Source organism: Equus przewalskii, chromosome 9 (genome assembly GCF_037783145.1).
Source record: "Equus przewalskii isolate Varuska chromosome 9, EquPr2, whole genome shotgun sequence".
Taxonomy (NCBI): Eukaryota; Metazoa; Chordata; class Mammalia; order Perissodactyla; family Equidae; genus Equus; species Equus przewalskii.
The window spans coordinates 40,065,285-40,137,373 of record NC_091839.1 but is presented as its reverse complement, the minus strand read 5'-3'; the positions used below and the strand labels follow the sequence as shown (position 1 = coordinate 40,137,373).

Sequence of the window (72,089 nt, the reverse complement as noted above, 5' to 3'; positions counted from 1 at the left end):
GGGTGATTTAGCAACTGGCTATAAATGTCAACCACAAAAGTTAGCAGGCCATCTCCAGCTGAGAACTTTTTTATGAACGATAAAGGCTTACGGAGCTCTTTGTGGAAAGGTTGTTCAGGCCCAGAATCTAACTTCACACCGCTCTGTGGTCGGCCTGCCTGAGGCAGCAAGCCATTCCTGCACATCCTCTGGAGACCCTTTCAAGGTCTGTGGTTCCACAATGAAGGGAACTACCTACTACCGACAAGAAGGGAAATCAACCCGCAGAGAAAACACCTCCATTGAGACATTCCTTTGAGTCTACACTCTCGGAATTCTCTTCTCCTGGGCATTCAGGACCATTGCTCCCTCCTAATTCAGGAAAAAGAATACTCGGGTGTAAATCTCCTACCTTTAATGATCTCCACAAAGACACAAAAAATCAAATAATTTCTCTCTCTGGTATTGGATTAAAGGTTTTCAAAGTAGTAGATTGGTAGCAATTATTAGGACTATACAGAGTCACACTAAAATAAAAAGCAAGATGAGAAAAGGGAGAGAGAAAAGAAGCAACAGAGAACGAACAAAGGAGATTCCAGATAAATAATTCTTATTTTTCAGGATCTTGGCCTGAGGCTTTTCTGTGAATTTTAGATAAAGATATTCAGCCTCTGCAGAAATCTTCAATGAAACACCCAACGTAACAATAATGCGTTTTCCTGCTGCGTCAGAAGACTGCAGTTAAATTTTCCAGGCATCATGATCTATATTTCCATGCAAGAAAGAGGGCCAAGCACAAAAGGATTTTTCCATAAGGCAATTAAGGTACAACATGGATTAGGAAGAAAATAAAATGACTCTTTATCCTGTTCTATGTAAATATTTTTCCTAATATACCACCTGCTGGAAGCCTCTGGCAGAATATGATTGTGAGAACATAACTTCTGTGAAGCAATTTTCTGAATTCCTGACTAATTCAGTCAAAAGTGGGACAGCTCTTGAGTTATCCAAGATATTATGTCAAATCACTGCTTTGCCCTACTTTTACCAACCTGCTCCAGAAATCTCCATTTCTCAGTTTTCCTTTTTGGTGAGACGAGTTCCTTTAACTTTCTCCCTGAGTCTGAAATCTAATCAGTTGACAAATCACCTTTCCACTTCCAAGTCTGGGAGTCATCTTGGCTCTCCGCACCTTCTTGCTCTCACACCAACCGGCCCCATAGATTCTCCCAACACTCATACACACGGGCATGCACACACATGGTGTACTAAAATATGCTGCTGCATATGTCATTCTCCCCATGGGCAGTACCTTCTTTCCTTCTCAACACTCACTCAAATTCGAGACCTTTAACACCGAACTCAAACTCAGCTTCTCCAGGAAACTTTGCTGGTTGAAACCTTCTTCATTCTCTTAACACTTAAGTTTCAAGGCCAAATCCTGTGAAATTCCAGGTCTTGAGTTGTGAGGGATTATGGTCTTTTTCACATGCTTGAAATAACGTGGCTGTGTAGTATTTGGTTCTTGGCTCTCCCAGCTCCAAGCCCTACCTCACCCAGGCCCCACACGCACACACATACCCTCATACACAGCAGGCTGACCAAGAGCAGGACTCTGTTTGATCATTGTGTACCATGTATCTCTTTCCTTTTCCCCCATCCTTCCTAGATCACCAAGAATACAGTATTTTTAGCACTATAGTTATTGAACAAATAAATATTCGTTGACCATTTTTTGGATAGCTAGAGACAGAAGGATATGGAAACAAAACTGCCAGATAAACACCCGATCCAGTAGACACCTAAAATGTCGACACCAATGCTTTCCTTAAGGGTTGTTGTCGGGGTGGGAGCTGGAGCAGGAAAGATTTTAACTAATCTGCATATAGATTACACAGTGTCTTCACAAACCTCTGCTTGCTTTCCCCATCTCTCAAGGACCAGACTTTGACAATCCTGGCTCTCCGACCATCAGCCCGGAGACATACCCTTCGTCAGGCTGCCCCTTCATTCTCTGCCAGAGCTGCTGCTCTGCAAACACCCCAGGGTTAACTGCTGAAACGTTTGAGAGCATCCCTATTATAGTATTTACCCCGCCATCATGTGATTATTTATTTGTCAGTCTCCCACAATTAAGGTTGCCAGATTTAGTGAATTAAAATACGAGATGTTGGTTAAATTTAAATTTCAGATAAATAGCAAATAATTTTTTAGTACAAGTATGTCCCATTATTGCATGGGGCATACTTATACTTTAAAAAATGTTTTGTATATCTGAAACTCAAATTTAACTGAGCATCATGTATTTTATCTGGCAATCCTCCCCACAACAGACTGGGACATTGTTGCATCCGCCACACCCTTCTCACCCCATGCTGTGTACACACCAGGCACCCTGTAAATGTTTGCTGGATGGATGCAAATAACTTTCATCCAGTGTTTAAATGGCATCGAGTTGCACTGAAAGTTAAACTTTCAACAAGAAAAGCACAAAAATGTTACATGTTCACCCTTTAGCCTAATCAACATGAGTAGATCCAACTGAAAAGAAGGGAGATACTGTTCAAAGGAGTAAATGAGAGCTCATTTGCCCATTTTGAATAGCAGCATTACACAAGTGATTCCTGAAGACAGCATTAAAAGGCCATAGACAGTCCAGGTCCGAGGGATGGCCGCTGTCAGGCGTGCCGCTGCCCACACACGTAGATTCCCAAATAGGCAAAGCTTCACGGCTGCATTTCCCCAAAGCCGGCCTTATCTTCCTCTTTCCCATTCCAAAAAGTATCCTACAAGTCATATTTCTCAAAAAAGAGATAAGAAACAGGAAAATCTACCACCATGGAGTTAGAGAGAGATTAGAGAAATAAACTGTCTAGATACCAGCTTAGCAATGAAGAAAGAAATTAAGAACCCCATCTGTTTCACAAGTGGAAAGATGAATACAGAAGATAAGGAAAATAGAAAAGTTTCTTTAGCGCTGAAGGACATACTGAGAAAAATACATAAAAGACAGTCAAATACTCAAGGCTACAGAAAAGATCAGCAAAGTTTTTCTTCATTGTGACAATACCTTCCTATAGAATTGCAGATCAGAGGTTTCTTCACCAGGACTTCTTTATTAATTCTTCAAATAACCAAACCTTGTAAGTAAACCCGTCGTCCTAACAAGCCAACTTTTATGTTGTTACTAAACAAAACCACTCTTAAAATCAAATGCTACATGCAAATTAGTTGAAAACAAATGGTCTTTAGAAAGTAGAAAGAATTTTACCTATACAACTCACTGATCAGAACACCATTAAAACACGGCTTACTTTTCTAAAATAAATAAATTAATTAAAAGCTTTATTATGCACGTCTAGGAAAGGAACACCAGCTCGAACGTGGAGGAGCGTGGCTTATATACAAGCCCCGCCCCTTAGAAGGTGAACATCCTTGAACAAGTTAGTTCACCTCTCTGGCCTTGTCTTTAAAATGGAGGTATGATGCTTACTATACGGGGTGAACATCAGTTCACATCTATAGAAGGCTTAGCGCAGTCCCCAGGACATGTTGGCTTCCTTATTCATTCACATAGAGTACATCGCTGCTATTATCATCACCATCATCAATATTAATCCCAGTGACTGATTGCCAGCTATGTGCAAATTGCTTTGCACACATCCATTATCAAGCATGGCGGACCTAGGATTCCAGTCCCTTTTCTGTTGATTCTAAAAGCCCCATCCCAATTACTACACCACGCAGCCTCTAAGAATAAAAATTCTTTCACGCAAATCCCTTCGCTTCAGCCTTATATTGTCTGTACTTTGGAGAGTCAGAGATTTATTGACATGAACAGGAAAGCTGGGGCCTTCAGCGGTGTGCCAGTGAGCCACACCCTCCCACGGAAATCAGCGGAGACATTTTGATTCTTCTGAACTTCAGTGAATACAAACCTCTCCACAAACAAGAGAGAGCATCGCTCCAGTCTCGGAGCCTGCTGGCAGAGACAGTTCTGGGCGCGGTGAGGACCATTCTGGAAGTGGTAAGGACGGCTTGAAGAGAGGGGAGGCTCTGGATGATCAGGGCCCCAGAGAAGACAGCAACACTTCCTGTAGCAGCTGGAAGTCAATTAGCGAGGCTGATAATGAAGGAGAATTTGAAATATTGTCTTCAAAAATTAAAGAAGAAACACCTCTGGAGTTCAGGTTCTTTTAATCAATGTATTTTGCTTCTCATTTGAAACCAAATGTTTCGAATCTCAAAACTGGCAAACCCCAAACTTACTCCTCACGTGTTCTCACACAGGTGCACAGAAATGCTTAGTCAAGGAAATTTGTTACAGCATTTTTTTCTAAGAGCAAAAGATTAGAAAGAACCCAAATGACCACCGATAGGAAACAGTTAAACAAAGCATTGTTCATCCACTACAACAAAATACTCTGCAATGGTGAAAAACAGTGAAGTAACTCCATGTGTGCTGATAGGGGCAAACTCTAGAGCCCAAGGGGGTCCCTTTGTGCCAATTAAGTAAAGGGGGCATCTTCAGGCAGACCCAGAGAACACAGTTTACTGAATTTCAGCCTTCATTCTCCCTCTGGACAACTGTACACGGTAGCTCTGCCAAAATGTATTAAATGTATTAAAATGTATTCTCTGCCAAATGAGAAAAGGGAGATGGGCGTAATTTGACCACGTGTGTGCGTTTCAAACAGCTTATACACAAATACCGAATACACACTTTTATGCATAAAATATTTCTGGAAGAACACTCAAGAAATTAAGAGTGGTTGCCTCCAGGAAGAGGAAATGAGGGGACGATGTTTCACTGTATTCTTTTTCATACTTTAACCCTGTGCATGTAATTTTCCCAGCTGAAAAAAAAAGTTCTTTTCTAATGGCATGCCCAGAGACTGTTGAGACAAAGGGCCATGGCTCCTGCTGCTCTGCTGCCTGTCCTCCCACACATCTGGACCGCTCAGCAGCCCACATGTGGTGTCTTGGCCCAGTTCAGCCCATGTGGCTTCCATTTATCTGTGTGGTGTAGATTTTTTAAGTATATTTTTGCTTTTATATATTTCTCAACGATGACAACTCTCCAAATTATTTTTACTACGTGCTGCTCATTTGAATCCAATACCCAGCCTGATCCAAGCCAACCATGAACTCTTTCTTCACTTCTGCCAACCATGGTGGGAAAATAATATACCCACAGCAATGTGTGCAGCAGCCTAGGAAAATTCCTACAACGGTAGGTTTCCGGGAGAGTTTGTGGACTGTGTTTGGCATGATGTTTCTGCACACAGGATAAACTGCTCCGGAGGGTGCTAATTGATAAAAAACCATGATTCCAAGAGAGGTGAGTAAGAACTGCACTTCATCTGGACTATTTATTGGCAGCGTGGTCCCGGGCGAGTTCCATACACAGTGTATGCCTCAGTCTTCTCATCTGAAAATTGGGGATAATACTTCCCTCAGAGGGTTAGTGTGATAGTTAAATGAGATAATGCCAGCACCACACATAGTTACCACCCAATAAATGTTTGCTGTTGTGACTACTGTCTTGTGGGAAGGTGGTTGTCATCTGGTTGGAAAGATGACCAGTAACAAATAAGTCCATTATCATTTGATAAATTAATCTGCACGTATCAGATGTGATCTCACCCAGTACGTTATCCTCCATAAGTACATCAATAATATTTGTTATTTGAGCCTGAAAGTAAGGAAATACTACGTCATGCCCTTTATGTTGTTGCTTAGATTTAAATTTTGTTTAATTGTAAAAGCTACCCATTATTAAAGATTGGCAGAATAGTAAAAACAAAAAACACAAATGGAAAATAATCATTTATAGTTCCACTCCAGAAAAATCACTGTTAACATTTTAACATATTTCCTTCCAGTCTTTTTTCCATGCTTTTTAATGGCTAAGATGGTATGAAATGTATAATTTTCTATTCTTTTTCCTGTTTAGGCTTTTATCAAAGCATTTTCCCAATATTACTAAAAACTCTTCATAACGATCATCATTTTAGCGGGTGGTTAATACTCCATTGCAGTCACCATTTCTTTAACAAATACCTGTTGAGAGCCTACCACCTGTTCAGCACTGTCCTTACTGCTGGGGCCACAGTGGTGACTAAAACAGGCCGGGTCGCTGTCCTCATGAAGTTTCTGTGCGGTGCAAGTATTGTGGTGCAAATTAGAATGGACTGAGGAGAAAACAGGAAGTAGAAAAGTGGAGGCAGTGCCTATAGACAACTCTTTCAATAAGTTTAGCTGTAAAGTGGCCATAGTTGGAGGGAGAGGAGGGGTCAATGTCATACTCAAAAGAGACTTTTTAAGAAAAGTTGCTAATGAAGTTCCTAAACTGTTTTTGGTGAGTCTGTGAAGATTCTCATGTGTATCTGCAATAATTTCATGACCGGTCAAAAGGCATAAACAGAGAGTCACGTTTAAGAACCCTGGCACTGATGTAGGATTCTACTCTGCATATCATGTTATTATCACAATAACCACCCATCTCACTTTGGGGAAGCATTTGATAGAAAACATCTCTGCCTTGGATCCTATCCAACTGAGTTTTGTTTGTTCATTTTTAAGGCAGGTGAGAAGAGTGTATTGTTCCTATAGGTTTTTGTACATGTTTTCTGGTTCCTTTCCATACCCTCTTCTATGGGAAACAACCCATCCACAGCCCTGTTAAGGAATGGTGGCCATGTTTTGAAACACATGGCCCTACACCGCCCCGCCCCCCCGCCTACTACACACATGCACACACACACAAACACACAAACAAACACACACACTGACCACACCTCACTGAACCAGGGTAGACTCTGACCCAACAGCAGTGACTAACGACCTGTGAACCTGAATGGGTCAACTTGAAAATTAGATTCTTCTCCTAATAATTTTCACTTGGGAGTTGACAACAGGGGCAAACAGCAGTGAGGGCAGAAACAGAGGTAGTTTCAGAACAAAAGTGGCCTTAGCCATCCAAATCACAATAAACTGGAATTCTGGAAGACTAAAAACTTTGAATAAACAGAATAGCTGACCTAAGAGAGAAAGGAGCACAGAGAGAGACGCACAGAGCAGTAGAGATGCTGTGAGAGTAATGCCTGATCTTCCAAACAACTCCTCGATTGAGACAACTAAAATATTGGCTAAAAGATTTAAAAATTTCTTTAAATGCATAACGAGTGGGCCATAAATAACGTTTTCTGTAGATCCCAAAAATGCATTCAGAGCAGGGACCCTGGTTGGTAAGCAAATGCCAAAGCTGGCTTTCACCCTGAAAATTTCTGCCAAACCCTGGAGCATTTGAGCTTTTGCATTTAGGGCTGCACAGAGCTGGGGAGCCCCTAAGATGGGTAATCTAAATGAAGACCCTTCACATGATGTTGGGACCCCAGAGGGCTACATCTTCAGTGTACAGATGAGTGAGAAACAGTCCTACAGAAGGTGGCAGCCAGGATCATGTCTCTCTCGAGCTCAGTGCTGAGTGGATGGTTAAACAATCTCTCATGAGCGTTCATAGCCATAAGCCAGTCCTCATATGGCTTGCAGTCCAAATCCATGCTGGCTGTGTACTCTGAAAACCTTCAGGCAGGCAGCATAATTCCTAGAGTGCCTGGGTTGGTAGTCCCAACTTCAACCTAGGTCTCAAAGGACTCCCACAGATAAAGTTCCAGAAAAATATGCAGCTCTTAGACAAAAATCACAAAACTCACAAAGGGACACTGCCAGGGGAAATGGCCATGGAGCTCTTGAAAGAGAATCACATTTGTCCTGCAGTTCCTGTCCTTGGATAGCCAAGAGATTCTCTTTAATGCTGCAATAAAGTCTTCCTTTATTTAATCAAATTTTACAGACACTTTATTCTTTAAGAATTATCGCAACTCCCTTGTTATCGGTTTTTGTCCCTAAACAGCGGCTGACTGCATGGATCTTAAGGGCAGCAGCAGCAAAGGCTCTGTTGCCTGTACTTGCCCTTATCTTTGCTGTTACCGAAGTGGTTTCTAAGCTGCATCCTGCAGCCTCGCTCACTCTTTTGTCATCATCAAGTGCCAGTGATCTCCTGCATCTCTCTTTGGTATCTATTTGAATGACATACTGGATGAACGAGCGCGGCTTACTCTGTCCAAGTGGGACTTGCTTGCAGAAGAAATGCATTAGGAAACTCTTGTGGGAAATCTAGCTTATGCTAATCAAACACAATTTGGATGATTGTAAATGCCTGGGAATTAAGGAGAATGAAACCAAAGAAGTAAAGGGATGGCCACCTAATTCCCACGAAGGACTGAACACAAGAAATAACTCGCCTTATCATTGTAGACACAATGGGAAATAATCCACAGCCCCAAGTCTGGTCTATGCAGATAAATCTTTCACAGAAAGGTGAATAAAGCCACTGTTAGCCAGCTTTAAAAAACATAATGTGGCCCTATTACGAAAGATGGCATTTTGTAAACCTGTGCTCTTCTTCCGGGAATGAGTGCACTGTTTCAAATTCCCAGGCCTATAGATGGGGATAAAAATGTCTTTGGTTCTCCAGAGAACTCTTCATTGGCTGGCTGCCAGCTGCTGCACAGACTGCTTTTTCTTGAAATTCTCACTCGCACTTCTGTTTGTAGTCCCACTAAACAAGCAAACCACCTGGTTGTTGACAAGACTCTGATGAGTAGACATTCAAGGAGTGGCAGGGAGAAAGAAGGGAACAGAACTCCTGACCTTCCTCTCAGGCTGAATTAACACTGTTTGGTGAATACAATCAATCACAGGGAAAGAAGCGCTCGGGAGCTAAAGCCTGTGTCTTCATAGCTTCTTCTCTTTACTCTGTGAGGAACTATTTTAAGACTAATTGGACTTTCATCTGAGCACCCAGTTGTGTGACCCTTCTTTGCTCTGCAATGAGCAAACCGAAGCACAATTATTTCCTGCTGAAGGTCAGGTACACAGTGATATTTGAAAACAATTCATCATCAGGCATTAAGGAAGCGAGGAGAGCATTCCATTTCCTCCTTTCCTTGTTTGGAAAGCCATTTTCCATTTCAGATTAAGTGAAAATTTAGGGTTTGTAGTAGTGATTCTGTCAAAATAGTAAACTGGGTATTCATCAATTACAAACGAACTTGGGCAAAGTTGATCTGATCTGTATTACACACCCTCATTTTGGATACTGGGGCATTTAGGCCACAAAGGAGTTATTATATGTTTTAGTTGAGATCTCAGCAAAAGACTTTTTCTTCTCCCTTCTCAACTTGATTCACTTGAAAAGATCTAGCTTTCTCTAGATTTGAGAAGTCAGTCCTCCTTCAAGGATCTGATTTGCAGCACTGATTACTGATCTTGTTTCTAGAACTCTAAAAGAGGAGGAAATATATCTGTCCACAAACAGATAAATGTGTTTTCACACACACACACACACACACACAAAGATTAAGAAAGGTATATTTGTAAAAGAATGTTGCTTAGAGTTTATCCTTAGTAACTCTTCATTCAGTCAGCTAGTCCACTGATTTAAATCACCAAGTACTTATTGTACATCTACATGTTCAAGACATTATGCTGTGCCAATTAAGTCAAATTTCAGCCAAACCTAGCTGAATTTCATGAACTTCATCACTGAGTGTCTCAAACAGAAACACGGTAGTTTTTTAAATTGGTGAACTCTAACTTAGTTGAATGAGAGGCTTCCTATGTAATCCTTGTCAGAGAACATGCTTGATGCCTTTGTTCATCACTAGGAATCTATTCCACTGGAAAACAGAAGGTCATTTTTCTCACCATTATCATCAACAACAAATGCTTACCAGATGCAAGGCATTATAATCTAGTGCGGTAATCAAAATATAAAAGGGGGCTGGGGGAGGGTCTGAGCACCCTGTCTCTCATCCTGGCTACAAGAATCTAAGCATGTGTGCAAACTCATACAACTGTAGCTAATAAAGGTAAACTTTACTGAATGTAAAATTTTTAAAACATATTTTTTTAATGCCTAAGAGGAATGCAGAGCCAGATTTACCATGAAGCTAATGAAGCTTAAGCTTCAGGGCCCCTCGCAAGCCCAGCCCCTTCCAAGGCCTTGTACCTATTTTGTACTCTTTTTCATAAAACGGGCTCCACCCTAAATCGTATAAGCTGTGGGACCTACAAAACTTGGATTCACCTCTTGGAGGTATGACTATAAGTAATTAAATTTATTTCCATAAGTCAAATATAGTGAAAGTTAAATAACAATGTGAGCCAGCAAATACGGAACGCTGGGAATTCAGAAGAAGAGTGACAACTGAGGACTAGGGAGGTCAGTGGGATCTGGACTGGGTTTTTGTAATAAAGAATCTGACTCCATCTTTGATGTTTGACTGCTGACAGCTTTCCAGCCCCATCACTCTCATACTCCTTCTGCTCCATAACTGGGCAAGCTGATAAGAAACTTCGTTGCCCCCTCCCTTCGTGCTGGGTTCAGCACACAAGCCCTGGCCCAGGTGGGATCCCTCATGGCATCCCCACTGCCTGATCACAATAAAAGCAGAGCAGTCTCCTTTCCCTGCTCTCTCAAGCCAATTTCAGACCACTTTAGGAGCCTGCCTTGTTCTCCACAGAGAGTCCCATTATGTGAGTAATAAGCCTTTTCATACCCTGTTGGTGCATGCATGACATTATCAATCTTTATATCCAAACGAAATTTTGGGTGGTAACCAAATATTGGGTAATGTGTCCATCCTGTTCTGTTTCTGCAAGGTGGCCATAACAGTCTTGAAATCTATATAATTTAGATGCACAAAGAAGAGAAGGGCATTTCAGGGAGAGAAAATTGCTTTTATAAAGACATGGAGGTGGAAACATGAAAATTGTCTTTGTCAGATAGTGTCATTGAAACCACAAGTTTGCATAGATGAGTCAGAAGGGTGGTGAGAAGCTGCAGTGGTCATCGAACAGGTTAAGAAATATAGATTTTAACTTTTATACATCAAGAAACCACCCAAGATTTTTTTTGACTGGGGAAATAACAGGTTCAAATAAGTACTGTAAGATTATCTATCTAATTATGGAATGTAGAATGGGTTGGAGGCAAGGAGGTCTAGAGAGAAGAAAATTCTTATATTGTTCAAGCATAGGATGGCAAGGGCCTGGATTGTTGTAGTGTCAATGGAATGGCAAGGAAGGGAGCGACTGCTGTAAAAATATGGTGAATAGAGACTTAACTTGCAGGGATGTCAGGGAAAGAGGGAGGAAAGAATCAAGGATGGCTAAAAGATGTGAAATGACCATAACAAGAATAAATTCCGTAGAATATGCATCAATTGCTGCATGGATAATCCATTTATGGCTCTCATTTGGATGGTCCATCATAAAATGATTCACATTCAATCCAATTCAAGAAACATTTATCGATCATACATTCACTTAACAAATAATTACTAAGCACCAGCACTGTACTAGGTAGAGGTCAAAAAGATAAATAATCAACAGTCCCTTGCCCTCAAGGAACTTAAATTCTAGCGTGGAGAAGCTACTCTTTATTCAACTCACCATAAAACAATATGGTAAATGCCATATTCACGTATATATGTACATCGTGTATATATATACATACATACATATATATGACTATATTTTTTAAATGAAAGGCTAAAATAAAAACAAATGGTTATCTATATAAGAGAGGTGGGGAACGGGGAACAGGAAGGAAGGCTAAAGTTCTTTGAGGATATCTTGTTTTGTAGATTTGACTTTGGAACCATATAAGTATGTTACAAATTATAAAACAAAAATAAGTTTCACAGAAGCACTTTTATAAGTTTGAAAAAAAATGTACCTAAGTGTTGTATTTGGTTGGTAACATAACCATACAGAAAGGAACCAATTCAAGTGACTTTAAATAAAGCACAATAACGTAACTGTTCATATATAGTGGAAAAGCTCCTAGAAACAAAAAGAACTACAAAAGAAAAAAAGATTAAACTATTTTCAGTAACCATTTTGTTGGTAGTAACGTTGGTATTGACATTCTCACACTGTTCTGTGTGTACTGTGGGGAAAAAGCAAATGTGCAATTATTTGATCTTCTAACTCTATCCTTCCAGTGACATTGAGAGCCAGGATTCTCAGTGTAGAAGAAAGTATAGATGTTAAGATCAGATATACTAAGTAAAACCCTTGTTGTCCTGCTTTTGAATTGGAACTATTATGAGCTCCTAATTTTATCTTAGAAAAATAAGTATTTCCTAGATCTGCCCATTGAAAAGGCCCACCACAATGACTGTTTCAGTAGCGATGAGTGTCCTGGCATCAGGATTTTGTATTCAAATACCATTTTGACCAAAAAGAACCAGGGATCCTTGGGGAAATGTTTGATTCAGGTCTGGGACAAGGAAGATAGAAGTCTATCCTGGAAACATCCTATCATAACAGAGAGAAAGAATGTTATCAAAGACTACTGGAGCGTCAAAAGTAGTCAAAAGGACTCAGGACTATATCTGAAAAGGTTTCCACTGGCCAAAATGGGAAGAGTTGAGCATCTTTACCCTGTAGTATCTGAAGAACTTGAACCAGAAAGTCTCCAGACAAGAAGAACCAGGCAGAAAGAATGGTAGAGATGCAGTGCTAAGCTGAAAACAGGGGGACCAAGTGAAAATCTGCATTCTGAATCTTGAAATTCCCAACTTTTGTGCTGCCAAGTCTAAAGCACAAGCAGCCAGTCTTACACCCCCAGGCAGGAGACAGCAGTGTACTTCTCTGGAAAAATTAAACCTGAACAGACAATACATAGTAACATGTTTGGAGGTCAATTAAAAAGCTCTATGCCCACCAATTGTTCCACAGCACAGTTTACTCATAGATTAGGCCCTCATATGCATGCAGGGCTTCCAACCAGTGTTTCAGTGGCCCATTCTTAACTATAAACAGACAAAGATTACCAAATATTTGAGGAAAGCCTCCAACCCAAGAGACCAAAATTAACCAGGGTGGGTTGCGGTGAGGGGTGGCTGGGACACAGAGACAACACAGAGAGCAGAAGAAAATTTCAAAGATGCTACAACTAACAGCTTCAGAGAAGAGAAAATTATAGCAAAACAACAAACCCAATTGGGGGACTGGAAAATAAGATCTAGGAAAGAAAAGGAAGTTCAACAACAACAACAAAAACAAAGAGGTTGGTATTAAAAGAGAAAAGATAAGAAAATTAGAGAATTAATCCAGAGATCCAGATTAACAGAAGGGAAGAGAGAAAACAATAGAAAGGAAATTATCAAAGAAATAGTATAAGAAAAGTTCCCAAGACTACTGGGCATGAGTCTCCAGATTAAAAAGCCAATGAAAGACCTATACATTATGAAATTCCATAACACTGAAAATAGAGATTTTGAAAGTTCTGGGGGATGGAATGAGAGAGAGAACACATTATACTGTGGATCATAGCATAAAATGGCATGAGAGTTCTAACAGCCACACTGAATTTGAAAGGCAGTGGAGCAATGCTCAAAGATTCTAAATGAAAATGATTTTTAGTCTAGAATTCTCTACCTAATCAAATTATTAATCAAATGTGAGGATAAGGACTTTTTTTTAGTTAATATACTTTACTGTTTAGAACAGTTTTAGCTTTACAGAAAAAATTAACAGAAATTATAGTTTCCATGCATTCCTTTCCTCCACCCTTCCCCAACACCCCCTCCAAACACAACGTTTCCCCTATTATTAACATCTTATGTTACTGCAGTATATTCGTTATAATTAAAAAGTGAATATTGATACATTATGATTAACTAAATCCTATAGTTGACATTAGGGTTCACTCTTTGTGTTGTACATTCTAGGAATTTTGACAAATGTATAATGTCACGTATTCACCATTACAATATTACACAGAATAGTTTCACTGCCTAAAAATCCCTATGCTCCACCTAGTCACCCCACCCTTCTTCCCCCTGAACCACTGTCAACCACTGATGTTTTTCCTGTCTCTTCAACTTTGCCTGTTCTAGAACGTCATATGTTGGAATCGTAGAGTATGTAGCCTTTTCAGACTAGCTTTTCTCATTTAGCAGTATGCATTTAAGTTTCCTCCATGTCTCTCATGACTTGATAGCTTTCTTTTTTATTGCTAAATAATATTTCATTGTATGGATGTTCCATAGTTTGTTTACCCATTCACGTATTGAAGGACATCTTTGTTGCTTCCAAGTTTGGACAATTATGAATAAAGCTGCTATAAATATTCTGGTGTAGGTTTCTGTGTGGACATAAATCTTCAACTCATTTGGCTAAATACCAACGAGTGTGATTGCTGGATCATGTACTAAGACTATGTGTAATTTTGTAAGAACCAACAGACTGTTCTCCACGGTGGCTGTGCCATTTTGCGTTCTCTCCAGCAATGAATAAGAGTTCCTGTTGCTCCACATCCTTGACATCATTTGGTGGTGTCATGTTTTGGATTTTGGCCATTTTAATAAGTGTGTAGTGGTATCTCATTATGTTTTAATTTGCAATTCCCTAATGACACGTGATGTTGAGTAGCTTTTCATAAGTTTATCTGACATCTGTATATCTTCTTAGGTGAGGTGTCTGTTCAGATCTTTCACCCATTTTTAATTGGATTATTTGCTGTCTTATTATTGAATTTTGAGTTCTTTGTATATTTTAGACACAAGTTCTTTATCAGATAAGTGTTTTGCAAATCTTTTCTCCCTGTCTGTGCTTTATATTTTCATTCCCTTATATAACGACATTTTTAGACAGGCAAAATCTCAGGAAATTAATCTCCTTTGCACCTTTTCTTAGGAAGCTACTAGAGGATGTGCTCCATCCAAATGAGAGAGAGAACTCAGAAGAAGAAAACATGGGATCCAAAAAACAAGGTCCAGCACAAGAAACAGCCAAAAAGAATTCCTAAAGTGATGGCAAAGGATAGTCCCAGGACAATCAGTGTGAGTGGGCCCAGAGGAGTGGTCTCAGGCCCCAGTGGGTCAAAGGCAATCATTAGGGGCACAGGCAGGAAATAACATCTTTTTTAAACTTACTTTTATGTTAGCCTTTTCAAATTTCTGGATGCTTCATAATGTACACACTACTTTACTACAGAAAAACATTTTTATAAACAAGTAAATAATACAAGTATTGGAGGTATGTGCTTTTTTAGAAATTGGTAACAGTCCATCATTAAAAGAATGTAGAGACTCCTGGCCTAGGGAGCACCAGTCCAGAACGCAGCAGGAGGTCAGAGGGTGGCAGAAGGAATTCCTGCAGAATAAAATAGGGCTGATAAATTATATGACAGTTTTGATCATGCGGAAAATCGTATAGAGAGCCATTTTACAGAGCTATTGGAAGGTAGGAAGACTTATCATATGTCAAAGAAATTTAAGCAAATGAAAATGACAATCATTAACTCTGAGAAAAAAGCAAAATATCCACAAGAAAGAAAACATAGTCATAGCATATTACTTACATCAGTAGTGAACAATATTCACACAATAGATATAGTGAAAACACCAAATATGAATTTAGCCAAAAAGTAAAATATAATTACATCAGGAAGAGTCAAGAGAGAGAGGATGTTTGCTTACAAAAGTCTTCACTATAGGTACCAAACTTGGTAAATGAAGAAATAATAGAACATTAATACTAGTTTTAAATATGGAGGTAAATATCAAAAGAGGTTGCTATGTCAGAATTGAAAGTGGCTCCTCTAGAGACAACAACTAGTGGGTAAGGGTGAGTGGAGAAGGAATTGTTCTTTTTTTAAGCTGCTTAGCACTATTTCATTTTGTACCATATTTGCATATTATACTTTAAAAAAATAAAAATGACTTTAAAAATTTATAGTAACCTATATAAGGAAGTATGTATATTAAATAATATTTTCAATAATAGTGAATGTAGGAAAATAAGCAAAATATAACTAAGTGAAAAAGGGAGGATAAAAATTGGTAAAATTTTTATAGCAATATATAGCTGTTTAGATAAATTTACCAAACTGAGCAAATTCCAAATATACATGTCTTCTGTTAGTATAAAATCTGGATCGAAATACTTCAAAATATATTCATAAAAATACATCAAAAGTAGTTATCACTGCATAATAAGCTAATGGTAATTTTAATCTAATTTTGTATCTTTCTGTATTTTTTTAACTGTCCAAAATATTACTTTCCACAGATATATTCAATATATTATATCCACAGATATATTACTTTCTTAGGCAGGAGGAGAACTTCGTAAAAACTTTTCTGACCTTCGGTTACAATGGATGTCGCTGACTTGCAGTCAGGGTACAAATTGGGTAGCATCCGGTCATCATGTCTCTTTTGCTGACTTCACCCCGCCGCTGCATCAGGACCATTCTCCTGCAAAGAGCCCCCACCTAGCCAGAATTTCTGGGCGTTCCCAGGGGCTGTCTTGAATGTGCTCAAGAGCAAACCCACGTGATACCAGACGAGGCTGGGGCTTCCACTGGCCCCTCTGCCACCCAGCAGAAGTCCTGGGGCCCCGGAGGTGACAGTCCCAGCCTGTGGCCTCTGGAACTGTCAATCCACTAAAGCCTTCCCCTACCCCGAGTTACAATCTATTTAAGGGCTATGAGAGAAATTCCGCCAGGGCCCTGGAGTTTTAGAGAGATTTAGGTAAAAATAGCTCTTTCAGGATTCCGTTTATTTGCTTGTAAACCTCAAGTTTTCACACGCACGTACACACACTGCAAGAATGGCCATGGAGAACACTCCATGGGACAGATGTTCTGCCCTAACTCCCCTTATTCCCTGGGCCTTCAGTTGAGCCGGACTTGCCAGCCTAACTCCCTCTTCCTTAAGTCTCGTTCACTCCAGTTCTTTCCTTGGGGGCCTCTTGATGTGTCAGTGGAAAGAATTTTGTTGGGCTCCCCCACAGACCTGTGGAAATGCCCAGTCATGTCTGAATTCCAGAGAAGAGCATAGATAGGTGCTACCATTTACTTATGTTTTAGAGTTGAGGACACTGAGGCACAGAGAAGTTGAATAAATTGCCCAAGGTCACGCAGATACTAGGTGGCAATCTGGCTCCAGGGCAGGTGTTCTCCCTGAATACACTGTGCTGACTTGGGAGCATGGAATGGAGCCTCCACCCTGGGCCAGGCCCCATGTGGTCACAGAGATTTCACTGCCCTCAGAGACTTCACCACACAGTGATGATAACAACCACAGCTGCAAATATCTGACCGAAATCATAAGAAGAACCTTACACGTCCTTCAAGTCCCCCTTAAATTACCGCCTCTTCCATGTAAGTATCAGCCCCCCGGTGCAAGTGCTCCCTCCTCAGGAAACCTTCCTGGAACCCCTCTGTCTGGGCCACATCTCATCTCCTTCCTATTCCCACAGCACTTCCATGCTGGAGAACGTCACACTGTCTAGTTCTCCTTGTGGGGAGTGATTCGTGTCAGCGGCTCTCACTAGAACACCAGCTCTGTAAAGGCAGGACTCATCGGTCGCTCCTAATGTTGCCTAGGGCTCACCGATGCACCAGGACAGAGGGCATGCTCCATGCGTGTCTTTGTTGAGTTGCCTCGGCCTTATGCTGAGCACGTGGAGGGCATGCAATGACTGCTGTCAATTATTAAATGGTGAACAATATATCCATTGAGACCTCTCCACAGAAGGCCCTGTAGAATAAAGTATTAGGTCGAACTCTATGACATTGCCACTTTATAGGCCAAGTTGTTCAAATATTGACCATTTCACATGGGTCAATTTGATGTAAGAAAAATATTCTACTTGGAATAGCCAGTGAACCCAAGGAAGTGTTCCCTTGGAAGGTTTTGATCTCCTTTCTTAGATATCTTTTATAATCTACTTACAGCTGCTAAATATTAATTTTTTTGATATCCAAAAGATCCAAATTCTAGGCTATAAATCTTCAGCCAAGACAACAGAGATGAATATGATTCCAAAGACTTTGTTCAGCCATGAGTCCCCAGGATTGTGTGCACAAGGCCAACTGTTAACAGTCCACCAGCAGAGAAAGTGATTTTACTCACTTGGGTAGCTCTCAATCTTGGCAAAAAAGGCATTGAGAATTACCCTCTGGGGCCTGGTAAGTTGGTGTTTCTAAGTGCAGTAAATCCCCCACTATTCCTTGCATCCCCTCTTCTGTTCCCTGGCATCCTTTAGCAGATTGATCTGCCTGCATATTGATGTTTGGCACCATACGGACCTTTGCAAGGGATGTCAATAGTGGGAATTCATCCAACAGATGAGAATATTCCTCAACGGGTAGCTTTCTATTGCCTGGCTTACGTCTCTAGAAGTGAGGGCAGTAAAGGGAGCTGACAATGTAATTTATCCACATTTCACCTGGAAACAGTATCATTTCTCTGAGCTCTCTCGAGACCCTCTCCTGGGAAAAAGGCCCAAGATGCCTGTCAGAGCAAACAATGCCTATCATATTTTATTACATGGAATGAAACATAAGACTTTATGCTCCATTAGCAGAAGGTTTCATTTTCACTCCAAGGTTCAACATTACGACATCTTAGCTTGTTCTTTCTTATGTTTTTAATATAAATGGCCTTAAAATTCCCCAATTTCATCCCCCGTGCCCACCGCCCTAGGCATCCAGAAGCTATATTATCAGATTTTACAGTCCGAAATGGTGTGGTATTGTAAAAGCACGGATATATATGTGGTGTGGCTTTTTTAAAAAATAAAACTACAGCCCCATAAAAAGAAGAAGTTTGCTCTCTAGTGGCTGACTTATAAAAGGCTCTGAAAACCACACAATAAGACATCTTGGAAGAAGAGGAAATTTAACAGCAATATTAGTTCTGACTAATTATTTTGTTTTTATTGATTTTTTCAATTTCCCTTACAGTGAAAAACTACATGATAGTAAATGTCTTATGGATATTTTTTCTATTAAAAATTTTCCTATCATTAAACTAATTTCAATTCTAAATTCTTAGAGTAGCAATTAGGTTTCTGGTGTTTTATTAGCCTATTGTACCTTTAGAAGGCTCTGTGGATCGGTTTAATACCATCAGAGATTTTTAAACAATTTTTTAGCTATTTGCAGAAAGATTACATAAATTTTGGGAGAAATGGTATCATTATTAATATAAAACTAATTAATATCATTTTATTACTCCTTTTTCTACACTCAATTTATAAAATTTTACTATAATATGAATTATAAAGGAAGAAATTTATTCATCGTGCTCCCTTTTTTAACCTCCGTGCCAGGTTTTCTTTTCCCATTTTATTCTCCCACTCACCTATCTCTGCCCCCCAAGGTCCACACTATTTTTCCCAACTCTCCCCAGCACCTTTGGTCAGATAATAGGAAAGCACACAGCCCCGCCGGTTGCTGAAGTTCCCACCCTCCCTGCTTCAAACAAGGAGGGGGCCACTTAGGCAGCTTTCTACCGGCACAGTAATAAATACTTTAAAGGATATTCAGATCCATAAATATTTTTGCCCTCATTTTACATATGAGAAAGGAACCAGGTAGCACCAAGAGGCTCAAATGCTTCAGCAGGTCAGGACTACAGTAGAAGTAAAGTATGAGACAGTGCAAAGAAGAAGAGTGTTTTATAGGGTGGGGAGCAGGCATAAGGGACAGCGGGAGGGGTGGTTAGGAAGGGGAATCACGGAGTCTGATTCAGGTTTTTGAAAATCATTGTGGCTGCTGTATGGAGAAAGTACGACAGTAAGGACAAGAGTAGAAAGAGGGAAACCTCTTTGGAAATGATTGCGGTCATGCACACAATGAAAGATAACAGCAGGTACAGGGTGACTGCAGTGGACTCGTGAAAAGTGAGTGGATTTCCAGTGTATTCTAGAGGCAGGGCTAAATGGTGGTGGATTAGAGGTGGGGGCAGCATGTGGCGTTTGAGCAACTAGGTAGATGGCGATGGCAGGTAATGGAATTGGGAAGGATGAGAGAGAAGCATGTTGAGGAGGTGAGTGGCAGTGAGAATAAAGAGTTCTGTTTGGGTTTATCGTGGTTCAACTTAAGATGCCTGTTCAAGAGAGGTCAGGTAATCTTTTGGAGATTTCAAGAGGAAATGTTAGGAGATGTCTGTACAACCGGATCTCTTCTTGTTAGAAGTCTGGAACTTTGGAGAGAGGTCAGGACTGGTGACTTATGCTTAGAAGTCTTCAGGATATAAATGATATTTAAAGATGAGATCCCCGAGGAAAGAGTTTGGTAGAGATGAGGAAAGGCCTGGGCCTGCCCCTGGGACATGGACATTTGAAGTAGAGAAGGGAGGGTCAGACAGACAGCAACATTGAGCAGAGGTGCCCAGGAGAGGGAGGAAAAGCAGGGGAAGACAGGTGAGATGACACAGGTAAGAGGTCAGGTAAGATAAGGACACGGAAGTGACCACTGAATTTGGCAACACAGAGGTCACACGTGACCTTGACAAAAGTCCTTTTAGCGGAGTGGTGGGCACAGAAGCCCCTCTTGTTCTTGCATCTCCCAAATAGAGGCCGAAAAAATTCTTTCTCAGCGCAAATAGGCTAGACAGAAAGGAGCTAGTCATTGGTACAGACTGTTTGGGAAATTTCTCTGCTGTCTGTTGATAGATAGTTAATTTCTGCTCAGTCTTTGATCTGGAATCATTTTCTTTGAATCCTTTTAGAGTCAAAATGGGCAGGGAAAGGGATTCTTGGATGTCAGAAATCGGGTTGTATCCCATTTCACAAAGTAACTCATCTTCCCCACAGATTAGAAGGGGAAGTACAGGGAAGCTGAGATAAAGGAGAACATAAGTAGGGAAGGGTAAATTTGACCTAGAGAATGTGAGAAGATGCAAGGAAGAGGGAAGGAGAACCAGGAAAAGAGTACCTTGGAGAAGGAAGAAGACATAAATAGGAAAAGAAAGACCTAGGGATGGACTTTTCCCTTTAGGCATAGCCTGAAATGAAATTTGAACTCCCTGCCAATCTCAGAGGAAACAGAACCAGACAGGATAGACATGGGAAGCATTTCCACTTCAGACTATATGCCAAGCGTTGGGGAGCAGGGAAAGAGAATAACACATTCAACAGGAGAAAGGAATCGTAATGTGAACATGTGGACTGCAGCAGCTGCTGCTGTTCTGAGAGCCTGTCTAAATTCACATGGCTATTTACAACCCACCCCCCAAGCCTCCTTATGGGTTAGTTTCTACACAACCGTATCTCTTGTTAGGCTATGGGAATGCCCAGGAGAACTCAAGAGGGAGACAGATTCAAAAAAGAATTGTGGCCAATAGAGTCCTCCCCCTTTTTTTTGATGTGTTGATATTTTTAAGACCTTGAATAAGCACATTTTGAAAATGCAGAAACTTTAGTAATAACTGAAGGAACAAAAACCAGTTGATTCTGCTCTTTCACACTCCTGGGGTAGGTCTTCATTCAACTCACATTATAATTGCAATTACATTACATATGCAATTTAATGCCTCAGTAATGATATGATGCTGAAGACTACAGCGCTTCACCGGAAATGCTTGTTTGTGCTAACTCCATGAGCTTACAGGCTATCAGAAACACCAGCAAACCATGGTCAAGAGGGGGTAACCTTGAGGTGAAAAGGATTGGTCAGAAACCTCAAGTCAGTCTTGGGACCACACTTCTCATTTCCAACCATGGCCTCCCATAACTAGGCAACACCATCCTCTACCACCCCTAGCCTCCTCTCACCAGGGCCCCCGGCTGTGGGTGTGCCCGAGGACCAAGGTTAGAAGCCTGTCAGGCATGGTTTCTGTCTGGGATAGAGTTGTTGGTTCACTTGACCCGTTTCTCTGCCACATTAGAAACTCAGAAACATCACTGTTCAGGTTCCAACTTGTTTCTCTTTTCCTGCCTTGTGGCCACCAGTTGTTTCACTGTTATTTAAAAAACGGAGTGCTCTGAATAGAAGTGGGGGAGGGATCACACATCTCAGCTCCCTGGACCAAAGAAACACACACATGGTCTGTTGAGGTCAAGTGTGTTTCCCTTCTACCACACAGAAGCATGGGATGGCCACAGGAATCTTCCTCTTCCAAAAGGAAAGAGGTCATGTGTGGTTCATTAGCAACGATATCTGGAGAGAAAACAATGGTTGATGAAATGACATTAAGATTATTTCATGACTTCTGTCTCTTGTGCAGTTCTGGAGGGAGAAATCAAGAAAAAGATCAATATTAATTGGTGGACCAACAGCCTGAAATAGACCAGAAATATTGCCTTCTCAGTTTACTGTGCTCCCATCCCTGATGCAACTAGACAGGAGGGCCTATCCCCAAGCCTTCATCTCCACAATCAAACTTCAACCACAACATTCTTGAGAACTCATCTGGTTTCTTACTAAATTAATTTTAAGAAGGCTCCAAGCTTAGGCAATGCCAAGTGATACCAGAAAGTTATGTTCTTAGATATTTATTGAGACTTAGAAGACTAATTCTGGCAAGTCAAGGTAAGTCTCCCCTCCATCACAGAAAAATAAAAAGTTAAAAAAGAAGAAACTTCAAGAGGCTTCCAATGGTTAGTTCATATTGTAGAGGGTTTATCTGAAAAAAAAAAAAAAGATCAAAGAGAGCAGCCCAGCTCAGGGGCTAAACATTAGTTTATAAAATGACAACAAGACTCATATGCTCTCCTCATCCTTGTGACTTCAAGTAAACATCTGACTTGCCTGAACATTTACACTTGATGGTTTCTATGGTTTTGGGTGTTTGCATTTCAAAATGACATTAAGAAGAAATAGCTATAAGGATAAGGAAATACAGGAAAGGTAAAGGAAAACAGCTTTTATGGGTCATTCAGATTTGTGAACAGGTATACACAAGTGCTTTCTAGCACCCCAAACAGCAGCAAAGGCCCCACTCTGCTATGTGCATCTGTAGAATCTTGGTTTACCCCCAAATTATACTCAATTCTCATGGGAGTGCATGATTCTATGTTCTATCTTACAATAAAAAAAAATGGAAGATTAAGTATAGACTAGGACTAGATTTGGGGGTAATGAAAGCAGGGGAAAACCCACATCCTTTGATATATTTTTCTTACTGCAATCGTTGCTAAGGAAACCACTTCCTATCCATACACTGCACATATTTCCCTTATTTGTTATTCTCACAAAGCACACAATACCACATTTAAAAACATGAGGACAAGAGCCTGGTAATACATATTCAGGGACGTCTAAAGCTCTAAAATAATTGGGAAGAGATTAAAGAGGTTGTCCCAAGAGTTAGGGAACAAGGTGCACTTAGCAGAGAGAAAACCTACTCTCTATTGTTAGTACTTACTGTCCAATCCAAGCTCTAATGGATGCCCTTGAGCATCAGAAAAGAGGCTGCTTCTATTTCTATGACTCTCCCTCCAACAGGCAAGGATGGTGGAACTCATACTTCATGGAATCACACAGAATGTGAGAGCTAGAAGAGTCCTAACCTAATCTGAGCTCCTCACTTGACAGTGAGGAAGTAGAAAGGGTTGCCAAGTAACATGGTCACTTCACGGCTCAACTAGGACTGGAAGTCATTTTCTAACCCCCAACACAGGAAAAGGAATTCAGGTAGTGTTGTCTGATGGCTGGAATCCAAAGACTCATGGAACCTTAGAGTGAGATGACTCCTTGAGGTCTTTCAAGTTCAGCTTGCCCTGTAATGCAGAAATCCCCAGAAAGTTTCACTTTTAGTCACACCATGAGTTTGGCAATCATGACTGCTTGCTTAATCCGTCAATAAATATCTATGCAGAGCTCACGGTGTCTGAGGAGACAGTGGACTCTGAGGGTAGTTCAGATCTCAGTGGAACAGATGTCATCACAATGCTTGTTCAACTCTCAAGGGTGCTCCAAGGCTCCCAAAGCTTTTCTTACAGCTCTAGATACTATTTAGCTTACTTTTTTTCTCTTCCTGTTCTCTTTCCAGTTCCCTCTCATTGTGCCTTTGTTAGCTACATTAACGTCCAAAGAGATATTCTCTAGAGGAAAGAAAAAATAAGGGAAGAGACTGGGAACAACTAAGAGGCACCAAGAGAAGAACGTGGCCTTGGATGAGATCACATGATTGACTACGATGATGATGACGAATTTTATACCAGTTTGGCGTTTCACTGCTGAAAATCAAAGTTATTCTAAACAACTAGGTCAGACTGTCATTATACAATCCCCTTTTTTTCCCCTAACAAGATTACCTAAAGTTAATTAGAAGCTCCCAAACATCAAGTGTACATTTCTTTTGTTTGATGGAATTGCTGCATTTTCTTTTTCACAAATGCCTTGATTGAAAATATTTCGGCCCAATGATATTTACCAATCTGTCAAATGTCCGTCAGCCCTAGGAATGAAGTCCTGTTGGTGTGTTGTCTGAAATCCACTGATTCCATCCTTTTCCATATTTTCAGTAACCACCCACCCACTCCACCAATTAATACACAAATGCACATACACACAGCACAAAATACTGTTCTGCCTCAACCTTCTGGAATTTTTCTTTTAAATCCAAGAATTCTTCTCTATGGCATATAGGAAAAACTCATGCACTTAAAAATAAATGTGACTGAAATTTCTCTAGTTTGGATTCTTTCTCTTTATGGTTCCAAGCCTGAGTATGGGCGGATGAAACTTCTTCCCTAAATTAGCACATTTGACCTCTGGCTAATGCAAAGGGGACACACTGGGTGACGAAACAAAAACAAGAGAAGTCTTAGCAAACCGAGATGACTTTCAATTCTTTTAGTTTTACATGTCGGTGCTCTTGAGACGTGGTGCCACCCATAATACCATCAACTGTTTGTTTCAAATGTATTTCTTGTACAATTTCTAATCCTGTGATCAAGAACTTGATGCTGGTCCTTAGAAACCAATGGAGAAGCTAGATCTCTCTTTTTCAAACATGGTCACATTATAAAATCATTGACAGATGTGTGATATAGAAAGTCATAAAATTTATAAGACCTTTCCTCAAGAGTGGTTTTCCATAGAATAGTATCTTCTATTTGCATAAAGTTTTATATTTTTGAAAACACTTCCTCATATTAATAACAATAGCCAACATTTATTGAGTCCTTAGTATTTGTCAGACATTGTTTTAAGTGTTTTACATACTAACACACTTCACTATCTTGTCCGCATTTTAAAGAAGAGAAAACCGAGACATCATTTCCTACGTAAACTTTAGTTCCTTTGCTATAAATCAGGAATTATCTCACTTAAGCTTTCATCAATTTGTAAGAAGGATTAGATCTACAGCTTCTGATTTCTGCCATTGTACTTCACCTGTGAGTATGAGAAACCAAAACTCACTTGTTTTTCCTCAGAGAAATTATTATATGTTTGGCTTATTTATTTGGGTATGAAAATAAAGTCCTGAGTTTTCACATATGAAGACCAAATGTCAATTAATATCTCTAATAACAAAAGAACAGCTTGCAAGTTAAAGACTTCTTTTCTATTTGTCCTATATGACTTCAGGCAAATTGTTACTGCAAATAAAATCTCTCCCTTGAACAGAAAGAGGATTTGTTGAACATAGATCTTGAGTAAAACACAAAACTTCTGGAATTCTTGGACTATAAGCAAAGCAATGGCCTTCCCTTAAAGATTTAGCCTCCAGAATAGTAGGCTGAAAAACAAAATATGTGTATTTTATCTACTTTTTCTTTTCTCACTGCAAGTGTTTTGTATGTGACTTTCAGCAGTGGGTCAAGGGCATCTGTGTTTATGTCTGTGCATGCAGAGAGATAGCGATTCAGATGGACGGTAAGGATATCAAGCCTTGGAGAGCTATCTGGCTATTCATAACTGGAAGTCAGATCTTCCTTTTTTTAATTCAGAGAAATATTTACAATAATTCTAAATCCATTAACATTGTAAGTTTTAACTTGAGATATGCAAAAAAAAAAAAAAAATACCCTCCTGTTGCTAGAGAACTTAGTGCTGCTGACTTATCATCAAAGTTACTTAAATATCTTAATTTAGTCAGGTTCTCAAGTTGCAGAAGTGCAAGGGTGTATTTATTATTTAGGTGTATTAGGTGTATTAGGTGTAGTGCAAGGGTGTGTTATCCTGTTTATCCTTGTATCCCCCATAACTCATAGCATAACACCATGACGATGGGGAAATCATGAAGTTGGAAAATGGGATACCTGAGTTCTGGTTCTTGGTTCTCCCATTGACTAGCTGGTTGCTGAATCCCCACTCTTACACAGTCTATGACGTCCTCAAAGCTGAGGACTTTATCTTGACACACAGTGAGGACACAGTGACTATTCCTTAAGTAAATGAAGAAAACAATCTGTGATTCTAGTCGGTAATCACAGATATTTCCCCAAATTGGAGTTGGAGGTGATATACCATTTATATTCTATTATTCATAAATGATAGTATGAAATTTGTAATAGGCATTCAGAATGTTTTCAGGCATTTTGTAAAGAACTCAACCGGCCACTTGCAGATAAATGTCCTTATTTATAAATAGGGATAGAAACTAATGTTTTCTCATTAAACTCCTCCTCTCACCCTACCAGCAAGACTATAGGGAGATTTATGACCTCCATTTTACTAAATAAGAAACTAAAAGTCAAAGAAGTTAAGTAATTTTCTCAATTTCCCATAGCTAGAAAGTAGACGAGCCAGAATTTAACCCAAGACTGATAGATTCCATGGAGACCAATTTCTTTCTACTCTATTTGCCACCTCAACAATTCCACATTAACACATATACTATGAGTAATACATACAGCTCCTCGAGGGCAGGGAATGAGTTCTGTCTATTGTTGTATTGCCGGTCCCAGCATAACAGTGAATAAAAATCAACTGAGTGAAGGAATTCACATTCAGCAACACGCCGTTTCCCAACCCGCATTAGAAATATGCCCTGGACAATGTTTGCTTCTGAGGGCAATTAGACAGGGTTCTAGCCATAGCAGCCTGATCTGTTTCCCTAGTTTACCTATAAACATTCTCATGTTCTCTGTGTGCCACTCTGTGGGAAAGGTTGGGAAGCACTGCAGAACTTGTCAATGTGAATGGACAAAGTATGCACTCCTCACAGTAAGAGTGATTGCCAGGATGGGAAGGAAGGAAGTCTTGATGTTTGAAAGTCACAGCCTGGTCACAGTCAGAGCGGAAATCAAGAGAATCAGTGGACACCATGATAATGAGCTGCCTGAACCAGGAATGGAGGGAGAGTTCTTTGGCAAGAGAAAGAGAGAAGAAACCCCACACCAAAAGCAAAGAGGGAGGAAATAGCATTGATCATTCATCAGAGCTGTGGATGGCATTGAGGGAGAGCTGGGGGTGGGGGGCAGGGAACGTGAGCTCCCTAAGACTACGGCTCAACTTGTTTTTGCCTAAGTAGTATAGGCAACTACGATGCATCTTAAGAGAAGATCCAAACCCCTTATATCATTCTTCATAATGACAGTGGTTGCCATTTACTGAGTGTGTATTATCTGTCAGGCATTTTATATACATGTATAATCTCATTTTTTAAATCTCACACAAATCTCTAAAGTGTATATCATTTTCCCCATTTACACATCAGGAGTCTGAATCTCAGAGCGGGTAATTACCTAGCCTGGTGCTATACACCTGGTAAGGAAGGAGTAGCCAGGACTCAGCCCCAGACTGTGTGACTCTGGAGCTCACGCTCCTCCCACCACACGTTGCTGCCTCCACCTTAGCTCCTTCTTCGAGGCAGATACTCCCCCTTTTTCTCTCTTAGCAAACATCTTCCAACGAGAAGAAGTGAGGCGAAGACTTATGGAACTCCCACAGCCTCTTAGAGTTTAACCAATTAACGGTGGCAGGGAGCTCTGAAATGCCATTGCAGCCCTTTGAACACCAGGGGCTTTGTTGGGGCTCTGAGGCCCTGGGATGAAAAGGCTCTACAGAGCTTCTCTGTGCCACAACAGCTGCTAACGAGGATGTCAAGAGGAGCAGGGAGCCTCTCTCTTGGGAGGAGCTTTCAGAACCCTGGGCTGATGGGGTGGCAGGAAGACACTTCACAAGAGAGCTGTCTCCTATAAAAGCTCCTGGTTAGCAAAGGGAGAGAAATGGACCACAAGCTTCCAGAAGTAACTCAACGATTTTTTATAAAACATGCTGAGCAGAAAAATGGGATAAGAGAAAGCCTGTTTATTTGGTAGAACCATGAATTGCCTCAGAATTACTTGAGTGGCATCAACTGAGTCTCTGAAAGGGCTGAGAAAAGAGAAATGAAAATTTCCCAGATGAATATTGATGAACAATAAAAGCACCTACCACAGCCTAGACCACTGAGCCGCCAGCTTCTCACAGAGTTATAACGACCACAAACCTCAAAAAGCCGTCCAGAGAAAAGATTGCGTAAGACAGTAGAGATGGCAGCAATTTTTTTTTAGCTCTGAGACAAACCCCACCAGGAGCTCACATGAAGAATCAGATTGATTGAGCAGTATACAGCTTCTTATGTGTACTGGAGGAAGGCAGGGTACTGAAACTAGAAGAAGGAAGATGGAAAAGCTCAGAGACAGACAGCTATGGGTATTCAGTTCTTTTCTCATCAATTTTAATCTTGCTTCCATGTTTATATCAGAGCACAATTCATTATGGCATGAATTTCCCAATCTCCGTCTCTCATCTTCTTCTCTCTTTCCCTACTTCACCACCTTCCCAACCCCAAAGTGGCGTATCAGTTAGCTTTCACTGTGTAACAAACCACTCCAAATCTTAGTAGCTTAAAACAGTAGCCATTTATTTAGTTCACAGTTCTGTGGACTGGTCAGCAGTTTGGGCTTGGTTCAGCTGAGTTGTCTTTCTGTTCTTGGCTGAGCTCATTCATGCTGTGTCTTAGCTAGATGCCTTTATGTCTGGGGTTGACTGGCTGTCAGCAGAAGCTCTGGGGCCATCATCATCCAGGAGGCTGGCCTAGACTTTTCCTTAAGGAGCTCCACAGTGTTTTAAGAGTTAGAGCAGAAGTGTGCAAGGCCTCTTGAGGCCCAAGCTCAAAACTGACGGAATGTACTTCCCTTGGATGCTGTTGGCCAAACAAGTCACAAGTCTAGTCAATACAAGGGGCAGGAAAACAGGCACCATCTCTTCATGGGAGGAACTGCAAAATTACATTGCAAAGGGTCATGAGTTCAGGGAGGAAAATAATTATGTCCCTTTCTGCAAACCATATAACACATCTGGGGTTTAGGAGAAAGGGCAACCATCCTTGTTCCTCTCCTCACCCCTTACTCTGCTTGCCTTTCCCCCTTTGTACTCAATGACTCACCCATGTCTCTACAAGTTTTTACTTCTTGGCTCTGCCAAACTCTTCTGAGATGATCTGGTCAACAAAGTTTTAGACAGCTCCCACTCTCTGCTTAGCCTTTTTTCAAATGTCAAATATCTCACTGAGACAAGAGAAATAACATTAGGAAAATAACAGACTTCCAGAGCCTTAGGAATCCAGTTTGTATTTTTTTCTAAATTAACAATACAGTTTTCATAGAGTCCAAAACGCAAACCACTCTCATATTCTTGGCACACTATTTGCTCTCAATAGCTTCAAGCTTACTTTAAATCCTTTGTAATCCTGCTGGAAATCATTAAACAGTGAGTCATGGAAGCTCTCTGATGGCCTTCAATAATCATTTTACCATCCACACCAGAAATGTTTTCAAGTTCCATTTAACAAATTTAGTCCGTTGCTGAGATTTCTTCTTGGGAGGGTCCCAATGTTTTTCTTTTTTCCAGGAGGAGCCTCAAGGTCAGTGAGTCCCTGGCTCTCAGAGCCCTCCAGGGACCAGCTGCTACAGTCTGATAAACCAAGGTGCCTCCTGAAAAAAAGCACGTGTTGCCGCTGCTTCTGCCCTTTCTTCTGTCCTGGAATTTGTTCTGAGCTACCCCAGCCTCTCCTTTTCCATATCTCCTGCTTGCAGAGCTTTAAGAAAGGAGATCATCCTCAGCTCAAAGCTGGAGCTTGTGCTGGGGAATGGAGCTGCTTAAACCTAGGTCTCCATGTATATCTGAGTGCCTAATAGACACTGAAAATGCGCCAGCAGCAAGCTTCATAAATCAACTATGAGTAGCAAGTATTATTTAAAAAGACTTTTCAGATTCCTTTGCAAGTTCTCAGTGTAACTTCATCTCCTTTACCAATTGTTATCATCTTCCTTTTGGTCCCAGGGAAAGAGGCAGCCCTACTCCTTTCCATGGGCAGATCCATCCCACTGAGGTTTACATCACCCCATCTCCCACGCAAACCTCACACCAATAATATTCTCTCTCTTCTTTTCATCTCAATCTCTCCTCCTTGGATCCATGCTGTCAGCCTGCAGACCTGATCAAGAATTCTTATCCCCAAAATAAACTTTCTTTCAATCTACCTGTTGCCTTTTTCTGACTGCCTATCTATTCTTCACACCTCCAATGCTTCACTTCCTATCCACAACTCAACCCACTGCAATTTGTCTTCAGCTCCCATCACTCCACTGAGTCAACAATGGACAAATCAAATGACTTTTTCTCACCCTCTTTTCTACTTGTCCTCTCAGCAGCGTTTGTCACTCTTGATAACTGCCTCCTTCCTTGAACACTTTCCTTGACTTCTGAGACAGAAGCTTCTCCTAATTCTCTTCTTACTTCTCTGCTCTTTCCTACTTTCTTCCAGACACTCCCCTCCCTCTACTTCATCCTTAAATGTTGGCCCTTTTTTCTCATCCTAAACTCTCCCTGGGCAAGACACCCTTCCCCTCTCCATCTTACTGGACATCTCATACTAGACGTGCCACAGGCTTTTAAACTCAATACTTCCCGAACCAAATTTATTTTCTTCCTGCCCACAGCTTCCTTACACAACTTGCTCCTCTTTCTGCATTCTTCATCTTAGTTAACAGAAATACCATTGATTGTCTTCCCAAAATTCCTTCTGCCTTTTGTAGTAATAGAAGCATTATTTGGGCACACAGCTATCCAGCTAACAACTACATTTCCTAGCCTCCCTTGCAGTTAGATGAGGTCATGCGACAAGGTCACGGCACATGGAACGGGAGCAGAAGTAGTGCAACTTCTGGGTCATGCCCTTATCAGCAAGTGTGGATTCTGTTGTCTATAGCTAAAAACACTGAGCAATATAGTAATTGGTACCAAAAATAAAGTTTGTGAGTTTGGGGTTCTCAGTCATCCAGCTGATCCCAAATGTCTCATTCCAATTCTAGGGGTCCCACTCTTCCCTATCAATACCCTAATCCTTGCTTAAGAGAGCTGGTAAATAAATTCAAACTATATTATAATTCAACAACTCTCAGGATTAGACTCTGGAGACGATTTTCTGCTACATAAATCCTTTGCTATGAGATTAAAAAAAATTCTTCAGGACGACGTTAAAAATTTCTTGGTCTTCTGATCATTCATTGAGCTGAGAATTTAAAACTTGAACTTATAATTTTCTTTCTTTAACTTCTCCAGGGTACTTTGAAGGAGCAAGCCAAACCCGCAGGTCTTATATTCTCCATAACGATTTCTTGCAATAGACACTCACTCCCAAAGACTCCCATGGGTAACCATTTAAGTAAATCTTCCACAACAGGTAACAAGTACTACCAGTGTTCCATCTTGAATAATAACTGGATTCTTATTGCCTTCCAAATCCACCCAGTCACAGATCCAGCACTGGATTCCCATTTCCTTGAGTTTCTGTTTAGAGTGACTGTATTCAGTATACAGGAATATTGCACACGGATGTGTGGGTATCAAAAGAGCAGACTAAGGTAAAGAGTACTAGTTCCCCATCCCTACATCCATTTCTTCTCTTCCTCCTTAGCAACAGAACCTTGATCTTATTTGGGATGACAAGACAGCCAGCTAAAATTTCACATTTCCCAGGATCTCTAGCAGCTGGTATGGTCATGTCTAAGTTCTGGCTAATAAGATATAAGTGGACAAATTGTTTGGGATTTCTGAGAATTCTGCTTTAAGGGAACTGTCTCAGCAGGGCAGAATCCTCTTTGCACTTCTGTCTTTCCTCCTCTTTCTGGCCTGCATAACAGATATGATGCCTTCCCCCCCGGCCCCAGCAACCACCTTGGATTATGAGGTGATCTGAAATCATGGACTAGGAGAGTATGACAGAAAGATAGAAGGTATCTGTGTTTCTGATGCCTGTGGAGCCTAGCTGCCTACTTCCAGGTTTTATTTACATGACAGAAACATTAAATCCTCACTTGTAAATCTTCTGTTATTTGGGGATTTACTGTTATATGCAGCCTAACTTAATCCAAGCTGATATATTCAATAAATGTTTCAAGGACAAAAAAATAAAGAAGATAGAGCCTTGGTAATAAAAGAGTGTAGGACTAACAGTGGAGTTACTCCAACCTGACACTTTCCCTTACCTAAAGGATTGCTTCTATTACAACCTCTTTCAATAACCCTGAGAAGTGACTCAATCATATCATCCTCATCTTTCAGTTGAGATAATCCAGGCAATGAAAGTTTAAAGGATCACTTCTAGGATTACAGGACTATATGGCAGACAAGTAACCAAAACTCAGAGGACATTTGCCCACACGTGTAGTCGCTATAGTCACCCAATGAAAACACCAAATTACGAGACGGAGGCCAAATAGCAACAGCGAAGCCTTCTCTCCTACAGGACTAGGACTGGTTTAGGTGACTTACCATCTTGCCCCTGTTGGATAAGCTATTTTCTATGAAGACTTGTCAGGCAAGCCCCTCTATGGGTCATAAAAAGAGAAAAGTGGGTAGTCCTGAAGTCATTTTGGTCTTCTGCCAACCTTATTCCTGAGAAAACTTCCAGCACTTCTGTTCAACACATATTCTGGATCTCAATGCAACCAAAAGACCCTGAGAGGAAGGGTGTGGATCAACTCCACTGCAGGTTTTAAACCTTTCTGAACAGAGCTTTGTACTCCTTTACCCAATGTCTGGCTGAGGCAGGGATCATGTATGAAAGTTCTGTATTAGAAGCACAATGCCAATATTTGGTGAAAGGGAAAGAGAGAAGAAAGGGCTTTGCCTTACAAACTAGGGATAAGTATAACTAGGCCAACTGAGGGTTCCTAAAATTGAAATCAGAAAACCAAAATTGGGTTGTCACTTCCACTGCTATGACCAAGAGTGAATGCATTTTTCAGACGCAGGCAAAGGCAGCTTTTACGGTCTGGCTCATCCACCTGGATGAATGCAAGGATTCAGCATCCCCTGCTACCTTAGAAGGTTGAAATGTTCAATTGTGTATATTTTAGAATACGTTTGGGCATTGTGAATCCTAAAGGAACAGGTCTTGGTGAATGATAGAAAACATCAAACAAACAAATGTGGCTTTCAAGACATGTGTCAACAAGTCATTTGATCATAAACTTCCTGTTAGAAACCAGCTTGCTGCCACTTCACAGAGGGTTCAGTCTTCTTTCCTGCAACTCCAAAGCAAAACCTTCCACATGAAGATCAGAGGAGCCCCAGGAAGGGATCTGAGGCTCTAGGAACAATCGACTGTTGATGATTCCAGCATCAGGTTTTTTGATCCTACTGGGGAATCTTATCGTTCAGACTGTTGGCACATTCTTCAGAAGAGTCAGAAAATGGCCAACCCGTAACTCTGAGTTGAGAGCAGCTATGTTGCCATGAAAAGTCTTTTTGGAGAACAAAATCTTTTTGGCAATTAAACTAAGTTGAAAGCATGGTCTTCAACAGTTGACTCATTGAAAATAAGAGATTCTGCATCAGTCTTCTTCATGCCCTGAGCTTCCCACCCCTTGGCCTGCTCACAGCTCCCTAATGGCATTGTCTTTCTCAAGACCCTGTGCCTTTGCCCACACACTGGTCCCTTTGCCTGTGACAGCCTGCACTCACTCATTCTTTACCTGGCTAATTCTCACTCAGTGAATAACTCCTTGCTTTGAGTATCACTTCCTTCATAAATTTTCTCTGACCACCTCAGGACCAGGGCAACAACCTCTGAGCTCCCTGCACCCCGGGGGGATCTATGCCGTAGCATTTATCACACTGTATTATCATTTTTGGGTTATTTGAAGGCAGGTTTTGTTTTTTATCTGTGTTGTCATAGTGCCTAGCACAGCGTCAGGGCAGTAATAAGCCCTCAAAAACTGCTAAGTAAGTGAATTAACCAATAGCGGGGTGGTAGGAGTGCTGGTCAGCATGGAGCAGTACAAACAGCATTGGGTTTAGCATCAAAAAACCTGCCTCCAAAGTATGGCTCCATCACCTACTTACCAGATTAGAGTCTCTTAGACTCAATTGCCCCATCTGTAGAATGAGAATTATAATCCCTATTCCAATGGATAGTTGAAGGATTAAATAAGATAATAGAGGTAAAAGCACTTTGCTAGATTTCTAGTAGCCTCTTACAAGATGTTATTTAAATGCTATTTGAACGTTAGTATTAACATCAATATACAATTTGTCCCTTCTGCTTTGAAAAAGGACTTATAGAATCTCAGTTAAGAGGAGATGTTTCCTTCTTACTCTAAACTTGACTCAGTCTAAAGGAAATGATTTCTCAAACACCGTTTGACTCCTCTACTTTGTTATTGGCTGGGATCCCCACCCCACCCCACTTGGTGCCCACCTTAACGTTTCTTATCCATAATCTCAATGCCCAAAGGATGGGCATTCTCAGTCCTCATTTGTAAAACAGAGAGTCAGACTAGACGATCACCCCTCTGCCTTTGATTTATGATCTGTGCACTTCAGGGTTCCTCTGGGCTCAATCCTATGTATTCTCTGCTGTATCCCCAGGAGCTAGAACAGGGTCTGGCATATAGGAGGCCCTCAATAAATACTGCTGGAATGAATATATGCATGAATAGGTAAATTAATTGATGCTTAGAATAAGATAATGAACATATTTTTTAATGTCTTCCATAAATGAATTTATGCCACTTTGGAATAAATAATTTGCTGAGTATATTTTAAATAAGAATCTTCATGGTAATAGCTCTTCAAAAGCAGCAGCACTTGTTCCATTTGTTCTGCTGAGCTGAGGACAACGTGGTGCTTAAGCTGAAAAAAAAAAAACCCAAATGACTGTGGAGGGTCTCCTCACTAGTGGACACCATTGCCTTTGCCAAAGTGCAGAAGTAAGGTGGACACCTGTTCGCTTGACCTCCTCTAACTGCTTCACAGAAGACCCCTGCCCACAACCTGTGTATGGGTGTGGTGTTTCCTATGACAGTGAAGCAGTCAAGGACTGCCAGACATTAACTGCTTGTAAAAGACAATCCACAATGGAGTTTTTTCTTTTGTGCTCATATATTGTCTACTCCCTTTAAAACATCCCAGATTTGAGAACACAGGAAGAATCCCAAGCCTCTCACAGAAAGCAGGACACACAAGAAGTAGAACTTCCTTTCTCTTCCTCTCCTTTAGGGTGGGGGGAAATTTTGAACTCCGGGGGAAGTTGCTCTCCGCCTTCAATTGCCAGGTGTCCCGCAGTCTCAGCCTTGCAATTTAAGAGTCTTTTCTGTTTCATGTTTTTTAAGCCCCAAGAAATGAGTTTGAATATAATTGAACAACGGTGCACAATGTAATTTTCCTCAATCTTGTATAGAAGAGTTAGGATCTCTGAATCCAAGAGGCAAATGAGTACAGCAATAAGCCTCCACTGCAGACCCAAACCTCTTATTAGAGTCTGTGTTCATTTCCACTCCTCCCAGAATGGGCAGGAGCTGTATTTAAATGCTGGGTGATTGTACTGGAGGAACAAAGTGCTTTAAAACACAGCGCTTGGATGAAAGACTCTATAAACCCAAGTCCAGAGTCATTATCTCTATTGGCTCTTTTTCCTCTGCTAAAAACTTGTAAAAGGCATTTATGCCATCTGAGTCATGAACCTACTCCTGTGTAGCAATTCATTTCTCGGAATGAGCCCTAATCAATCATGTTTTGAAGGGTGTAGTCAGGTCGTTAGATCTGACTAATGAACCTTTCCAAATCATTCACACCATTTACTATAAACCACACTGACCCACACAGTTAAATTACGTGTTATTTAATCTCCCAAAGAAACGGGGAGCTTAAATAGGTGGAATTCAGCTCTGAAGCAGTCACTTAAAGGTTTACCCTGTAATCTTGGTGTTTAGTTAACATTCAAGAAAGAGAATAGCCATGCAATCATTCAAGACTCCCCAGTAGGTTGGAAACTGGTAGGTGTGAATATAGAATATATGATTTTCACAATTTTTACTGAAATAATTTACATTTTTGCATTCTTGTGACCACTGTGCATAAATACAATGCCTCATATAATGATTTCTCAGCTATCAAGAACATAGGCAAACTCTGCCTTCATTTTTAAAACACCTCAAAGTGTAGGCTATACGAAATTCATGCCCATTTAAGTGCAGAGCCATGGATTAGGCACTGTGCGGCACACCAAGCTGGCTCCCTCTAGGGACACCTCCCCTCTATGAATCCACATTCTAGTGGGAGATGAACGTCCTACAAGACGTAATAGAGTGAGTGCCTACCAAAGAAACTAGTTATTTCTGTGGAAGGCAGGAGGAGGGAGACCTTAACTCTGATTTCAGACCAGGGAAGGTGACAGAGAGGAAGTGGACTTAAAGGATGAAGGGGATTTCAACTGGGGGAGAACAAGGATGATGGCATTCCAGGAAAAGGGAATAACAGTAACAATGGCCTGGAAGCAAGAAACTCTTACAAATGCAAACTATATAATTACATCAACGCCTAAGTACCACTTACGTGTCCTGCCTACACTATGCTCAAAGCACAGGGATCTTGAGAAAAAAGAGCATAAAACTGCATCTCCTTCTGTACTCTAAAGATGCATGAAGAATCCCTAAGCACAGTCACAGTCAGAAGAAACTCAACAGTGTCTTTATTACTCCATACCTAGACCATAGTAATCGCCCCCTATTGACCTCCTGGCCACTGGGTCTCAGTTTCCCATCCATTCTGTACACTGAGGCTTTATTACTCTTCCTGAAAGAGGAGTTTCTTCAGGCAAGAAGAACTCATAGTGTGGAAGAACTTATAATACTCTTCTAGGGCTTCCTAATGTTCACAAAATAAAGCCAAAACTCCTCAGCCTGGACCCGCAATGTTTCTTTGACCTGGTTTCAATTGCTCATTCCATCTTAATCTTCTGCTGCTCTCCACTGTACAAACCATGGCAGCATCTTATCACTAGGAAATGACACAGAACCCAGGGATTAAAAAAGAAGAAAACTCTGTTAAGATTGATCAGAGACAAGGAAGGGAGTGATACAGCTTCTAGGCACAAGACTCTGGATGGTGTGCCAGAAAGAGAGACAGACTCACTAAGACAGAGCTTTTGATGAAAGAAAAGAATTTTGTTTCATCTCAGTGAAAATTGCATTCCAAATCTGAACTTTAAAAAATTAAAAACCAAAATAAAATTTTAGTAAGATTTTAACTCACATAATATCCAGTCTAGTGAACGTCCCCAAGGACTACTTAAAATGGTCATTTATTCATTCGTTCAGCAAATATTGACTAAGTGCCCACACTGTGCAAGGCATTGTTCTAAGTCCTTGGGGATACAGTGATAAACATGACAGAAGTGGCCCTACAGAGTATAGTAAAAACTAAAATGAAGCAGTTAGGCCAGAAGATATGTCTACGATTTGCGCTCACACTCCCACACTCCAATTCAGCAGAGCAGAGACTCAGAACATCCAGGTAACTAGAGAAATCAATAAAAGACACTCCTAGGTTTCACTGGCAGATTGCCCATCTACCACGTTTTGCTTGCCCTTCTGAAGCCAGTGATGTCTATAAATATTGCTAAAATTTCAAATAGGGACAACTTTATCTGTTTTCTTATTAATGTTCCTATTCTTTCCCTTACAATAAATTATTTTCGATTTTTTTCTGAGATACTTTCAATTGCACCTTTAAACAAGAGTAACATGTCCAGCCTCCACAAGAATTTCTGCTTTACAGAAATTGACGGCCTTAGTTCTGTTTGGTTGACATTAACAGAAGTCAACTTGAACTAACTTAATTGAAAGGGAAAATTTATTCCAAGGCTACAGGGATAATCCATAAAACCCAGGTGCATGAAGACAGCCAAGCTTCAGAAGGGTCTAGAATGAAGACCTGGAAAGCCATTGGGAACACAAACGGCATTCCCTCTCCATTTCTCCTCCTTATTTCTCTCGGTACACCAGTTTCTTCTCTCTCTTAAGACCGTCTTTCTCTAGGTGTTTCCCCACTGCTTGAGTTTTCACCACCTCACTTCTGGTCACAAAGAAAGAGTTACTAGCTGTCTCTGAATCCCAACACCAAATTCCTGGGAATGAGAATCGAATTGGCTCACCTTCAGTTTGCCCTGTCCCAACCAATAGCCATAGGGTTTGTGTCCAGACAGAAATATGGCTGTCAGGGTCCTGTCACTATGAGAGGCATTGTGAGCTGGGAAGATCCTCAGAAAGACATCTGCTCTACCAAATGTATCCAGCCATTCCACAGCAACCTCACACTGAGAAATTTCTTTCAAGATTCAGTAAGTTACAAGTTCCTCTGCTAGAAAGCAATAGAAAGAAAGGGAAAAATAGTATGTTTAACAATTAAACCCAACATCCCTTTCCATCTAAATTTTAAGTTACACTAGAGCAGTGGTTCTCAAACTTTTTGGTCTTAAGGCTCCTTCACACTCTTAAAAATTATTAACGACCCCAATGAGCTTTTGTTTAAGTGGGTTATATCTATTGATATTTACCATATTAAGTGTTAAAACATACATTTTAAAAATATTTATTTATTTACTTTAAAATAAAAATTAACTCATTAAATAGCAATATAAATACATATTTATGCAAAGTAATTACATTTCCAAAACAAAATACTCTTCAATGAGAAGAGTGGCATTGCTTTATCTTCTTGTAAATCTCCTTTAATATCTAGCTCCATTGACCACAGGTATATTCTCAAATCTGCGTTCGATCGATTGTGATATCACATATCATATACCCTCTGGAAAACTCCACTGTACACTCTTGAGAAGATGGAAAAACAAACAAATAATGTCTTGGTATTATCATGAAAATAAGTTTGACTACAAATGCCCCTGAAAAGTTCTCAATGACCTCCAGGGTCTACAAACCTTATGTTGAGAACTACTATACCACAGATTGCCTACCATCTGCTTGCAAGTGGATATTTAAATAAAACAAAGAACCTTGGTTCGTAGAAGTAACTTCTTTCTATCTCCCTATAAAATGGCTCATCCAATTTGGCTCCCTGCATTAATCATATCATTTTGATTAATTTGATGAATCCATAAGTCAGTTGAATTTGATAAATTTCATTGATAAATAAATAGTAGGATATGGCAAGTTCTGAAAAGAGCTTTGCAGAAGGGCAGACCTAGAATTAAAACCTGGGTTCTCTACAAATTAGCTGTCTGACGTCGGGCAAATCTTTTCAGCCTTAGGGTCCCCATTTTGAAATAGGCATAATAATGATACTTACTCATGGGATGTGAGGATTGAATGAGACAGTATAGAAAAGTGCTTATCATACTGCATGATGTAGCATTAGTGTTCAATATGTTAGCTGTTTGTCTTACATTTGGCTACTTGGCATATCTTTGCTCACAGCCATTAAAGATGAATCTCTCTTTATACTTGGAGAATTAGTCCTAAAAGTGATGACTTGTGTCTTCTATCCTGGGTGTCCCTACCCCATGGGGAAAAAATGCCAAGTTATTACATCACTAAGATGGTTATTGGGCACGCAGTGATCCCAGAGGAAATGAGGTAACTTTTCATCCACATGGGTGACTTAGAATGTGACTGGTCTCACTGAGATATTCTAGAAAACGCCTTCAGGTGGGCTGGCAAAATATATCTTGGACCTAGTTACAGTAATGATGGTTCTATTCTCAAACTTTTATTTTATACCTTGATCCAAATGATTTGTTTCTTGGAATCTTAACAGAAGTTTCCCTTTGTAAGAAGAAAAAAAAAAAAACAGCCTTTCTGATTGGTGACTTGCCAATCCAAATTCCATTCTAGCTAAATTTCATCCTCACCCGTTCCAAATTGACATAAAATGAGGAAATGAGGAAGAAAGAGGTTAAAAATTTCTTATGGGGTCCCATCAAAGCCATATAAAATAAGTAGTTAAGGGGCCAACCCAGTGGTGTAGCAGTTAAGTTCGCATTCTCAACTTCAGTGGCCCAGGGTTCGCCAGTTCGGATCCCAGGCGTAGACCTACACACCGCTTATCAGACCATGCTGCGGCAGGCATCCCACATATAAGACAGAGGAAGATGGGCACAGATGTTAGCGCAGGGCCAGTCTTCCTCAAAAAAAACTGGTTGAGATAATGGGAGCCCAATCACTGCTCTATGGTTTACCCTAAACTTTTGTCACCCTCATTTCATAACTTTGGTTGAGGACACAAAAATTATGTTATTTAATTTGCTTTATCCAATGTCAGTATATTCTTACAAAGTGAAATAGAAAAGTATTTCCTTGGAGCACATACTGAGTGGTCAAAGACAAGTGTCTTTTTCAAGAGGCCATACATTCACAGAAGTAAGAAAGGAAGAGGGTAAGACGTTACCTTATGTGGCCACTAACAAGTTTTATCCAGGTCCTATTCCCACCATATCCTGCCAAACCTTGCCCCAGGGCCTGGGACCCAACATGCCACGATAAAGAGGCAGGAAATAACTCAGTTCTTTGGCAATTTATGATGACTTTATTTGAAGAATATCCTTTTCTTCCCTTATTTTTCACTCTAAAACTCATTCCTATAAGCATCATAAGGAAACACCTAGATTCCTCTCCACTCTACAATCTCCAAAAACAATCAACTAAAATCCAGTACCCTTGGCTTAATTTTAATGAGAGAATGAAACGAAATAGCAATCAGAATTACATAAACCAGACAATGTTTTGAAAAAAATTTTAGTCAGCAGCATAAAAAGAGCAGACACTGATAATCAATGAAAACTTTGATGTCTGGATCAAATAATAAAATGTTTATTCGTATAATTTTTTTGCCTTTTATAAAGTTAAAAGGCTCACATTTTTGTTAGATCCTTTTCATAATCTAGAGGATACAACTTCTTCCAGATTCTCCTGGGTCAGTGGTTTGGCAGGATATAGTGGGAGTAGGACTTGAATAAAACTTATTAGTGGCAACATAAGATAAAGTCTGTCCTCTTTCTTTCTTACTTATATAGATGTATTGCCTCTCATAAAAGACACGTTGTCTTTGACTACCCAGTGTGTGCTTCACAGAAATCATTGCATCATTGTACAGAAAAATACCGGTATTGGGTAAAGAAAATTAAATAACACGTATCTGAGTCCTCAAAATATTATTTTATTCTATTTAATTATGTTTATAATATATTGCAATATGTGTTAAAATTCTAATCATCTGGGAATTAATACTCAAGCTTTTATAAAATGGAATCTAAATAAATGTCTCCTGTTAATAGAGAATGTCTTGGAGGGGAGGCTAGGCAGGAACTGTGCTCCGTAGGAGCAGGGGATCCAGAGTTGCAGACAAATCTTTGCCTCTCAGGCAAGTTGAACCATAGTTAAAATACCAGGGCTCTACTCATCTTACGTCTTACAAAATACAGGAAAAGTTTGGGCCCCTTAGCATCTCAGGATTCATTGCTGAGCAGAGTCACAAACCACTGCAGCATCTGTTTTCCCCATGTCCCAACGAGAGTACTAACTAACCCTAGCGTTCCATGTACTCGTCAATCAAATGGAATGATAGATGGACCAAAGGAAACATTACAATTTTTACGAGATGATGTTATATAATGTGGAGAAAGCTAGAATGGGACTTTTTTAAACCCATAAATATTTCTTTCTGGTCTGCCCCAAAAATAAAGACAAGGAGAATCCTTCCAAGATTATGCCCTAAAGTAATAAAAATTCTCTATTTTTTAGAACCAACTCTACTTTTTTACCACTGTTTTCCACAAAAGTTAAAATCTATTTCACCACCCGCACTTTGCACAAAGCAATATAAAGAGGATTCCGGAGGATGAAGCTTAGAAATGGGCATAGCAAGAGTTTCCATTTTTCCATGGAAAGAGAAGAAAATCACTAGAAAAAGATTCTTGACATTTTTCAGTTATTCTAATAATGCTTCTTATTTCAAAGAAACATTATCCTCAGATCTTTGTAACTAGAGAACATTTATTAAATCATGATTTTAAAATGACTTTTATTATTACTATTAACTATCTTTTTAACACTGGACGCATTTCTGATGCCGAACAAAACATTTCTTATCACTGGTTTTACCATATTATTTTAATAAAACAAATAAGAAATCAAGCCGTAAGATCACTAGGCAAGAATTGATGACAAGGTTCCATTTTCAGTAAGGGCAGAGCAGCTCATATTAGACCAGTGCTCCCAAAGCAACAATTACCAGTTCTGGACAAAACACACAAAACAATACCTGAAGGCATTTGAGAGTGGCCAAAAGCAGGCAAAAACTGGAGGTTGTCCACATTTAAAGAAAACGTATGGCACTGGATAACTGCTCATTTTTTAGTGTTCTTTTGTGTGAGGGCAGTCTCCAGTTGATGGCACAAGAAGGTGGCTAAAACCTGAATAGAAGTGAGAAGTGGCTACTTCTTACTTACTATCTAAGAAGTGAGAAGACAAAATTCAGGGCAATAGCAGCTGGAAAGTAAAGGGAGAAATACTGGAAAGAAGAGAGCCACAGAGCGGAAGCCCCAATTTCTATGTATATGATTCCCAAATCTCTAGCCAACCTTAAACTAAGCATATGTTGGGCAGGTACCAGGAAGCCCAGCTGAGTAAAAAAACTAAATAGAAATTTCACTTGCTACACATGCCAGGGGAATTTAGAATCTGAGATCAGCCAGGTCAACTGCCTGCTAAAACAAGAAAGCAATACTCCTCAGAAGAACATAACAGAATTCAGAGTCTCTACAATGGATTATTCACAATGTGCGTGGTACAATCCAAAATTATTAGACATAACAAGAAACGGGAAAATATGACTCATATACAAGAGAAACGACAATCAATGGAGAGAAACCCCAAGATGACTTAGATGTTGAAATCAACAAATAAGGGTTTTTAAAGCAGCCATTAAAATTATGCTCAAATATATAAAGGAAATACTCAGAATGAATGAGCAGATAGAAAATCACAGCAGAGAAATTGAGATTATAGAAAAATCAAATGTAATACTAGAATTTAAAACTATAATATCTGAAATAAAAAATCCACTGGATGGACTTAAGAGTTAACTAGAAATGACAAAAGAAAGTCAATAAGTGTGAAGGTAAAGAAAATTATCCAATCTAAAAACAAAGACAAAAATATTGAAAAAAATAAAGAGAGCTTCAGAAACTTGTGAAAAAATAGGGACTAACAGGTAAAACATACATCTGATTACGGTCCCAGAGGGAGAGAATATAGAGAGAAGAAGGTAGAAAAAAACTTTTGAAAAAATAACGACGAAAAAATTCCCAAATTTGGTAAAGGACATACATTACAGATTTGAGACTCTCAGTGAACCCCAAGCAGGATAAATAAAAAGAAAACTATACTTATGTACATCTTAGTCAAAATGCTGAGACCCAAAGATAAAAAGAAAATCTTGAAAGCATCAGAGAAGAGCAACACATTTATACAGGGAAGTAATGATACAGATGATAGCTGATTTCACATCAGAAAAAAAAAAGGCCAGAAGAGAATGGAACAATATTTTTAAAGTGCAGAAAGAAAGAGAAGAAAAGAAAAACCTAGAATTCTTTTTCCAGTGAAAACACCCTCCAAGACTGAAGAAAAAATAAACACATTTTCATACAAATGAAAACTAAGGATGTTTATCGTCAGCACTACAAGAAACACTTGAGAAAGTTCTTGAGGCTGAAGGGAAATGAGAGCAGGTACAAACTTGAATCTCCTAAAAGGATCTTCAGAAATGATAAATATGTGGGTAAATACAAAAAACATTCTTTCTTCTATGTTCTTTAAAATACAAATTACTATTTGAAGTCAGAATTGCAGCCTTGCGTTGTGGTTGATTTCCCACGTTCACATTATACACGTGACACCTACAGCATGCAGGAAGAAGTCGGAGGTAAGAGCACGGATGACCAGCGCCAGCAAAAGCCTCCTGACAGCCTTTGTACTCAATGCGCAACTTACATTCAGTAAAGTGCACAAACGCAAGTGCAGGCTGGGTGGACATTTACATATGCACTCACCCATGCAGCCACCACCAAGGCCGAGACTGAAAGCGTTCCAGCTCCCCAGAAGCTTCCCTCATGACCCCCATTTAAGGCCCCTCTTCTCACCTCTGTAGCCACAGATAGTTTTACCTGTCCCGATAACCATTTTTTCCCATGTTTCCTTTTCCTCCCTCTGAGTCTTCCATCCCTCCTTGTTCCCTTTCAGGCTGTGCTGATTGGCACCTCTGTCAAAGGCTCGTTGGAGGGATATGTCTATCTATTCCTCAAAGCTAGAAGAATAAACAAACTAATTTCTGAAACCGGAGGCATGGGCTGAAGAAGACAAAAGGGAGCGGCAAGAGGAGAAGAATGATTCTTCCTTGAACATGCCCTGCCTACTAACCGCATGGAATGAAAACAAACACCACTCCTTTTCCATGAAAACTCCACTTTCCCAACAAGCCTGTAAACAGCCGCAAAGTCTGCCTGTGAGGATCTCTAACGGCTTCCAGTTCCAACTTTCTCTGATTTTATAGCCTCTGCAAGTGGGCTTCAAAGCTCTTCCCCAGAGCTATTCCAACAGCGCCGAGCGCCTGCGGCAGCCAAGGACACTGTCCCTCCAAGTCCCAGCACTTGTTAACGATGAGGGTGTTGGCCTTGAGTGGAGGGCTGCTGATGAGGAGGCGGTAGGTGGGATGCAGCAAGCCCTGAAGATAAGTTAATTAATTATTGCGGTGTGTGTAGTTATGCTCACATCAAAAGCCAGCAGCACGAAGGGCTCTTTGATCTCGGTTCAGTACCCTTTCAAGTTGTTTCCTTTATCCTGCCCAAAAACTTCTTGCTTCTTTTCCCCTTGATTTCTAGGGAGAATTCTAATAAGAGTGACCTGCAGTTCCACCCACCCACCGAGTGGTGAGCAGGACTGGGGTTGGAGTGCCATCCTGAATACACAGTTAGCTCCCTGCATCTCAGCATGGCAAAGGCTCCTCTTCCCAGCTACACAAAAGGAGATCCCAGTATTCCTTTGAAGAGGAGTTCATGTACCAGGGGACCTAGACAAGAATGTTCCCAGCAGCATATTGATATGAGCCAAAAACTAGAGAGAGCTCAAATATCCAGCAACAGCAGAATGAACATATTGTTATGTGTCCTAACAATGGAATACTATATATCTACGACAATGGACAGACTACAGCTCCATGTGACCACATGAATGCATCTCAAAGACATAATATGGGGTGAAAGAAACCAGCAGTGAAGTAATACCTGCTGTATAATCCCATTTATGTAAATGTCAAAGCATGCAAGACTAAATTATAGTATTTCTAGATGCATACTTAGGTGGCAAAAGCATAAAGAGAAGCAAGGGAACAATTAGCATAAAATCAGGGAGGAGAGAGGGGTGTGGCTGGGAGGGGGCACGTGGAGGAGTGCTGTGTTCCTGGGAGCTGGAAATGCTCTACTTGATCCCGGAATGGTTACCTGGGTGTTCCCTTCATCATGCTGTACATTTTTTTTCTTTTATCTTTTCAGTAACTGTACCACACTTCACAGTTTTAACAAAAAGGTTTTAAAAAGAAAAGCCTGAGAATTTTAAGACTAGCTAAGAGAACTGGGGTTTCAAAAAAAAAAAAAAAAAAGGCAAAGAAAAGCCTGCTCAGCTGCTGCGATGCCTAATAAAGCTGCAAACCCAGCCCAAGCCCACAGGCTGGCAGATTCATGAAGGGGGAGCGCCATGCAGGCAGTGGAGACGGATCATTGAGTTAGGTTCCACAAAAGAGAGATCCGTCCTCCGGGCGCCCGCTCTCACCGCTTCCGCACCTGCCCCGGGCGCTCAACGCGCACTCTCACCAAGGTGCGGGGCGGGGGCGCCGGGGGAGGCCTACCCTTCGCAGGGAAGGTGCCGGTGCCGGCCCTGCTCCCTTTCAGCTCCGATAGTGCCAGAAATCCTGACGGAAGCAGCAGTCTCCCAGGGGCCAGAAGAGGAGGTTGTAGCGCTGCCTGGAGGCAAATCCTTGCAGAGTCTAAGCTTCCGAAGGGGAGGCGTTGCCTTCAGAGCCTGGAGCAGGCCGACAGTGCAGGATGTGCCCTTCCGATTCCCCCTGTGTGGCAGTGGGGGCCTCTTCCCAGTTATCCCCAGGCTCGCGCTGTGGTTTATACTTTCTGTGTGATCAACCAGATGAGCTTGGTGGCATCACAGATGAAAAGAATCAGACTAAGGGCGCTGATCCAAAGAGCTGGGTTCCACTGCACCTGTACTCGACTGGCCCCAGAGGCTTTGACTTTATGGCAAAGATGGGGGGAGCCAGGTCAGTCCTCACCCCCAGCTCAGGGATGTCCTCGGGTCATTTTGGTAGACTGCCCCCTTCCTCATAGAAGCGAAAATGTCCTTTCTGTTCTTTTTCCTTTCAACATCCAAATCAGAGACTCAAACGTGTTGTAACAGAAGCAGAACAGAACGTCCTTTAATCTAGTAAGGGGCATGCCCAGCCGTCGATAAAGTCAGTCCACACAAGGACAACACGACAGAGACATGGCTGTCCCATGGCACTCTTAGCTCCACGTCTCTCATGGCACCTCACACGCTCTGTCATGTTGTCACTGTTTGTGTACTTACCGTTTACCTTATCTCCTCCTGACTGGGCTGCGGGCTCCCCCCGGACACAGTCTGTGTAGGATAGGTTCACCTTTGTTCCCTCCTCCCTTCCTGGCACAGTGCCTTGTAGTCACCAGTCCCTCTAAATGTTTGTAGAACAGGAGAAAGAGAATTAGCACACATTAATCTCCAAGCTGTACCAGTTACCACATTAGATGCTTAATGTATATGACCATATTCAATGCTCACAACCAGCCTTCAAGGTAAGCATTACCATCATGGCTTTACAGGTAAAGAAACGGGGCTCAAAAATGTTAGAGGACTTTCCCAAGGTCACTCAGCCGGTTCAAGTCAGAGCAAGAGGCAAGTCTAGAACCATCCCTCTGCAAGCTCCCTGCTCTTCTCTCTCGGTGAGTTGAGTAAGTGGACGAATGGGGTTGAGGAGGCCTATGAGCTGCTAACACTGCTGCCCAGTAACCCTCCCCTGAGGTTCATGGGCTTTTTTAATTCGTTGGCTAGTCCCTGAGGGGGCTAGAATTAACTCAAAGGCAGTAGAGAAGTGACCTTGGCACTATTTTGTGAGACAGTTTCTCTGTCCACATGACCATCAGGGCTAAAATGAATGCCACTGCATTACTTATGGCTCCTCCACCCTGAAGCATGACCATGCCCATGAGGGTTAAACAGGCTCCTGAACCCACCCAGGCCTGTTGCTGGGGCTGTCTGCCCCAGGACCTGCCTGACAAATGCCTGCTCAGCCTTCAAGTCCTTCAGCAAGCCCTTCCTAGTTCCCTCAGTAAAGCTGCTCGCGCGCTCCTCAGTCACTGAGGCACTGTATGACCCAAAACAATAAAAGTCCCTCCCTTCAAGGAATAGCAAGTCAAACAGGGAAGACAAGAAAATAGACATGAGAATACAGTATAATAGGACATTGTGTGCCTCTTGGTGTGGCATCATTGAAGACATACAACTCTGACGTATTCTTGTCAGAAAAATGGAACCTGACTGAAATCGAGCCTCTAGATCTAACTGCCAACGCACAGGAATACAGGGGTAGAATAACATGGTAAAAACACTACAGGGGTGGAATCAGCCAAAACGAGACAATGGAAACAAACAATCGACTTGATTTCTTCACCAAATACATGGAGGTAGGGGCCTGTGGTGGAAACTGTTATAGGTTAAAAGAGACTTAAGAAACATATCAACCAAATACAACCATAGACCTGAGCTTGAAAACAAAAAAGGACATTTTTGAGACAACTGGGAAAACAATGAACCAGATATTAGATGACATTAAGGAATTATTGGGGTTTTTTTTTTTTTTTAAGATTGGCACCTAAGCTAACAACTCTTGCCAATCTGTTTTTTCTTCTGCTTTATCTCCCCAAACCCCCCCACCCCATACATAGTTGTATGTCTTAGTTGTAGGTCCTCCTAGTTGTGGGATGTGGGACGCCACCTCAACGTGGCCTGACAAGCGGTGCCATGTCCGCGCCCAGGATCCGAACCCTGGGCCGCCGCAGCGGAGCACACGAACTTAACCACTTGGCCACAGAGCCGGCCCCAAGGAATTATTGTTAATTTTGTTAGGTATGATAATAGTTTTACAGTTATGTTTTTCAAAAAGTCCTTATCTGTTAGAGATATATCCTGAAGTATTAGTAAACAAAGTGATATAATGCCTGGGATTTGCCTTAAATTTCTCTCCCAAGAAAAGTAATTGAGGGGATAGATGAAGCCAGAATGGCAAAATGTTGATAATTATTGAAGTGGGGGGGGGGGGGAGGTCTTTATACCCTTCTCTCTGATTGTATGTATGTTTGAGATTTTCCATCATAAAGCATTAGATTTTTCAAAATACAGATTGTGTGCTAAGTGCACTAGTGGACTAATGCTGAGGGGACTTGCAGAGCAAAGACATAGTGTTCTAAACTAGCCTGAGGAGGTTGGGGACAGCTGTAGAGTGGAGATAGGCCTCAGCTATTGAGTTATTCTAGCACTTATCCTGTTGCATTATCATGAGCACAAAAGGGATGTAGCTGATTCATCTTTGAGACCCCAGCACCCAGGAGAGTAAGGCAAACAACAGGTGCTAAATAAAAGTTACTGAATGAATTACCTATACCGTCCAAAGTTCCCTTTGATGTTCCCATACGAGCAGTAGCAGCAACAAACACTGTACGTCGTGTTGGACGGGGGAGGCACACAGAAATAGAAAATAGTCTCCAATCTCAAAGGAAGACAAGCCATCTACATAAAGAAATGATGTTCAAAAGAGAGCTAAATGTGTTGAGTGCTAAACGAATGGTATGATGTGCTGACAGTGCATCTCTGGAGGGTTCATCAGAGGGTTTGTGTGCAGAATGGCTCACTGAGGTACGGAGGCCAGTTGGGTCCAGGCATGCAGGGATGACAACAACTAGGGGTGGTAGCCGTGGGAATATAAAGGAAGAAAGGTGTGGACGTGGAAGAACTGATCACACTATGAGAAAGTGTGTAGACCAGAATAATGATATCCCCAAAATTCTTCTCCAGGCCATCAAAGCCCACATGGGTTCTTCCCTTGTCACTGCCAGGGGCTGAGGGGAACACATGTGTTCACAGGCAAAAAAGAGCCTCATAAAGACATCAGTGTTTGCAAATACAGATGTGGCAGAGAGTAGGGAGACAGGATGCCAACGCATCACATTGCTCCTGGGCAATTGTACCCTCGCCCCTTCCCTGACTACTGCGGAATCAGAATCCCAAAACTTCCATCCCCTCTACCAATATCTCAAGAAACCCAAATGGAAAGATTCCATCTGAATATCCCCTTGTTTTACTCTACATGACCAGCACAAGCCTCACGAAGACTGAGAAGGGGCCACTACCTATCCCTTCCTTGGGACGGCTGGGAGAAACCACTCCAGGCTGATCATTACACAGCAGCTCTCTGGCCCATGTTTAGAGCTTTCATGAGAGCGGCTTTCTCAAACTGAGCTCCTAATGCTTTGAAACAACCTGGAAATGGGCAGGGAAACCCCAAGGATGACTCTCACCAACCCAGCAGGATGTAGGCCCAAAGACAAAATTAAGTCAATTTACAGAAAAGTTTAAAGGCCATACCTCGTCCACACCTGAGTCTATAGACTGAGATTTATGACCACCATAAGGAATAGATCCTTTTTAAGTCAGCCTCAATAGAAAGGGGTTTATTGGAAGAATACATGGAAATCTAGAACTTTAAATTGGGCAGCTTCAAGAGAGATTAAAACCAAGTACAGAAGTCATCAGGAACCAAGGTGTCTTCTCTCTCTCTCTCTCCCTGTCTCTCTCTCTCTCCATGTGGTCTCTCATCTCTGCTTCTCTCTGTACTTCCATCTCTTCTTTCTTGCTCTCTAAATACAAGCTTCCTCTACTCCCTTACATATACGTGGGCCTGACATAACTGCCTGCGTCTGATTTTTTTTTGCTTTTCAAAAACCAAAAAAAAAAAATTTAGTGACAACAATAATATTGTTTGACATTTTTGCAAATATCTTTAATGAATTGCTTAACAGAAGATAGCTAAATTCCTACATCTGGTTCTGCCTTCAATCTGTCGCGATGTGTTCCTTTGGTTGATAAATAAAATTCGGTCTCACAGAGACGTTTAGCTAAAAAAGAGTGGAGTCTTTTAATAGGCTTTTCAGATGATTTTGGATGATCTTTGAGAGCCACAGCAAAATCCAACAAGTGGTGCTTTCTTATGGTGTAGATGTAATGTGGAATCTGAAATCACATCAACGCACTTTTCTTACTGTTACATTAAAAGCCATTAGTCTATCCACTTTGAATAGATCTCTTACCCATGTATTTGTTATTTGCAAAATATGGGTTCAGTGAGTTATGTGTATCTTCCAAATGTTGACACATTTCACATAAATATATTTTTTAGATCACATTTGTTAATATCACCACTGATCCCATCAGAAAAATCATTAAGTATTGAAAAGCTGTCAAGCTCATGGTGGCAGACACACGTTTTTCAAAGTTCCAATTTTCATTTGGCAGCTCAAACTTGATCACTGGCAAAAAATCCTGTTGGTTATTTTCCTCAAAGTGACAGGAAAACTTCGTTCATTTTTCAAGAAAATGTCTGCCAAATACCCGGGTCTGAGAAATCACAGTTTGTTCCTTCAAATAAGAATGATGCTCTTTTAAAAAAGCCACTTGTTTAGTTCACAACTCAAACAACAGTATCTAAGTGGTTTTCCTTAAGACAGCTTCCTACTTCAATATGCAGTACATGTGCTTCCCGTTCTACCACATAGAATATTAAAAAGATGTGTACTCGGAGTCAAGAGTTAATGAAATTAATAATTTTTACTGCTTCATCAAGAACGTTCTTAAGTGAAACTGGCTTTTGAATTTTTTTCTTTTTCTTTTTTTTACTGTGAGTGCACGGTGGTGAAAAATACAATGATTACAGTTGGGTACCACTGCCTCAATTCATGCTAAGATGTTAGCTTTTTGCTTTTATACCTCAGCAAAAAAGCACAGTAAAAAAGGCAAATAACCTCTTAGCGTTATTATGAAATGGTTTTGACTTTCTGGATCCCATGAAAGATTCTCAGGGACCTCCAGGGGTCCATGGACCACACTTTGAGAACTGATATCCTAAATCATTCAAGTTCAATAAACACCCTGAGTCCCAATTTCCAATTCCAGGGAGAGAAAATGTGTGAGGTCCAGCTTGGGTTAGGCCTCTGCCCCTAGTCCTCAGGGTGGCCAAGTGTGTAATCGTGTGGCCCATTATCCACTCAGCAAGGATTGTGGGACCAGAAAACCTGAAAAGAGCTAGGCTGGCATAGCTGAGATTCGGGATAGGGTGGGGTTAAGAACCCCATGAACTTAAAAAAGCGTCAGAATGGCCGAGAATTCAGCAGGAATATATCTGGGAACCTCACCAGAACACTATTAACTAAGTGTGTACAAAGTTTTACAGATTCCCAAGTGCTTTCACTCACATCACCTCATTTAATCCTTCCACAGCCCTGTGAGTTAAACCTTATTACCGCCACTTTACCAGTAACGAAACAAAAGCTTAGAGGTGTCAAGTAACTTGCAAAACTCATATAATACAGAAGTGACAGAACCTGGGTCTTCTGACATTAAGTAAAAGAAGCATTCACCTACAGCACAGCCGTCTGCGATAGTAGTTACACTCTGGGAAGAGCAGGATGTGCTCGAAAGCATGGCTCAGGATGGGGGTGAGAGGGCTGGTGAAAGAAGACGAGAGCTTCCTGCCTAGACTTCAAAGTTAAGAAAAGGGAATGGAGCCAGAGAGTCAAAGAGTCCTGACTTTCCTGAACTCTGGACAATTGGGTGCAGCAAAGTCCCTGGGGGCCAAAATCCCCATTCCACGCTGTTGGCCACTCCAGAAACTCTCACGGGAAGGAGCCTGCCTTCTACACTGTGGTCACTGGCAGTAAAGTGCTTCTTTATGTGGGAAAGGAAAACTGCTTTTGAAAAACAAAGTGTGAAAGCACACATTATTTATTAACTATCTGATGTGAATTCCTGTGTTCAGACTAGGAAAATTAAAATGTAAACTTTGTTACATTATAAACATTTTTTTTCTGCAGTAGACCAGCTGGAAGACCTCCTACATGAGAAAGAAGCATCAGCTCTAAACAGAGAGCCAGGCATTTAAGGAATCTGGCTTTGATCCTTTCCCTGACACAATCCCGTTTCCTCTAACCCCTTTCACCCACTATCAGTTTTTAGGATATGATTCCAAGTGGGCTGAGCCAAGAGGAAATGAAGATTAAAGCTAAAAAGGAAACTGACAGCATGCTTTTATAATACACAAGCAAAGCCTGGCTTTCCATAAGAAGTTCTGGGCTCTGAGTTTTAAAGCAAAGCCAGTGAGACGCCACCATGGAGAGAATTGATTACAGCCTAGAGTTAGGGTGTCCAATATGGCGGTCACCAGCAACTTGTCAATGTTGGGACTTGAAATGTGGTTAGTCCAAATTGAGATTATGCTATACTAAAAGATACACATCAAATTTTGAAGACAGTACCAAAACGATGCAAAATATCTCATTAGTTTTTATATTTTATATAGTTTTTATGCTATAAACCATAATAGTTCTGATGCTTCTTTCTCATTTTATATTGATTACATGTTCAAACATATGTTGGATTTATCATGTTAAATAAAATGTATTCTTCAAATCAATTTCACCCATTTCTCTTTATTTTTTTAATGTGGCTACTAGATAATTTAAAGTTATGCATGTGGCTCACAGGGTATTTCTGCCGACAGCACTTGCCCGGAGGGGTCAACCCAACAGCGCTCCCGACCCCACTGCTCTCAGCTTCTCCTCATTTTTATTCTGAACCACATCAGTTTGTTCTCTCTTTAGTTTTTTAATTCCTTCTCATGTTCTAATGATAAAAAAGAATTTCTAAGGGCAACTCTTTCAAATTTAGTCTGGGCAATTTGTGATCATAAAAAATTAGAAGAGGAAGAAGGAAGGGTCCAAAGCCCAAGGTCTCCTGGTTTATTGAGAAAGTAAAAAACTTCTGCTCCTCCATTTCCCTTTCGTGCTAAAGTGAGGGAATGTACTGTACATGACAAATCGATGTCCCTCTCAGGAAAGACAGAATAAATGATACAATAATGACAGATTAGTTCCTAGTTGACATTCACTAAAAGTGAGTCCATTGAATCTGAGGTCTCCCACCGCATACTAGCAGATGCTCAAAAAGCTGGAACAAATCAGTTCAATGCTATTACTTTGCGAAAATAAATCTAAATAAGTTCTGACCCAGAGAGTTAAACTGCTGGGTGAGGAGGGGAGGTAGGGAGTTGCTGTGGGAAGTTCTCAGGAGACAGCTGCTGTGGACTACTCTGTTACACTTATAGATTTTAGAAAAGTTGAAAGATATTGGGGACATCTAGAGGAATGTTGTGTCTTTGCCTCTAGGCTTTCAACAAACCTTTATTTCCGCAGAACCCAAAGCAGCCTTGAAGGTTAGGATTAAGTTAACAAAGGACAAGGTAACAGTTTGGTGACATTCGCTGGAATACAGGACAGTACAATAGAAAAACAAAGTTTGGGGTGGGAAATGGCAACATTTGCTGTCGTTCTCTAGACGATCAGGATATTGCATTTCTCCGGGTCCCCACTGCCATGTAGATGACCTTTGCTACAGCTCCCAGGTGTGATTCATTGCTTTCCATTGGACATCTCTACACTAATCAGAGGCTTGTTAAACAAGGCATAGGAAAGCCGGCAGGTAGCCCATCACACTCAGCAGTGAGGTGTGACTTTTCCCGCCTCTACCTCCCCTCCCATTGATTCACGCCCCTGAGGGATCCTGGGGGCCTGGCTCAGCTATTGAAATGCTTTATTGAACAAAGCAGTATGTAGGAAAACAAGAATTGAGGCAGGAGTACAAATCTTTAAAAACCAATCCTCCCAGCCTTGTTTCTATCCATCCTCCATCCTATACCTGGAGGGATTTCCTCCTTTTTTCTTCTTTCCTAGTGCCTGGTGGATTTGCTCAAGGTATGTGAGTTGCTGTGAGGTCTCCCCACCTTGTGTGTCCTTGGCAGCATCCAGTTAGCATTTCCCAATGTGCTAATGATTCTCGTCCTGCCTGTTCCTGTGTTAGTCTCCTGGCTGCCTGAGAACGACCCTACTTTGCAAGTTACCACATGTGAATGGGCTGGAGTTTTGCTGGCATGTTTTGGAATGATGAAACTGATCCCTCCCTCAAGGAGACTGACTCAGCAAAGATCATTACAAATGCTCCACATCTTAAAATCGTGGGAAAGAGAAATTAGACTTGGGATTCATTTGGAAGATCCCGCTTTTCAATATTACGCAACTGACTCTGAGCCGTTTTGGAGAAGCCATTAGAAAAATAGAGAATAGTCCTTAAATGTAAAGGTGCGTATGCTATAAAAATACCGTAAGTCTGTACAGACACAAAAGCTTACCACTTAGTCATGTTCCTTCAAAGTATGCTACAAACTATATAATTAATCTTAACCTACACCCAGATAGGGAAGTCAGTATTAACAATCCTCTTACATTTTCAAATGGAGAAAGTTAGCCACAGTAAGATTTTTTTAAAACTGTCCAAAGACATGGAGAGCCAGCATGAATTATTAGCCAGTGTTGCTTATTGAAGGCCAACACCAGGTAAGGATTGTAGAGAGGAAAAAAGAAAAGAGAGGCAAGGAGATACATGGGACAAAAAATCATTCTGAAACCTGAACTGTTGTCTGGAAGTAAATACAAGACCAGTTTTTTCATGGAATATTCATTCTTGAAATAATTGCAGACATTTATTCATACAAATGGAGCAAATTGTGCCAATGTTTCCTAGAAGACAACCGTTCTAGCTTGAGATGACCCTACATTAGCCCACACTGCCTTTCACAGGACTTTCTTTCCTTCTTCTGGTGCCGAACCAGGTTTGTTTTTGCCAGAAAGCCAAACACCCAGGCAACGAGATTGCAGCAGAGAGAGGGTTTAATCCCAGGGCAGCCACGTGAGGAACCAAGAACATGAGCCTCAAATTCTCTTCCCCGACAATAGGGACTCAGGGATATTTATGGGATGGGGGGCAAGGTAGTCTGAGATGTGGAGAGAGGTGATCGGAGGTGAGGAGAGGTGAGGTCACTGATGATTTGCGCAAGCGTAGTCAGACTTCATGCCCCGTCATAGGACCCATGTTCACAAAATAGCGGCGTTAGCATGATCTGAGGGTGGAGTTTTTGGCCTCTTGATGTCGAAAGGTTGCCTATCGGACGTCTCCGCGGGCCCAGTTGATGAGTTGGTTGTCTCAACTGGCCTGAAGTGGACAAGGAGTTCTAATTCCTGAAAAATAGCTCACAGTCCCATTACCATGGTGATCCGGGCTCCAGGGAGATGTTATCTACAGGAGCCTAGTGGGAGTCAGACAGCATACTGACTAAGCGGCACAGTTAACAATGGGTGGGTTAAACAGCTAAAGGCTATAATCAGTAATTGCAAAAAGGAAAAAAAAACTTTAGTTCCTAGATACTTAATCATCAGTGGCTGTTTGCTGGTTTCACTTCTTCCAAAACACTTTCTTTTTCTCCTCCTTCTCTTTACAGTTCATTATTTGAATAGCTATGGAGACATTGTAGGCTGGTGGCTAAGAGCAGGACTAAGAGTCTGAAGAAAGTGAGTTCAAAACCTGCTCCCACTGCTTACTAGCCATGTTGAACATGGGAAAATTCTCCTTCTAAAACTGCTTCTTCACCTGTAAAATGGGATGATAATGGCACCTCCCTCTTAGGATTGCTGGGAGGATTCAGCAACATAATACACGTCAAGTGTTTATTATAGTACCTGATCATATGTTCGCAATAAATGGTAGTAGTTACTGTAATTCTGTTTTAAAGCGAGAAATTCCAGCTTCTCAAAAAAAAAAAAAAAAAAAAAAAAGCCAATGCCAGCAGCCAAAACACACTACTGAGAGATTTTAGGGTCAATCTGTATCAGCTTACTTTCCTCTGCCATGTTTGGAACCAGCCAAGATATAGACACAGAGGTCAGACAGATGGAGATCAGAACATCAATTTGATTACTGATAAAAGCGTGGATAGTAGAACACAGCTCTGATATGTGGCCACAGTAGGCTTGTGCTGCTTTACCTCTGACTTAGACCAGCAGCTGGACCACCAAAGGCCTCCCTCCCAAGGGCAGGTCCCTTAAGACACGGCAGAGGGCAGAGGAGGCAGGAGGGTCTTTAAAGAGAAAAGCAGCAGCTGCATAGAGCAAACTCAGTTTGTCCTCTCAGGGACGAGGAGAGGCCAGGAGAGAACTCCAGCTGAAGTTCTTCCACATGGAAACATAAGGAGTAGCACCCTATCCCAACAAAAACGTATTTCCTGGGGCCAGCCCTGTGGCCGAGTGGTTAAGTTCGAGCTCTCCTTCAGTGGCCCAGGGTTTCACTGGTTCGGATCCTGGGTGCAGACATGGCACCGCTCATCAGGCCATGCTGAGGTGGCGTCCCACATGCCACAACTAGAAGGACCACAGCTGAAAATACACAACTATGTACCGGGGGCCTTTGGGGAGAAGAAAAAAACAAAAAAAGAAGACTGGCAATAGATGTTAGCTCAGGGCGAGTCTTTAAAAATAAAGAAGTATTCCCTTACTGGAGTCACTCTACAAAAATGCTCCAACTTCCCTCTTCCTCCAAGACAGCCTTCTTCACCAGTGTTCTCCTTTTTTGCCTCTTCTTCTCCGTGGTACAAGTCTCTGAGTTTGCTCCCCAGGTCAGAACTGCTCTCCCGAACTCTGCCCTCTGCATTCTGTCCTGACACAGTAATAACATACAAAGACGTTCATCACAGGCTTTAATTTTCACCATCCTTTGCTCCTCACAATTTTATTACACTCTCCTTCCCTATCACAACAAAACCCAACTTAGAAGAATACAACGAGAGTAAGGATGTGCCAAAAAGGAAACTGAGAAAAAATAAAACATTCAATCATTCAATCATCGTGGAGCACCCAGTGTGTGCATTCGGGTGCTATGAATGTGGTTGTGAAAAAAAGTCCCAGCTCCCAAAGTCCCAGAGCTTCCACTTGATGTGGGAAAAACAAGGCAAGCTGACCCCAAATGTTCATGTCCCCATATATGGAGTGAAACACCAAAGATCTGAGTTCTCTCCTGGGCTCTTCCACTAACTGACTGTGTGACAAAGTGTCTCCAGGCCTCTATCAGATGAGGGCATAGTATTAGAAATATAAGACATTGACCAACGTTCTCAAAGCTCCCCACCCCCCTACCCCCTTGAGCCTTCCCAAGGAGAACCTCTTCTTGATGGTGGTGAAATCAAATGCAGGCATAGCTCCCCTGGCAGCCTTCCTAGGCAAGCACTGATGGGAATCTCAAAAGAATCCACAAGTCAAATACCAATTACTTTTATTTCAGACAAAATCTTTTAAGCTCAATGATCTTTTTCTGAAGCCAGTGCAGATATGAGGAAGCAAACTAGAACAAATCAGAGATGCAAGCACAGCAGCAAGAACCACAGTGGCTCTGCCTTGCTTCAGTATCCCTGAAGGCCTCCTCGTAACTGGTGGGAAACAGAAGGCAGTCATGCTCCTGCACTGCAGTTTGGAGGTATGCTTAAGCTATGTTCAGTAGGCTCTGGAATATCTACTAGAAAGATTTCTATTCGGAAGAATTAAGATTAGAAAGGTTTGGCACTTTAAGAAATAAGCTTCTCTATTCTGGAAAATTAATCTGTATTCCCTACATGTGATCAACCCAGTGATGATGGATAAATGCCTTTTGCAATCTGTCTCTTTCCAATCAGTTGCAAGCTCCAGTGCTTCAGGATCAAACAAGATGTGTCAAGCAGCTATCGCCACTCAAACTCAAACACAATAGAGATTCAAACTCAAAACTGTCAAAATTGTGACCTCTATCTTAATCATTGTTTATGAGAGAGAAATGTACCCCCAAACTTAAAAGTAAGGTCACCCTCTGAGAATGACCCTAGTAGGAATCAACACATAATGGATGAGCTGAACCATCAATAGAAGTTGCCTGTCCTGAAATTGGTCTGTAAATATCTGGCTGAGAAGATTCACCTGCTCCAGTTACAATCAAGTTATCGAGAGCAATTCTCAGAGAGACAGGACTGATGGAAATTAAGGAAACAGGAAATGTAACTGCTGGGTTGCTTTTCCAACAGCCGCTCCTTTCCCCTTCTTCCCTGTTGTCAGAACCTGCCTCCCATAATAGGCTGTGAAAATGCCAGCAACTGCCTTTCCCAGCCTCTCTTGCAGCTAGGGGTGGAAAGGTGATACCCTTCCAGCCTAGAGGACATGAGGGACAATCTGCTGAGAGTCTTCCAAAAAAAGTTGCCTCTGTAATAATAGTAATTATTATTATTTAAAAAATCACCAGAAGAAAGCTTATCCGTTCCCTGGGCCCAGACACAAAGGGGAAAACTGGAGACTCTTCAAAGGAAGCACAGGCAAAAAATCAGTGTAATCTGAACTTCAGAAGGGTTGATATTACAAAGCTATGTTTACTTTTGGAGAACACTTTACAGATCAAAGAGTTGTATCTATCTCTTCAGACACTCTCCAAATCAAACTCTGTATTAAACAAGAAACCGCGTTTGGAAAAAAATAAAATGCTGAGAGAACACTGTCATTTTCACTCAGAAAAGAGTTGACAGTGAATAGTTTGCTGTGGGACATCAAAGTTCCCCAGAGGGACCTAGAACAATTTTTATGGAGATGCTCCAGCGAGATTAGATATCCTGTTTATAGCAAATATTATGATGGATTTCGCAACTGCAGCTAGCGATCTCTGTCAAAGAAAATATTAGGTCAAAACAAAATATAATCAAATTTTAACCACTTCTTCAGCTTTCTTCACATAAAAGGGGACACCAGGAGACCGTTCCTACCATATCAGTTGCCTCTTATGTGCCACTTCAGATCCTCTCGGCCTTACCTTTCTCTGTGGCCTTTGGCCTCCTGCTTCAGCTCAGTCAACACTGTGGCAGCCAACTCTATGTAAATTCAACCAGCTCCACTTCGGCATACCAATGGCACCTCACTTGTGCATCTCTCTCACTTCCTGACTTGTGGCTTTCCTGTTCATGCTGAGGTGTGAGACCCCACAGAACACACTCAGCGCCTACATCTGCACACTCAGGAAGTGCAGGGGAATCAACACCCAGGGGGGAGAACCTTTGACCAAAGGGAGTCAGAAACCAACAAATAATTCTTCTCTCTTTCTTGTGTGGGAGGACTTTCCTGAGAAGCAATCATTTATATGTCTCCCAAGACGAAGGAATCAGTCACTCAATAAACACTCTCACATTGCATTTCCCTCCTGCCCTGCCACATTCCACTTTCCCCTGTTCCTGCTCCCCATTTAGGAACTGAACTCCCTAATAAAGTCGTAGCACACAAGCCTTGACCTCAGGCTCTGCTTTCTAAGCAACGCAGGCTCAGACTGTATTTGTTTTCTACTGTGTAACAAATTGCCGCAAACGTAGTGGCTTAAAACACCACCTATTTGGGGCTGGCCCCGTGGCCGAGTGGTTAAGTTCACTCACTCCACTTCAGCGGCCCAGGGTCTCACCGGTTCAGATCCTGGGCACGGAAATGGCATTGCTCATCAGATGATGCTGAGGTACTGTCCCACATAGCACAACCAGAGGCACTCACAACTAGAATATACAACTATGTACTTGGGGGGCTTTGGGGAGAAGAAGGGAAAAAAAAGGATTGGCAACAGCTGTTAGCTCAGGTGCCAATCTTAAAAAGAAGGAAACCCCACCTGTTTCATGTGACACATGAGCCATTTAAGTCTGGGTCTAGAGATCAGAAACAGATCAGAGAGATTTGAAGCACAAGAATGATATGACATATGACATACTGTTGCTGGTTTTGAAGATAGAAGGAACCACGTGGCAAGGAGCACAGGCGGCCTCTGGTTGCTGAGAATAGCCCCAAGCCTACAGCCAGCAAAGAAAGGGGGAACCTCAGTCCTATAGCTGTGAGGAACCGAATTCTGCCCCAACCAGGTAAGCCTGTAGGTCACAATTCTGTAGGTCAGAAGTCCATCACAGTGTGGCTGGGTTTATTGCTCAGGTTCTTCCAAGACTAAAATCAAAGTGTAGACCAAGTTGTGTTCTCCTCAGGAGCTTGCAGTCCCCTTCCAGTCTTACCTGGTTGGGGCAGAATTCGGTTCCTCACAGCTATAGGACTGAGGTTCCCCCTTTCTTTGCTGGCTGTAGGCTTGGGGCTATTCTCAGCAACCAGAGGCCGCCTGTGCTCCTTGCCACGTGGTTCCTTCTATCTTCAAAACCAGCAACAGTATGTCATATGTCATATCATTCTTGTGCTTCAAATCTCTCTGATCTGTTTCTGATCTCTAGACCCAGACTTAAATGGCTCATGTGATTAGGTCAGGCCCACCCAGATAAACCCCCTATTTTAAGGTCAACTGATTTGGGACCTTAACTCCATCTGCAAAATGCCTTTGGCCATACAATGTAACATATTCACAGGTTCCACCCACCCACAAAGGGATGTGGATTATACAAATACAAAGGTCATTGTGGATGACCTTAGAATTCTGCCTATCACATAGACAGCTGGTACCAAGAGTGGCAGTGGAAAGCCGGCCCTAAAGATGAGATTTTGGTGGTGGATTACTCACTAATCTGAAAGCAATGGGGTTCCCCTTATGGATGGTAAGTGGGGTAGAAATTCCTGGCATGCAATGGTAGATTAAGCTGTCTACTGAATTTAATTGACATTAGGTGGAGATGGAAGGTAAGGCAAAGGGATATACAATAGGTATGTGCTTGAAAAGCATGGGAGCAACTACAACTATAAAAGTTGTGGATTTGCCTTACTGCTATTAGCAGAAGAAGCAGCCTTGACAAAAGAAAGTGATAAACTCAGGGCTACTAACTGCCAATTCAAAGCCTGCTTTGAAATCCAGAGGGCCTCTGAGGTAACTTTTATGAATATTCTCATCCCCTGTCACCAAAGGGCAGAGATGCTAGAGTCACAAGCACTGTGCTTCATTCTTAGTGGTAGGAGGTGGGAGGTACAGCCTCTTGTTTTTCACCTTAGGGGGGATGTCCTGGCATGCTCCAGACCACTGGAACCCTAAAAACTTTACCAATGTAGCAAGTCCCTGAGTCTTCATGGAATTTATCTCCTTTCTCTGGCACACATGATTCTACCAGGGCATACATGGTAATTTCTACTTCCTGCTCATCATTTAGCAAGATGCTGTGTGGTGATCCAATGACTGTCAGAATGATTGAAGGCCCTCTGATAAAGGCAGGAACATTTACATAGTCCGGGGGCAGAAGCATGAATGTACACTGCTGTCCTGATCCTATGAAGACAAACCACTTTTGATCCCCCCTTTAAACGGGGATTAAGAAATATGCGTTCACCAGATCAATAGCTGCTTATCAAGTGCAAGAGGCTGTGTTGACCTGAACCAGTAAAGATACCACATCAAGGACAGCAGGCACAATTGGGATTAATACCTGGTTAAATCTGTAAGGGTCCACAACCTGCCATGATCCATCCAGATTTTGCAGGAACTATATAAGCAAAAAGAAAGGGGAAATGATGGTAATCATAACATCTATGTATCTCTTAAATCTTCATAGCAGTGCCTATCTTCGCCATTCCTCCTGAAATGCAGTATGTTTCTGATTTATTATCTTGGCTGATGGAGCAGAACAGTGGGGAGGAATTATTTCAGAAGCTTCTACTTGGCCTTCCCTACTCTAAAGGCCATCACCCTACTGGTTAGGGCACGAATGTGAGGATTTTTTCAGTGTTAAGGATAGCTATTTCATGCCCAGGGACTGGGAAATAACAAGAAGATGAGTTCACAGACCCATTGGACCCACTGGGAGATAGACTTGGTACACAACTCCATTGAACACATGACCTCCAAAAGCACCCACTCTATCTAGAGATCCATGACAGTGTTGGCCTTCCCTGTATCAGAGTTAACTTGGATCCCATAACTATCATTCTTAGAATCTGAGTATTCCATTTTTTCCCAGTATAGAATTACCCTGGCAAATGTCTACAGGTCCCTCCAGGGAAGGAGAGGAAAAAATATTTACTTATACACTTGTGCTGCATTATAAGATCCTTCATCAAAAGGACCTGGCTTCCCCTTCAAACAAAAGGGTCTAGATCTGTGAATTGACTGAAATTTGGAGACTAGGTGAGGTACCAATTTTCTTTTGCAGTAGCTAAAATTAGCCTTCTACTTATCAGCTCTCAATTCTTTTTCATATTAGCAAGTTGAGTGACATTCTAATTAGCTATCTAACTATCTCATCTCTAAGAATGCCATGCTCTATTAGGCTATCATCAGAGATAGCTGCAGGTCAGGGCAACCTGATTGCTACTCTGGTCTTGCTTTCCTTTGATAGTTAAGTGCCCTTTTCGCTCTGATAGTCAAGTACCATCATATGACCTCTACCATTCTGGAATGCCATCATCTCCACTGATATTATAAGATGCAATTCCATGCCAATATGGCCTACAGTGGATGACCACAATTAAGTTTCTCAAAGATGGGTCTCCTGTCACCAATGAATTACTTATTGTCTTAATAAAGGGAATCTTCTCAAGACCCTCAGGTGGTGGCTTTTTTGGGGTTTTCCCTGACTTTCTAATCCATTCTTCAATGTTATGCCAAGGCAGTTCAGTATCTTCACCTCATTTACTTTAGATCATCATTGTATCCAGCTTTGGTTCAAGGAGGCATTGAACAGACTTTTTAGACAGCTCTCTGTGTCCTTTGTACGACATTGAAATGCCAAATTTTTAAGACCTCAATAAACTCTCCCCTCTCCCGACTTACATTCTTCCCTCCATGATCTAATCCCCTCACATGTTCCCCTAGTTCCTGCTGATAAGTATTAATTAGGTCCAGCAATTCCAGCGCATAAGCTCTTTTCTCCTGGAGCAAGGACTACACTTCCATGCCCGGCTGTTCTCATGCCTGACCCTTGTTACTAGCCTGCAGACGTAGATCTCGCTGAGAATGAGCGCACCTGCATCAGGTAAGCTAACTGCATAGTTTTCAAGTAAGTGAGGACTCCTCTCTTTAGCAAGAAGGGGGATGTTTTTTGCCAATGCAGAAGTTTAAGAGGGTGAAAGATTCCAGATTCTCAGGCTTGTTCACCCTAATATCACCATCCTAGGTCTCAGAGTCACAATTATTTCCCATCAGGATCCTGACTTTGATATAGGACATCTGCAAAAGTTGTGCATTTAGCCTCCTCTGTAATTCTGCCTCCCTTACAATTAAATCCTGGTCCTAATTTCATCACAGTATGCCCTGCAACTACAGGAGACAAAAGTCTCCTTAAATTATGCATTGGAGGCCTTCTGCCTTGAGTTAATAGTTGGCTGACCTACACCTATCTTATTCTTTTCTCAAGGCTTCCAAAGCAATCCATAAAAGCTAAACCATTCTGCAGTCTTTATAACTATCATTTCTCCTGTACCATTGAAGTGCATAACCACTACAAAACTTAGTGCTTCCCCTTCTACTGTTAACGCATCCCAATTCACCATGGATGAGTCTTAGTAATTGTGATATGATTACATGCCAGGGTTAATTGCCATCCACCTACTATCAGCAATAGAGTTCTTATTGCCATCTGACTGGTGAGTGACGGAGCTCTAAAATCCCGTGAGGGCCAGCTTTCTAGTGGCATTTCTGATCTAACTGTCTTATCCCAAGTTTCCCCAAGAGATGAACCCAAAACAAAGTCTGTGCAGAGAGTTATTCGGGAAGTGATCCTAATGAGCAGGATAGAGGAACAGGAGGAGTGAAATCTCCTGAGCAACATCTCAGAACTCTTTGCCAAGTACAAAAGAAGGAAGCATTCAGTCATCGCTCCCATCACCCACTGGTCAAGGATGACCCCACGGATATTAACTCTTCTGGACTTCCTGTTTTCTCATGCTTGAGGACCCAGAGACTCTGTGGGTGTACCCCATCAGCATCAGAGAAGCTCTAGGGCAGGAACCAGAGGCTGAGATAAGGCACAATCAGAATAAAGCTGCAAGCAGCTAGTCTAAACCTGCAGGGAACTAAGTAAGAGTAAGAGATGGAGCCAAAAAGATGTAAGGTACACACAAGAAGTGTTCAAAACTGTTACATTTGATAAATCAATGACAAATTGATTCGAACCAGAAATACTTGTGTGTGGAAGAATGCTGAATCCTGGAATTTAGCATTTTTGTGCCCCAAAGAAGCAGTTCTGACATCTTCTTAAATATAGCTAATTGAACACATGTATTTTACTCCTCTGTCTGCCAAAATGTCACCAAACGAAAGTAAAAGAACAGAAAAGGGCCCCGGGAACAAAGAGAATGAGAGAGAAAATGAAAGCAGACAAGAGATCAACACAAATGTTGGACGCTAGGATACAAGCAGATAAGTAGTAACTGATTTCGCAGAGTGGAAAGTGGAAAAAACTGAAATGTACAGTTTCAAGAAGGCGGAGAGGGAGCTGATGATCAGCATCGCTGAGAGCCTTGGAAATTGAAGACACCAGGAAATGCTGAAGGCAAGCAGAGGGGTGAGGCAGAAAACACGACCATTTTATGTCTGTATAGGGAAGATTCAGAACACCTGATCCCCTTTCCCCCATCATTTCCCTCCTTCCTGTGCCACCAAAAATCACTCTGTCCCTACCCAGGCAAAAGACTGTCATGTACTTTCTGGAGAGGCTGAACCAGATTCCAAGGGCAGCAACTGATTGAATACCTAATGTGCTAAACATTGGGGAGAAACTTTCATTTCTGTCAGCAAGTTTCTGGATGAATTACTGATAGGTAATGTCAAAAGAAGCCTTGGAGACAGAAGCATTTAGAAAAGGAAAGAAAAACATTATCTGCAAAGACAACAGGGAAGTCAGACCCATGAGGACTGGCTCACAAAATTAAAAACACAAGTTTTTAAAGGAAATAAAAACACAAAATTACCAAGCTACCAAGTTTACATTAATCTGCTCGTGATGGAAAAACAATTTTCTCACATCATTATGTTACTTACAAAAGGTCATGACTTATCTTCAGACAGCCACATGGTAAAAATCAGAGATAAAATTGTTTTTGTTGGGGAGTTCAGGTTTACAAGAAATATTCAAAGTTTTACTGTTTGGAGGACCAGAACCTGACAGGTTCTGTGATTTTTGGATTGTCTCTGGATGAAAAGTGTTTAGTCATTTTAGAATCAGGGCAAATTATCAGTTTTTGTTTCTACAGTGCAATAGAAAACTTAGCAAACAAACAACAGCCAAAAAAAAAAGCGAGGCAATTGTCAACTTCGGGGAAAACGAAAAATTGTATGTGCTAGCTTTTCTCTGCTCTCTCTCCCTGTTGGTTTCAGGCAGCTGACCTCTCTAGACTGTATGACTCCACCCCTTTGTCCTCTGGCTTCTAGTTGAGATGTCTCCCACAGCAAGAAATTAAGATTGGGTGGTTCCACCCTCAACCCCACCCTCACCTCCAGGCCTTGGCATTTTGGCAGCAGCTATATTCCTTGACCTGTAGGCCACAGCTCCTGTCTGGTGACCTCTCTACAACTATGGCTCTCCATGGGTCTCGTGTGTGTACTGGGGCGGAGTGGGTGGTAAGAAAGCTAAATCCTCACTTTCCACAGTAGGACGTCTATAGATAAGATCAAAAGTGAAAAAACGTAATAGCAGTGTAAATACATTATTTAGAAACATAGAAATAAATGCCAGAAAATTGCTAGCTTCTTTTAGATATTTTTGAAGGTATTTGAAAGTTTTCACCTCTTAAAAAAGAGAATTAGGAGATGCAGACAGACGGAGTCCAGTAATACTACTGTATTTTAAAACTACATACATGTATTTACTCTTGAAAAAATACGAATTCAGGTTTAAGCAAAGACCTCCTAAATAGCCAAAAAAAAAAAAAAAATCAATGTTGAATTCCCCTTTTTGACTTTTTGACCAATAGAAAAGGGAAAAATGCCCAGATATACTCTAGAGTCTGTGGAGAGTTAGAAACAGGGCCCCACTTGCGATGGCTCCCATTTCAGGATCGTTGCCCAAGGCCTTGGCAACTGTGCTGAGCTAGCTGAATGTTTTAACTCAGCGGTGAATTCCGCTTGGCTCCAAATGTTTGTTCATCATTGAGAGACCCCAGTATATATAAAACTAAATCCACAAGGCAATCATTTTCCTCAAACATTAGTACTTTGTTACAAGAAGATATTAAACTACCATATTTGAACTTAATTTGGGGTGATCATCCCAACATTTTGAGAAAGGTAAACATTAATTTAACTTGATCTGGGAAGCTATTAAAGAAAAGTTAACCCACAAACATAAAGCCACTGTAAGCTCTTTAAAGGCAGTGTGTCTAGAGCTGTTCTCGGGAAATTCAGCCAAAAACTTGAATCTACAATGAAGTCTTACCTTACCTCAAGGTTAAGTTCAAATATTAGCACATACAGAGAAGGCACATGTAGGCAAATTCTCCTTGACAGTCCCTTAGGAGGGTACTGTGCTGGAGACCATTACACTCTCAGTAAACTCCACAGGGACAGTGTTTGCTCCATTGCTGGAACAGATTGTTGTCTCTTGAGTTGAGCACCAGATGAAATAACTGACATGCATTTGGGGTTGTAAAATTTAAGTATCTTTAGCAATACAATCATGCTCAGTTTGGTGAGATTTTCACTCTATGACAAGCCCTTGGGCATTGAGCAGAGCTAGAGAATGGCTTATTCACATGTCTCAGCTCACATTCACTCAGGGACATATGCTCACTGAGTGGAATGGTGGGTGGACTCTCCCACATTAGTCAAAGAATATTTCCCCTTTTTTGCAGAGTATTTAACTTACACAACTGAATGCCTATATAATGCAAAATATGTATAATTTGGAATTAAATGAGGAACAATCTAAATAGGTAGAGTGGGAATACATTTTCACAGTACAAGAGTCCAGATGTGCAAATTTTCTTTGTCTATGGCTGAAATTAAATTTAGCTCTCCAGATCTCATCTTCTCGGATAGCAGAACACTTAGTTGTGCCAATTCGAGAGACTTAAGTCACTTCCATCTTAAAATGTAGTCTCTTAAGTTTCTCTTCCTTTCTCTTTTCTTTCTTCTCTTCTTCCAGAATAATCTAAGTTCCAGGGGAGATTACATATCATAATGACATCAGAGGAGGACATTGGTCCATGCGTCATCTCTGTCCTCACTGGCCTTCCTGAGGTGTGGCTTGTTTTGATATCACACCTGAAGTGAGTTTGCTCACCTGTTGCACAGCAAGCCTATCTCTGACACTGGGGGAGTGGAAGAAGGTAGGAATTTGATTATTGCACAGCACTGAGCAAGGAGAGGGGGCAGCTAACACTGAAATCTCAAATTCCCCAAAAAGCTAAAAGGAAGGGGTTTTATTTGGGGTTTTAGGTAGGGGAGGGGGAGCATATGGCCTTGCGGGTTGCAGCTTTCCCACCAGCTTGTATCTCTTTGCTGGGAGGAGATAATGAATCCAGGTGCTTGTCCTTGGCGGTGTCTGTTTCCATGGAGGATGGTGGATTCTGGAGCCAGGAAGCCAGAGAGCAAGCAGGGAATGAGTGTTTTGGTTTTAACCCTGTACATTCTGGATTTAACGTAGGGAAACTGCTATCAGGTTCTGTATCAGTTTCACTACGTCTCCAGCAGCAGCCTCTGTTTCCACTGTGATTGTGACCAAAATCAGGCCGGAGTTATCTGTTAGAGCAAAGTCATCCTGTTTGCTACTTTGGCACTCCAAGACAGCCTGGGTGCATGGTGATCACTCCCAAACCAGCTCTTAATCACTCTGCAGATCCTCCAGCACTTAGCCACGTCTCTCATCCCATCCTTTGCTGAACTGTTCTCCCATGATCTCTATTCTGGGTTCCCGTCTTCCATACCATGGTGACCCTCTGACAGACACACCCACCCTCAGTTATGAACCTCATTCAGGTCTCACTAAGACATGCAAAATAATTTTCAGATCTGTTCCAACCCCATGGACTGAGGGATATAGAGAAGGATAAGATAAGCAAGCTATCTCTCTCACACCCTCTCTACCTAAGCACACTACATTTCCTTTTGTTCACTATTGTGACCCACAGATTGACCTAAGGCACACTTCCTAGAGCTCCAGATGGATTGAGGAATCCCTGGACTTATCTGAGACTTCCATCTATAACTAACCAGAATTTTTATCTTGAGAGAGAGGGTGCAAAGTGCAAAGTCCCACACTAATGTCTCAACTCCAATTTTCCTCTTCAAATGCTCTGACCTCCTCCAGTTAGCCCAGAATGGGTTCTACCTCCTCTCCGTCTGTCTGGAAATTCCTGACATCATTATGTATGTCTCCTCATATGACGTGTAAATGGTATGCCTTAAATAAAAATGGTGGGGCGGGGGTGGAGGTGACTTCCTTCCCCCTAATTTACCTGGCTCTTGCAAACCAAAAGCTCTTTTGTTCTCAGTCTATCATCTCTGTTACAGACTTTTCATTAAATTGGGAGAGTTTTCAGAGATTTCAAGTATTCTTCCTGCTCCCCCCACTCTCTCTCCTCTCCTTCTGGGACTCCCATTATCCATATGTTAACCTGACGTTATCACACAGGGCTCTGAAGCTCTGCTCATTTTTCTTTGTTCTTTTTTTCTTTCTGTTCCTCAATCTGGATATTCTCAATTGATTTATCTTCAAGTTTGCTGATTCTTTCTTCTACTTGCTCAAATCTGTTGTTGAGTCCCTCTAGTGAATTTTTCATTTCAGTTATTAAACATGTAAAATCTGGAAATTCTATTTGGTTCTTTTTTATAATTTTTATCTCTTTATCAGTATTCTAGACTTGGTGAGCCATCATTCTCCTTCTTTCCTTCAGTTCTTTGGCTATGATTCCCAATAGTTCTCTGAACATATTTAAAATAGCTGATTTAAAGTCTCTATCTTGTAAGTTCAATGTCTGAGCTTCATCAGGGACAGTTTCTATCGATTTTTTTTCCCCTATGTATGGGCCATACTTTCTTTTTATTTGAAAGTCTATAATTTTTGTTGAAAACTAGACATTTAAAATAATATAATATGGCAACTCTGGAAGTCAAATTCTGCCCTCTGCTCAGGGTTTGTTGTTGTTTGTTTGGTGACTTTTCTGAACTAACTTGGAAAGTCTATACTATTTTCATGTGTGGCTACTGAAGTCTCTGCTCAGTTAGCTTACTAGCAGCTAGTGATTGGACATTTGTAACCTTAACTGTTGGGAACCAACAAGTTTCCCAGTCTTTACTGAAGGGCTCTATGTATGTGTTGGGGCATGCCTTCAATACTTAGTCAGACAATTGACGACTTAGCCTTAGCTTTCACTTTCTGTAGAGCCTCGAAGTCAGTCAGAGGTGAGAGCTTAAGACTTTCTCAAGTCTTTCCCAAATAGATACACAGGTCTTGGCATGCACAGAGCTCTACACATGCACATGGCCTTCTAAAGTCCCAGAAATATGCCAGAGCTTTTCAAAGCCCCAGTAGACCTCTCACTCCTCAACTTTTTCCTTTTAATCATTTTGGTTAACCTATTGTTTGCCCTAACAGTTATCCACCACCTCAGGCAGCCACAAAGTTAAACAAATGCCTCTAAATGTTTTCAACAATCACCCATCTCAGGGGAAGGGGTCCTTTGCAGTGGCAGTGGATGAGCTCTGAGTTAGATTCAGACAGTCTTAAAATGAGTCTTCCAGAGAACAGTCATACAGGTCAAATCATGACTATTCTCTGGGAATGAGGCTTTGAAGGAGCTACAACCCCATTCTGCCCTCTCCAGTGGCTACCACACTGCTGGTTTTCACCTTGATTGTGGGCCATTGATTTTGAGGCTACCATGGATCTGGAGAGTTGAGTGTGGGAATAGGGCAAGTTAAAATGCTACAATGCTCACTGTTCTTAGTGGATTCAGCTGCTTTCCCGAGTAATTTCTCCCTGGAGTGCTGCAAGCCTTTGATTAATTTCCAGAGTTCTGAAAAAGTTGATCCTGATTATCTTTTGCTAGTTTTCTTGTTGCTTTCATGGAATATTCGGAGGTCTTTGCTCTGCCATTTCTGCTGATGTCACTCTATTGCAGATTCTTAAAAGCATTTTAAAATGCAAAGCTAAGCAATGACTATTTTGTTTTCAGCTGTGCCTGCTCTCTCTGCATGATAATAATAATAATAACATAACATGTATTGAGAACTACGTGCCAAGCATCATTCTAATAATTTTACATGTTTTATCTCAGTTAATCTTCAAAATAATCCTGTTATACAGCTACTAATATTATCCCAGATTACAGACAAAGAAAATATGGCACAGAAAGTTTACATAACATGCCTGAAATCAATAAGAACTAAGTGGTGGAAACCGGATTTGAGTCCAGGCTGTTTGGCTCTAGAATCAAGGGCTGTGAGGCAATGTGGAACAACTAGGAATTACCAGAATGAAAAATATCTCAGTTAGTATTTCAAAAACATGAACCCACTACATAGGCTTTTATTTTATTGAACTCTAGATTACTGTAGGTGTAAGAAGCATTCATAACTGATATTTCTTGATCATAATGTCAAGTAATTTTAATGTTTTTGATAAAGACAAATTATTAAATATACAACTAAAGATTCTTTGATTTTCAGTTTTATTAGAATTTTCATATAAACAATCTAACAAATCAAAAACAAAATCCCTTACCAGACACAAATTTTTGCCTTTTGTTTGAGGAAATATGATCACTATTCCTTTGAGATCCCTTCAGGTGCTGAAATCTTTCTGAATCTTTGGTTTAGTTTGTTTACTTTCAATTCAAGACAAATTTTGGAGTGTTTATTTTGTGCCACCGAGGAGGTGATGGTGAACAAAGCAGATTCTGCCATCGCGAGGCTCATAATGTAGTGGGAAACAGTCATGAAGTAATGGTAGGCGTCATTAGTACTATGAAAGAGGAAGCACAGGTACTACGGGATCTTACAGTGAGAGGCTCAAGTTAGTCTGCAAGATTAGAAAAGGCATCTTTGAGGATGTGACATTTAACATGAGACATAAAGTCTGGGGTGGGGTGATGGGAAGTCTAGGCAGAGGAAACAGACATGTGAAGATTAGAGGTCCAGAAAGAATGTGGTTTATTCAAGAATAGAGAACAACTTACGGTGGCCAGAAAACAGAAACTATGGGGAGAGGCGGTCATGGAGATAAAAGGACTTGGCTGAAGGATCTTGCTTGTTCAAAAGCATTTGTTTATATGGGCTAAAAGTCCCCAAAGATCAGCACGCTATATTTATACACAAATATTCTTTTAGCATATCATTAAGAACTTGCCCAACGGCAGCATATATGGAAGGATTCTGCTTTCTGGTTAATAGTTTTCAATGAAGAACTGCCTACATTCTCCAATAGAGTTGAAATCTATCTGCTGGTGGTGCTAGGACAGAAGGATAAAAGGTTCATAAGCAAACTGGTAAGAGCAAGCCAAATATAAAACCTGAAAGAGAAAGAGACAAGAACAAAGCATGCCTGGAGACAGAAATACAACTGAAGTTATTTCAAGGTTCTCTCTAATCAGACTGTCTTCTCTGGTCAGGTATTTTACAATACATCATCCATTATCTTCATGACAACCATTTGAGGTATTGTATTTCCCTCTTCAATATGAGGAAACCAAGATTTGGAAATGCAAATGAGTTCATTCAGTTAGCAAATACTTATTGAGTGCCTACTACATGCTGGTTTATTGGTGAATTTGAGCTAATGGATCTTATATTCCAGCAGGAAC

At 41.2% G+C, this 72,089-nt stretch overlaps 1 long non-coding RNA gene across 2 annotated transcripts; it reads right to left on the bottom strand.

Moving 5' to 3' along the window:
• Nucleotides 1-28,636: 28,636 nt before the first annotated feature.
• Nucleotides 28,637-46,590, bottom strand: LOC139085555 (uncharacterized). Of its 2 annotated transcripts, XR_011543917.1 has the most exons (3): nt 44,521-46,590; nt 29,187-34,939; nt 28,637-29,018 (listed from the first exon to the last, which is right to left on the bottom strand). It is a non-coding gene; the product is annotated as an uncharacterized lncRNA (long non-coding RNA). The 2 variants fall into 2 exon arrangements; XR_011543916.1 differs by having other exon boundaries at nt 28,637-34,939.
• Between the last annotated feature and the right edge of the window lie 25,499 nt (nt 46,591-72,089).